Here is a 72,089-nt window from a genome sequence, read left to right as displayed (position 1 = left end):
TGAATAAATGAGCACCTCTCTTCTTTCGATATACATTTTCCATGTTGTAACTTCACCCGTGTTCCTGTTAAGAATTCTTGCTTCAGAATGAGCCATGAAAAGATCCTGTATCTGCTCATCTGCATGAAGCTCTTAATATAACTGGCTCTACACTGCCTAGCACATTGCCTTAGGGTCAAGTCTCACATACTCTTGTTTGCTAGAACTTGCCTGGCATCAACTATTTTCCATAGGCTCAGTAATTCCTCTCAATACTATCCGCTAAGTCGCTATTATCTGTTAACTTGTATTGAGGCCAAAAATGAGCTTTGGGATCTCAGTGGCCATTTATAATTTTTATTTTCCCAAATGCACATCTCATATAGTCTTCTGCTGGTTGTTGGAGTTTTAGGTACATATCATTTGATGTTAATAGCATCGTTGGATATGGGTCAGTGTATTAGGAGAGAAAATGCACACAACCAATGCCTACTTGCCTCAAACCAGAGGCACCAGTCTTCATTCCTATGTAGAGTACAATGTTTGGAATAGTTATCTAGTTCTGGGTAATGCTAAGACCACTGGACTTTTGGGGACTTCCAGATATAGAAGATCTGTTAATGTTTACAGCCATTTATGCTACAGATCATACTTCACCTCGATGTGTGACTTTTTTCATCATACATATTTGGAATGATTTGTTTACTTTGTAAAAATTCACTAATATTTTAAACTCTCTCAAAAGTTATGAACAGGGCCTGTGTTTTGTCTTCATACACTTTTATTAGTTTATTTAAACACCAGTTATTCGAGAATATAACTTGCATTTACAGGTTTGTATGCTTTTGTTTTGAGTCCTGTATTAAGACTCTGGGAATCCTAAAAAAGAAATTTTAAATGACCACCCATATAAGCTAAATGTGTGAGCAGGCTCTGTCACAGTCCTCAGGGTCCTGTTTGTTGAGACAGATGTGATACTTAGTCTTACGGCTCAGTTGGAGACGTTTTCATTATTACATGCTTTCTGCTTGACAGCTCTTCAGTCCTTGCACCACACAGGCTTATAGGTTAAATAGTTCCTAATGGGAGGTGCCAAGTTTTGATGTTTGTGAGTGTGGCAGTGATGGATTCAGCACTGGAGAGACTCATTACAGTGAGGCCTTGGCCTTCAATCAGCTGTCAGTTCTCTAGCCTGCATGGCAAAAACCAAAATATCACCTGGGTTTGGCTGGGTTTCTGATAGGCTGGACTGCTCCAATGTGGAGCCAAGGACCTTGTTTTCACATGGTGATAGAAAACATTAATAATTCCATTTACAGCAATCAACAGCATTTAGGGATGAGCTTATCCCAGGAAAGGCATGGCCAATTGTGTCAGATTAGAGCCAGACTTTTTAATAGCAGTAGTGATCATGAGATTGAATGTCTTTATGATCATACTTTATTGATGTTTTAAAAATGCTCAGCTCATTATAGGACACATGTAGCAATACAATATGAATATTTACAATAAGGGAACATAACAAAGAATCTTTTGCATTCTGCTCCCTGCTCGTGTCACTACATCCATTTTCTTTCAACAAATAAAAGTAATTTCATAATTTTTATGCAAACAGTTTACATACTATTTTTATGTCAGGCTTTCTAAAAACATATACACACGGTTCATCTGACCAATATCTAAATCTAATTTTCCTTTGTGCTGTGTTATCATGGCTTGAATGTCTGAAATTATACTTAATGTTTGCTTTAAAAAATCTATTTCTTCCTATTGAGCAACTAATCATATAAAGATATTGTTTTTACTTCTTTGATATGTAATGTTATTTTTCTTCATTGTGTTTATAACATGTTTAATTGCAAATATGGATGACATTAGGATTACTTATACAATATCACAAGAAGCTTCATTTAATACACTTAGAAGTTAGTAACTTGAGCAGGAAAGATGGTTCAGTGTTTAAGAGCACTCACTGTACTTCCAGAGGTCCTGAGTTCAAATCCCAGCAACCACATGTTGGCTCACATGCATCTGTAATGAGATCTGATGTCCTCTTCTGGTGTGTCTGAAGACAGCTACAGTGTACTTATATAAAACAAACAAATAAATCTTTTAAAAAAAGAAGTTAGTAGCTCACATAGATATTTATTGGAATTGTCACTTCTAAATAAGAAAAATATCATATTGATTCACTAATCATCACAGAGAGTACTGAATCAGTATTATAAATGATAAAACCATTTGAAATATTAAGTGATCCTATGAGAGGATTCATGTCAGGATGAGGAAGAATGTGTTAAATTGAAGGATCGATTTCAATTAGTTTACCATAGGCTATTACAGTAAGACATGTTGAACTATCCAAAATCTAAATTATAACTTTTGCCTTTATTTCATAATATATAAGCCAAATGGTAAACTCAAAATTGTTAAATTTGTTAAATATAAATTTATAATTACTGTTACGTCTTATACCACATGATTCAACACGATGGAGGAGAAGATAAATTGGTCTAATATGCTCCATTAAGTAAATGTTTTCTCAAAACATTTTTTCACACCCAAAGCAGCCAGTGAATAAATTAAGAACTAGGAAACAGATTTGTGATTTATGCTTGCTCACTGCCACATGCTGGGCATCACAAGGGGTTCTTTCAGTGTTCTCACACTTAACCTCTGAGAATCTAAGTTTCAGTAGGGAAGAATCTCACTGTTCAAGTACAAGGATCCAATTTTGACGTCCTAGAACCCATATAAACCTGAATACCACAGTGCACATCTAAGACGCCAACACTCTTACACTGAGATGGGAAGCAAATACAGGAGAACACCAGTAACTCACCAGTCAGGTCGTGCATAGAAGAGTGGAAAACAAAGAGACTTTGTCTCAAGGTAGAAGGTGAGAACTCACTCCTCTGATCTCTACTTTCTGGTGCCAACATACATATGCACGTATATCTCATGTATGTATATACACATATGTGCACATGCATAACACATACAAAATCTTGAATGGAATTTAACATTATTTCACCACGGCAAATATAATGTTAGTCCTGTACATGAGATAAAAGTCCTCATTATTATTAATTAATTAGTTATCTCAGCAAACACAGGCCATGGAACCTGTAGTGTGCAGTGTAGTCATAACTTCACTCTTAGCTACTTGCTGAGTCCTTCATGAGTCTATGAGCATGCTATCCAATGACCTGTTAGTTTGTGACAATGACTGAAAATATACAAAGCCAGGGAACAAGACATTATTTCTTCAAAGGAGTATGGGAAGCTGATAGTACCATTTTTGAGAAAATGACCTTTTAATGAAATGACTGTGATTTGTTGTTATTTACTTTAATTTTTGGTTTTGAAGGAAAGTCTGGCATACAATTTTCTGTCTTTGGGAGTACATTAGTTACTATGGCAACAGTTTCATTTGCAGAAATAGAAATTTCAAAGACTCTTATGTATTATATAAAGTTAATTTGAGTATCAGATTGGAGTTCATATACGTGTAGTTAGAAATAAGAAAAGTTACATGAAATTTTATTTGTATGGGGCTGGAGCATTGGTTTATGCCAGCAATATATATATATATATATCCAAATATACATAATATATAATTATATATATTAATTATTCCAAATCAAGGATCTAATTGGATTTGTACAAGGAAGTGTGATTTTGATTTGTGGAAGAAAGCTTTTAAATAAATTACTCTAAATTTAAATTTCTTGAGACCACTGTAAATTTTTTTCAAACTGGCAGATTTCAATATTTTCTTCTGCTCTAAATAATATGCCCAATTTTATCCATCTTCATATATGCTTTTAAATCACAAACCAGGCTTGAATTATAATTTTCTGTCACTGCCAAGCTTCCTTTGGCTAGTAGAGCTGGCTCTATTTCGTTCTTTGTGGCTTAATTATGAATTCTACTTGGCTAGTACTTTGTCATTCATCAGACGCCCAAAGAATGAAGATCCAAGCTCACAATTTTCGTGAAATCTGTCTGGAAAGGACTGTTACTCTAATTAGATACTTTTCTAGATATAGTTCATAGCTGAAACAGGGGAAAAACTTAGGATGTCAGGAGGTTTCAATATTCTGTGAATTCTCTCAGATGCATCTGGGAAATCTTCATTTCTTCATCTTCTCCCAAATGACAGATGGCGGATAAAATGATGGATGACAGCCATGCTGCATCATGTGGCTTAGCACAAGAGGCAAGCAGACCAGAACATTAAAACTGGTCGCAATTTTGTGCCTGGTTGCAGCCTGCTCCAGTCCTGGGAAAGTAGCAGAGATGACATGTTTCCTAGGAGGAGCTGTGATCCAGTAGAGAAAGGAGAGGTGCAGCCTTAAGAACACTTTGTTCTTCTTCACAGTTCCACAATCAAGAATATGTCATCTCAGGATAGAGCTAATAAATACCTGGAATGAAATACCAATAGTTGTGTTCCTTCTAACAGAAGCTGCACAGGTATAAATCTTAACTCCAGTCTTTTCCCTGACTTTGTTTTTATTTTGCAAACATTCAATTTGTTTTCTTTTTAATTAGTTCTTTGAGAATTTCATACAATGCATTTTTATCACAGTCATAGGCTGCCACCAACTCCTAGATCTGCAATCCCCTAAACTACGACTATACAAACTCAGCCCTTAATGGAGCATCTGTTTCATATTTCCTTTCCAAGGGATCAGAGGCCATTGTGACATAGGAAGCATTAGGAGTCTGAGACAGCAGATGACTGATAGAAAAAACTGTTCTCTGGACAAACAAGGAAAGCTATGCTATGAATGCACTGTGACTGTAACGAGATGCATAATCCTATGCAAGCTTGAGCCAGAGGAAGCACTGAGCTTGTTTGTAGCTCTCTGGGCTACTGTGGATGGACACAGTCATCTTTCAAGAATCTGCTTTCTCAGTTTTGCCTGTCATCCTTCCATTTGACATCTGGCATCCTGTGGACTAAGATATCCACCCTATGCATTTTCCTAATTGTCTACTTGAATGACTGATGAGGGATAGCCACAGAGGGGATGGGTCTTCTTTCCACTGACTCTTTCCACTGTGACTTTCCTCTCTACCCACTTTTCTAAGACTTTCATTTATAGCTTATTTATGACTGTGTCTTTCTTTTATTCTTGGATATTTTCTTTATTTACATTTCAAATCTTATCCCCTTTCCTGGTTTGTCCTCTGCAAACTTCCTATTCTATCCCCCCATCTCTGATACTATGGGGGTACACCCCCACCAGCCCCCCACACCCAAATCACCTCCCTGGAATTCTCCTAAACTAGGGCATCAAGCCTTCACAGGACCAAGGACCTATCCTCCCAATGAAGCCAGATAGGGCTATCCTCTGCTACATATGTGGCTGGAACCATGGGATCTAATCTTTGATTGATGGTTTAGTCCCTGGGAACTCTGGGGAATCTGATTGGTTGTTCTTCCTATGGTGTTGCAAACCTCTTCAGCTCCTTCAGTCCTTTCCCTAACTCTACCATTGGAGTATCCATGCTCAGTCTCACGGTTGTCTACAAGCATCTGTATTTGTCAGTCTCTGGCAGAGCCTCTCTGGAGACAGCTATATCAGGCTCCTGTCAGCAAGCACTTTTTGACATCCACAATAGTGTCTGGGTTTGGGGCAGTCTCTGAATGGCCTTTCCTTCAGTCTTTGCTCCATACTTTGTCTTTGTATTTCCTCCCTTGAGAATGTTGTTCCCCCTTCAAAGAAAGACTGAAGCATCCACACTTTGGTCTTCCTTCTTCTTGAGCTTCATATGGTCTGTGAGTTGTATCATGGCAATCAACAGATTGGGAAAAGATCTTTATCAACCCTACATCTGATAGAGGGCTCATATCCAATATACACTGAAAACTCAAGAAGTTTGACTCCAAAGAGCCAAATAACCCTATTAAAAATGGGATACAGAAATAAACAAATAATTCTCAACTAAGGAATATCTAGTGGCTGAGAAGCACCTAAAGAAATGTTCAACATCCTTAGTCATCAGGCAAATGCAAATCAAAACAATCCTGAGATTCCACTTCAAACCAGTCAAAATGGCGAAGATCAAAACTCAGGTGACAGCAGATGCTGGCAAGGACCAGGAGAAAGAGGAACACTCCTCCATTGTTGGTGGGAGTGCAAGCTGGTAATACTACTCTGGAAATCAGTCTGGAGGTTCCTCTGAAAATTGGACCTGAGGACCCAGCTATACCATTCCTTGTCATACATCCAAAAGATGCTTTAATATATAACAAGGGCACATGTTCCACCGTGTTCATAGCAGCCTTAGTTATAATAGCCAGAAGCTGGAAAGAACCCAGATGTCTTTAAACAGAGGAATGGATGAAGAAAATGTGGCACATTTACACAATGGAATACTACACAACTATCAAAAACAATGAAATTCATAGGCAAATGGATGGAACTGGAAAATATCATCGTGAGTGAGGTAACCCAGTCACAAAAGAACACACATGGTATGTACTCACTGATAAGTGGATTTTATCCCAAAAGCTAGGAACGCCCAAGATACAACTCACAGACCACATGAAACTCAAGAAGAAGGAAGACCAAAATGTGGATGCTTCAGTCCTTCTTAGAAAGGGGAACAAAATACTCAAGGGAGGAAATACGGAGACAAAGTGTGGAACAGGGACTGAAGGAAAGGCCATCCAGAGACTGTGCCAACTGGGAATTCATCCCATATATAGACACTAAACCCAGACAGTATTATGGATGCCAAGATGTGCTTGCTGACAGGAGCCTTATATAGCTGAGAGGCTCTTCCAGAGCCTGACAAATACCTATGTGCATGCTCATAGTCAGCCATTGGACTGAACACAGGGTCCCCAATGGAGGAATTAGAGAAAGGACTGAAGGAGCTGAAGGGGTTTGCAATCACATAGGATGAAAAACAATATCAACCAACCAGAGCTTCCAGAGCTCCCAGAGACTAAACCACCAATTAAAGAGTACACATAGAGTGAGCCATGGCTCCAGCTGGACATACAGCAGAGGATGGCCTTCTTGGGCATCAATGGGAGGAGAGGCCCTTGGGTCTGTGAAGGCTGGATTCTCCAGTGTAGAGGAATGCTAGGGTGGTGAGATAAGAGTTTGTGGGTGGGTATGGGAGCACCCTCATATAAGCAGTAAGGGGGATGGGATAAGGTGTTTGCCGAGGGGAAACTGGGTAAGGAGATGACATTTGAAATGTAAATGAATAAAATACCCATTAAAATAAGACCTTTTATGGGACAATGTCTGTCTGAAGTTTTGCTCTTCTACCTGAATTGAAAAGCACTTCTGGAGAAGTCACAACTAATGATAACTAGTCAATTAAAAATGTGTTCAAGAACCCATTCAGAGACTGCCCCACATGTGGCCCATACATATACAGCCACCAAACTAGATAAGATGGTTGAAGCAAAGAAGTGTAGGCCGACAGGAACTGGATGTAGATCTCTCCAGAGACACAGCCAGAATACAGCAAATACATAGATAGGCGAATGCCAGCAGCAAACCACTGAACTGAGAACGGGACCCCTGTTGAAGGAATCAGAGAAAGGACTGGAAGAGCATGAAGGAGCTTGAGACCCCATATAAACAACAATGCCAACCAACCAGAGCTTCCAGGGACTAAGCCACCACCTAAAGACTATACATGGACTGACCCTGGGCTCCAACCTCATAGGTAGCAGTGAATAGCCTAGTAAGAGCACCAGTGGAAGGGGTAGCCCTTAGTCCTGCCAAGACTGAACCCCCCAGTGAATGTGATTTTTGGGGGGAGGGCAGTAATTGGGGGAGGATGAGGAGGGGAACGCCCATGAAGAAGGGGAGAGGGAGGGGTTAGGGGGATGTTGGCCTGGAAACTGGGAAAGGGAATAACATTCGAAATGTAAATAAGAAATACTCAAGTTAATAAAAAAAAAAGAAAAAAAAAGAAATGTAAATAAGGAATACCCAAGTTAATAAAGATGAAAAAAAATGTGTTCAAGAAAAGGTTTGGCTTTTCATTGAACCTTCAGGGTTTATCAGAATTCTTTATCATCTTGATTCCCTATTTTAAAGTTTTCATCCTAACCAGTGTAAGCTTCAAGACTTTTGTATTTTTTCTAAACGCTAACATAGAAACCTCGACTACTTTCTTGTCCTCTCAAATGAATCCATTGTCTCAAATTTTGCAGCCACACAATTTCTCTATGTCTATCTTGTCTTGGTAATGTATTTTACAGGTCTCTTTCCATTGTAGTATCTATATTCTCTTCTCTTGTCTTCTCTTGTCTTCTCTTGTCTTCTCTTGTCTTCTCTTGTCTTCTCTTCTCTTCTCTTCTCCTCTCTCTCTCTCTCTCTCTCTCTCTCTCTCTCTCTCTGTGCAAATAGTGTTGCAAGTGTTAACCCTGAGTTCACTTTTCTAATTTCTTGATGGTCATTTATATACAATATTATTGGAATTTTGCTCCAAAGATCCTCAAGCTTCATATTACCATTTCCTCTTTAAATGCATTTCTTCTGAATTCTTATTTCTCTTATGGACCAGACTTTTATTTTATTTTATTTTATTTTATTTTATCTTATCTCTTAAACCCTGTTGCTTCTAATATTCATTCACTCTTATTTATGAACTTCTACCAAGACTCTGAAGACAGCCCTCCTATGTTTATTCCCACTACCTTGGTTCGCATATCTTTTGCAGAGAGCTTGGTATTCAAAGGCTGCTTATCATGTCTGTTTCTTTCATCAACTCCAAACTCCAATATCACACAGACTGCCTGAGTCCCCCTGAAGCAAAACCCTGCTGGTGCTATAAGTTGGTGTTAAAAATCGAAGTTTCATCAAAGTGCTAGACTATAGCAGATTTTCAGAGGAAATATCAGCGAAAATTTCATGACTGCAATCTTCCATCCAGAAGATTTTTTATGTGGAAAGTCAGAATGGTGAAGGGGTTATACTGAAAGAGCTATGCAGTAACTCCTACCTTCATTAGATGGTTAGGGACTGGAGACCTTCACTTAGCACTCTGTGAGTTCACTCTACACCCTCTCTGTTTGTCCTTCACATTTGTGGAATGCTGCAGGGAGGTGCCTGGTCCCTGTGAGAGGTAGCTTACAAGGGCTTACATAAGGGCTGTACCCAGGAGACCATTGTATGCTTCTCTTGTCAGAAACATCAGTCTGTCCAGGCCTCCTGGGAGTTTCTACTCAAGATAGTAGGTGTCTGGATAGCACAGTCAAGTAGAGAGAAATAAGGGGTATTGCTAGGGATAGAGACTGAAGAGAAATAGTGGTAGCATAGTTAAAAATCAAGGTTTAGCTTCTATCACTTTTTTTTGCAAGTTTACAGGAAATTCTGGACAGGTTATCCAATTCCAAGTGGCTACTTCCAAATACATACACATATAAGCAACATCAAATTTACTCATTTACTTATTGTATGTATTTATAAGATATGTGTACATATAAATTCATGCATGAGTACTACAGATTTCCTCCCTTATTCACCTTCCAACTCTTCCTATGGTCCATGCTCCCTCTCAGTCATGGCATCATCTTTAATTATTATTGTTACATGTATATACAGGTATGAGGAAATTGCTGGTTATAGACACTGGAGAGAGATGGTGGGTGAGAGAGCAGTTGAAGTCAAGATATCACAACCTGAGATCATCAGAAGTACTAGGCAATAATAAGTGGGGTAGAGTTTCATGAATCAGAGGAACATTAGCTACACGAGGCTGCAGACATCAGGTGTCCATCTGTAACTGGAAAGGAGGAGGAGGTTGTAGGATGATGTCATTATGCAGTAAGCCTATCATTGGATGAGAAGGAAGGGTAGGCAGGGAAAAGTCTAGGGAGGAGGAGGAGGGATCAAGATGGAGTCTATGGAGGAATATGGTTCAGATTTATGGACTAGATCAATTTTATCTTGTCTAGGTGAGCAGTTTTTATCTTTATCAATTGGCCCTGAATTTATTGTGTGGATGAATTGTGGATTGAGAATTTAACATGTAAATCTATTTGTTAAATTACAAGTTTCTGGAACTTTGATTTTACCAGGCTAAAGAGGACAGTGTATCAAAGAAATGACTGAGAGACAGTTGGAGTGTGCGGATCTGGTTCTGTTGCCTGCTTGGAGTGAGAACACTCAGGGCCGGAAGATCGAAGTGTGTGTGTGTGTGTGTGTGTGTGTGTGTGTGTGTGTGTGTGTGTGTGTGTGTGTGGTGGTATCTACCACCTAGGATACTGCACCGAGAGGGCAGCTGAAAGGGAGACAGCCAGGAGTAGACAGCTTGTGGACTTCGTGGTAGAGTAGCAGCTGGAGTGAGCAGATCTGCCTTGCAGGAACTGATAGAAAACGTTCCTTTTTAATTTTTACCACAACATGGTGCCACACTGAAACTAGCCGCCACTGAGATAAATTAATGTTAGTTCTATATGGCCTTATGGTGCCAGCACTAATGACAGGGAGTGACAGCCCAGGTCTGAGAGTACCAGGGGCCTGGCGTGGAGCTACAACGTGTGGAAACTGGTCGCGCCTATTTTTTTTAAATTTTTACTGCAACAGGAGAGGTTGTTATAGGAAGAGCTTTGAAGGAATGAGCATATATTACTCTCTCTCTATTGTGTGTATGTGGTATATGCATTTGTGTGTGTGTGTAGTGGTACAGTTGGTCCATAGTACCTTGTGGAAGTCAAAGGTTAATGTTGGATATCTTGCTTTATTACTTTCTATATTATCTTTTTATTATCTTTTTGTTTATTTATTCATTCCCCTCAGTCTCTTTACCTTTTCTCTCTCTCTATGTATATGTACGTGTGTGGCCCTACATGCAAGCACACATGTTTGTGTGCACCATGACTAGTGTGTAGTGGTCAGAGGACAAGTTGTGGTAGTGGGTTCTTTCCTACTATGTGAATACTAGGAAAAGAAGTCGTGTCATTAAGCTTGGTGGTCTGCCTTTACCTGCTGAGTTAGCTTGTTAGGCTCACAATGTTGTAGCATCTCTCATTAAACCTAGAACTTGTCATTTTGAAAAAGTTAGTAGGCCAGAAAATCCCTAGGATTTGCCCGTCCCTGCTTCCTTGGTGCTGAGCTTACAGGTTACATGCCACCATAGCCACGTTTTACGTAAGAACTGGAGATTGAAACACAATCGTCCATGCTTGTGCTTTATCCATTGAGACATCTCCACAACCCAAAACAGACACTTTAGATCAAAGATTTCACATATGTCTGGGACAATATAGCCATTTATTTCTGTTATCTAAGTGTGACCAAAAGAAATATGTTGTGTGGCTGACTATTCAACCTAGGGAAGAAGGATAGCTTCATGAAGATTAACAGACACTTGAGTATCCTTTTACAAGAACACTATTATTTTGATGAAAAACATATTGGGAGTTCTGATAATGTGGAGAAGTCTTCTAAACCCCTATTATTTTCTCAATTTGCTGAAAAACAAAAGCAAGTACAACAGACCTAGCAGGGTGATTCCAGAGAACTTTCTTTCTTAATCCTTCTCTTTAGTTCATATTTCCTCCTCTGTTGTCATGGGCAAAACACACATTTGAACACATCTTCTGCTCACTATGTAATTTTAGGAAGGCTACATAATCTGAGCTTTTGTTTTTTTTATCAGTAAAACTAATAACAACATGTAGTCTATTATGGAGAATAGACCAGAACATGTATCTAAAATTCCTGGCTTGATAGGTTAGTCAAATGTTGCTATGTAACAAATTACATCAAAATTTGGTGCCTGAAAGCAACACACATTTATTGTGTACTAATTTCTGCAAGGCAGAAACCCAGCTGCAGCTCATCCAGGTGCCCCAGGCTCAGAATCTCTCATAACATCTGAGCTTGGCCTCAGCTGGAGCTGCAGTCCTGTCGCAGCTGGCTGGAGAACAACCCATTCCCAGACCCTTTCCTGTGATTGTTGCAAGACCCCAGCCTCCCGGTGGATGCTGGCTGGAGCCAGCAGGTCATTGCCTGAGGCTCTTCTGTAGACTGGCTCACAGTGTGCCATCTGGCCTCTTCCGAAGAGATAGGGAGAGTGAATAAAATATAAGTCATGATGTTCTTGTAACCTAATCTTGGAAGGAAGCTTTTTACATCTGTAATATTCTATCCAAGTGAGTCATTCTGCCAAGCCAGCAGGCAGGAGAGCATTGCCCAGGGCATATACATCTGATGTGAGAGAACGTTCTGGAGAGGCTGCTGGGGAACGAAACCTGTTTCCTCTTTTACACACACCATATCAAGACTGTTTCCTTGATGCCATTTTTTTTCTTTCTTCCAGTTGAAGACATTTTCTTCTTTGACTTTATAAAATGCGCTTTTCCAATACATTTTCTCATCATGTCCGTCTGTGGTTTCTTCATTCAATAACTAGTGTTGCTATTATCATTGGGATAAAGCAGTTTGATAGCCCCCTTCTTCTCATGAAGCATCCCCGAGTTGTTCAATTCAAAGGGACTGGCCTCAAATGTGTGTTCATTCAAATGATAAAGGCATGTTCTTCCCAAGGTGTTCATTTGTCAGCAGGAATGACAGGCTCAGACATTAGTGGTTATAACTGGACAGCACAGGCAAAGCAGGCAGACAAGTCAGTGAGTGAAGGTGCCTTGTGCAGCTTCTGATGACAGTGGATTTATTCTCAGGTACCCCGTAGTTGAAGGAGAGCCAGCTCTGCAAGTTGTCCTCTGACATTCACACCTGTATTATAGCACCTATGCATAATAAGCACATGGGTACACACACACACACACACACACACACACACACACACACAGTAATATAAACTAATATAAACTAATGTAAACTAATATGAAGGATTATAGAAAGCCAAATCTATTCAGTGAAAAAGGAAGTATATGTGAGTTGATTCAGAAAAGTGGCTTTCTAGGAGAGGGAGTGGGGAGGATGCCACCATTCTAGGCTTCAAACACTGGACAGTCTCTGCCGCCTCAATTCAGGCCTGACCCATAACAGTCGTTGGCAACCTGTAACCATTAAGCCAAATATAGTATTGTTAATAAGTGTTATCAGAAACACACATATTGTGCTTTCTTGAACTACTCTCACAGTGCAACAGTGCTGAGTTTTTTTGTTTTTTTGTTTTTTTTGTTTTTTTTTTTTTGGGTTTTTTTTTTTGGCATTTTTATAGCACTTTGCTCTGTAGTGTGGAGAACATTCATGTTTAAGGAAGAGATACTCAGGTGTCTGTGGGACTGATTGGATGTGATCCCTCTGAACACAACTGGATAACAAATAATTTGACACTCTTTTAATGTCTGAGATGATTCCACATCAGTGATTTGTGACCAGTGTCACAACTGACACAAACTTGAGGACCAAGAAATAAAATGCAGTTGTAATATTCTGTTAATCTGAGTGGGAAAGTTCTATAATTTCCTACTTCGAAATCTAGTATTTAAGTACAATTTACAGTGAATTTTCTTTCTTTCAAAAATAAGTCAAGAAAATAAAGTATCAGACAGGGGTGACTGTGAAACACTTGCAAAAGCTATTGTTCATTTACTAATAATAAATAAGATAGATCTAAAGGCATCGTAATGATATTCCAGGAAAGTTTGCAGGACTGTTTCTTCAGTTAGGTGAAGGGATGTCATTCAGGCCATTGATAAAATTAAAACTCCAAATTATTCATCCTCAGATCAGCATCAACTAGCTTCCTGTTTGTTCAGTGATACATGTATTAATATTATTCAGGAACACACTTGGGATAATACTACAGACCCATACATTTTATATTAATAAAACAGAGGTAATGTCAAATACTAAAATGAAGTAGTAATGTGAAATTGTTGAAGCATTTCTTCTTAAAAAACATTTACCACGCCAAAACCGACTGTGATTAAGCATTCAGGTTGCCTTCAAAGGAAACACATGCTTAACAGATGGCAGTGGTTAACTGAGTTACAAAATAAAATGGATGAACACAGGTTTGCGGGCAGGGTGGGTAGACAGGTGTTGTAGGGATATGGGAGAGTGTACAGATGGAAAAATTTCAGTGCAAACTATATGTAGGTACAGAATTATCAAGGCGAAACTAGTAAGAAATTGTAAATAAAAAGTGAAATGTAAACGTGAAGAGGAATGAAAAGTTTCAGTAATGCCAAGAGGACCTGCATTTTACATTTATTTGAACAATACTTTTTATGTATTCCATTTTAATTTACAGTGTTTTATAACTTTAAATTATCATCTTACTGCTTTTAAACCAGTTCCCCGAGAATCATGTTCACTTTCTGGAATATTCCAGAAGTATCACTGGAATGGAAATGTGAGTTGAAGATACTGTCAACTCAAACAGTAGTCATAAGAAACTGGGCTTTTTTCTCAACTATGGGTAGTGCAGATGCTACAGTCTACTGTGGAGATGAGTGTGGAGAGCTCACTGAAGAAGAAGGGACACGATATGACTAAATTTCAACCAGCAGAGATGAACCAGGTTAGGGAGCAAAGTAAAGTATATTTGTGTCAATTTTAATGAAGATGTTTTAAGATAAAATTTAATTTTAATTAATTTTTCAATTTTAATTTTGCAGAATTTTTATTTGTTTTCTGTTAATCCTTTAAATTTATTATCATATGTCCATTTAAACCTCTTACCTTCATGTAGTATGTTTGTTATCATTGATAGCTGTTAATTATGCATGTTATTGGGAGAAGACTTCACTTTTTGAAGATTTCCTTGGCTTTCCTACTAATGACAATCTTCATATACACTATACGTTTTCATATATAATATGTTACATGTGATTGGTTGTCATGATCTAATATTTTCTCACTTGTGACTTTTTTTAGCCTTTTTTTAAAATTTACCTTTGACTGTTTTAGGAGACTTGAACAAATATTTTGTACAATACTCCATTATGCTATAGAAATGCAATTATTACAACAAAAATCCAAGCCAGACTGGTGGAACATGCCTTTCATCCAAACCCTCCGAATGCATACCCTGTCTCTGAGTGTGAGTCCAGCAAGGCAACACACTAAGACTTCATCTCAAGACAACCAGAACCACATCCAGCCACAGCAGCAACAGCAAAACCCCGATGAGATTAATTTCTCTCATCATTAGATATGGCCTCTTTGAATTTGGAACGAGATAAGAGAACTTAAATATTGTTGTCATCACAGCATTCCAACATCACTTCCTCCTGCGGGTGTCACTGTCACCTGCCAAAGGCTGATTCCCCAGGTCTAGTCTAACTAACTTTCCTTTACTTAATGTTCTTTTGTCAGAAGGTGACTGGGTGGTCAGAACATAGGGAATGCCCTATGACCTATCTAGCTACGGGTTGTTGACCTTATTAATGGTGACAAGTAGGGTTCCATTCCCTGGAGGTGACCTTAGAGTCTCGCAGAAAGTATTTGCTTCCCTTTTTAATGTGCGTGCCATTCTTGCAGCAGTGGGCAGATCTCATCAGGACAGTCATCAGTACCACTCAGAGGGGTTGGTCGGGTGAGATGGGTGGTGACTCTTCTCCTAGTTTCGAATATTCTCAGTGTCTTCTTCTTTCAGCTGTATATCTTCTTCAATGATGTGTCTGTTCATATTTTTGTTTCTCAATTTATTTAGTTTGGTCAAGTTTAAGAGCTGCTGTAGGTATTGGAGGAAGGTCCTTTTACAGATGTTTTAATGTATTGTTTCACAGTAGTCTGTGACCCATCTTCCTAGTGTCTTTAGATTCACAGTTTACATTCAGGCATCCTTGAGCTACTCTTTGTGTAAATTTAAGGCATGTCTACCTTTTTCTCTTATGTTTCTTGATTATTGATTTTGGATTTGTTTTTATGAGCAAGGGGCTTGCCATGTAGTTCAGACTAGTCTCAAATTATCATAATTCTTTCTGCAGCATCTTAAGTGCTGGGACTATGAGTTTTATGACTGTACACTAGAACAGTATGAGCTCAATAGTTTCTTCTTTATTATCATACTTTTTATTCCTGCTCTTGTTTTATCATAAAACCTGTATAACCAATTTTTCAGTATCTATAATATAGCTTCCTAGATTTTTGATAGAGATTTCATTGATCTTATCTAATAAATTTAGGAGTAAATGCCATCTTGATAATATTGAGTTTTTAACAAAAGTGACTCTATATTTCTTAAACATTCGATTTCTTTCATTAGAGTTTTATATTTTCTGCAATATAGAATCTCCTTTGTTTTGTTAGCTTTCTTTTTAATGCTTTTTTCAAATCACCTTAGTTGTTTTGTAATCATTGTTCTTTGGAAATAATACTATGTTTCAAAATTCAATGAATATTACTCCGTTCTGTCATAGAGAAAAGTATTACAAATATGTGGTATGTATGCACTTGCCTTGAGACCTCACATGTTTACTAACATTTACTTACTAGTGTTTATTATTTCTTTTATTTTTGAGACTATATACCATTTTCCTCTTCACTTTTCTCCCTCTAAACCTTCCCATGTACATTCCTACTCTCTTTCAAATTCATGGCATCTTTTTCTTTGAACATACACACATGTGCACGTGTGCACCTCCCCCTCTCTTACACACACACACACACACACACACACACACACACACACACACACTCACTTTTCTGTCAGTATGCCATTAACTGTGTGTAGGCTTTCAGGACTAATCACTAGGTATTGGATCACCAGTTGTTGTTCTCTTCCCTGGGGAAGACTATGAAATCAACTTAAAGGTGAATAGTGTTTTCACAGAGAAAAATTACCTAGAAAGGACTTTTCAAAATTCCCAAGGTCAGGGGCTAAGTGAGCATATGAAATGGGGGGACACTCTAACGATGCTTTATATCTTTGAGTTTAAGACACTAACATGTAAATGGAAATGATCTCATATATAAATTTTAAGGTTGGGGGCTTAGTTCCAGAGCAGCACCCTTTGGGGGTAGCAGGACACTGATTTTGATCTCTAGAAAAAAGTAAATTAAAAAATGGGGCTGGATTCACTCCTTCTTTAGAAGGGTAACAAGAATACTTTTGGCAGGGAATAGGGAGACAAAGATTAAAACAGAGGCAGAAGGAACACCCATTCAGGACCTGTCCCACATGTGGTCCATACATATACAGCCACCCAATTAGACAAGATGGATGAAGCAAAGAAGTGCAGGCCAACAGGAACCGGATGTAGATCTCTCCTGAGAGACACAGCAAGAATACAGCAAATATATAGGCGAATGCCAGCAGCAAACCACTGAACTGAGAACGGGACCCCTGTTGAAGGAATCAGAGAAAGGACTGAAAGAGCTTGAAAGGGTTTGAGACCCCATATGAAGAACAATGCCAACCAACCAGAGCTTCCAGGGACTAAGCACTACCCAAAGACTATACATGGACTAACCCTGGGCTCCAACCTCATAGGTAGCAATGAATGGCCCAGTAAGAGCACCAGTGGAAGGGGAAGCCCTTGGTCCTGCCAAGACTGAACCCTGAGTGAACGTAATTGTTGGGGGGAGGGCAGTAATGGGGGGAGGATGGGAAGGGGAACACCCATATAGAGGGGGAGGGGGAGGGATTAGGGGGATGTTTGCCCAGAAACCGGGAAAGGAAATAACATTCGAAATGTAAATAAGAAATACTCAAGTTAATAAAAAAAAAATGGGGCTGGAGAGAGAGCTTAGTGGTTAAGAGCACATACTGTAATTACATAGAAATTCAGTTTGTTTCCCATTATCCATCTGTGACTCATTACTAATTCCAGTTCCAGCAATGTGACATTTTCTTCTGGCCTCTTCAAACCACAGCTATACATGTGGTGTACCTACATAGAAGTAGGCAGAGCCAGCATTCATATCTCCCTGTTGCTTTTTCCACTCTTTTTCAAGAGCAGCCTTCTTTAAAAGAAAAGGAGCAGTAAAGCATTATGCATTAATATTTCACTCTATCTTAAATTATATATACTACCGTGCATGATAAAAGAAATTCCATAAAACAAGCTGTAATAGGGAACAATGAGTCAATGGGAAAAGGTTTAGAATTATTAGTTTTTATTGAAAATAGTTTTTTTTCCCACACAATATATTCTGGTTATCATTGTCCCTCTCCCTACTCCTCCTGCTCCCTAACCACCTCCCCTTCCATTCAGATCCACACCTTTTCTGTCTCTATTTGGAAAGCAAGCATCTAAGAAATAATGATAGAATAAAATAAAATGAAGCAAAAATAAAAAAGAAATTGGAATAGGACAAAACAAACAAGTAGTGGGAAGAGAACCAATGAGAAAGTACAAGAAACATATCCAAATGCAGAGACATCTATGTGCACACACACACAGGATTCCCGTAAATCACAAACTGGAACCATACAATATAGGAAACAGACAAATGAGGGGTCAAAGGCCCTGATTCACCATTATAGGACAAAGACCCTCCAAAGATGCTGCTGAGTTTGCCTTCTGTTAGCTACCTACTTCTGGGCATGGGGCCTGCCCTTAAGGCTGGTTTATTTCCGCAGTGAGATGAGAGAAAAGTAAAGTTTCATTTGCAAGAGAAATAATATTGTTAAAAACATCTATCAGAAGATGTAATTTAGATCTTAAATTCCCCCCGAAGGCTGAAGACTTGGTCCGCATTTCATGGTCCTATCACTGATGACAGAACATTTAGGGGATGGTGATCTCATTTTGTCCCCCTTCGCTGTGATATAATTCTTCAATAAAGGAGAAAGATGACATATTTGGTACGGATCCTGATTATATTCTATCATTGTGGGAAAGTTGGACAAGGGCAGAGGGAGAATGAATGTACACTTCTTCTAAGCACAGTTCTTCCACTCGTATACAGTGCAACACCCAGATACAGAGGACGGTAATTCTAACAATGGGTGGGGTTTCCCATTTCAATTAACTTAATCAAGACCACCTGCTTCAAATCCACAGATCAATTTGATCTAGAAAATCTCTTACTGGGTTTCTTTTCTCAGGTGATTTTGATGTATTTCAAGTTGTCCATTAAAACAACTATAATAACAGTGAATTGAGTGACTGCTGATGTATTGTTGTGGGCAGGTGAGAATTAGAATGGGTTGATGGAATCCCAGCCTGACTTGGACCTTTCTTTTTCATTTTTTTTGTCACTTCAGGCTCTCATAAAGCAAACAAACCACACACACACACACACACACATACACACACACACACACACACACACCCCACTATCATGATATAATAGATTTCCACAGGGCTCTAGTGCCAAGTCATCTCTGAAACTGTGGACAAGAAATACAACCTTACCTTTACAAAGATTTTTTAAAAAATTTTATTTTATGTATGTAGATGTTATGCCTTCATGTTGTTCTATGAACATATATACATATATGTATATATGTATGTATGTATGTATGTATGTATGTATGTATGTATGTACACAGTGCCCAGGGATTTAGAAAGCATTGGACCCTCTCCAATTGGAGCAACAAAGGGTCGTGAGACACCATGTAAGTGCTAGGAATTGAACCCAGGTCTTCTGAAAGAACAGTCAGTTCTCGTAATCTCGGATCCATCCATTTGGACCCAATTTACCCGCCTTTGACATTGACTTTCTTTTGTTGTAGTAATCAGATGTTGCTCAAGAGAAGATAACTAGTACCTCCTGTAATTTTAAGTAACTTACTCCTTTAACCTACTCACAAGTGGCAGCCAAGTAATAACTTAGGAAGGAGTCAGGAGTAGTAATGTTTTAAGATCTATTTCTTAGTTTTATATGTTCAGAATTTCACTTTGCTCCATAACCTCACCTTCAAAATTCACACCAAAGCCGATGTTCATCCATGAAATCACATACACGTGTCACACTTAGCAAAAGGAGGCCGTAAATTTCAGAGTGGGTATAACTGGGAAAATGGAAGGAACTGATGTAATTAGAATATAATCTCAAATTGTTTTAATTAAATGTAAGTACAGTATGGTCATTTTAATAGTAAATGACTGATTATTTAAGTAGTTTGGATGTGTGGAGTAAATGTAAATTATTATTGTTAATAATGACATTTTCTTCGTATGACAAGTAACTGTTCCAATCTGAAGGCTGTTAAGATTTAGATTCTAACTAATCTATGTAGTAATGCTAACATAAATAGCCATCAGAAACAGATAATATCTGGGATGATTAGTGTTAGCCATTAACACGACACAGCCTAGATCCTAGATCCACAAAAGAAATGAGTCTTATTCAAGAATTATCTATATAAGGTTGAATTTGGACATGTCCATGGCCAATTATCCTTTTAGTTAATTGAGATGAGAAGGCCCCCCCCCCTGAATATGGGCAGCCCCACTCATGAGCTAGGTTCTGAACTGTGTGAGCATGAAGAAAGCTAGCTGAGCATAAACTCTTGGGTATACTCTTCTAGCTACTTTTGATGGTGGATATAATATATTTCAAGTTCCTACCTTGACTTATCTGCTAAGAATAAGTAATAATAGCCTAGAATTGTTAGCTATAGGAGTCATTTTTTTTCTTCCTGTGTTGGTTTTTTAAGAGTATTTTAACACAGCAACAGAGATAAAACTGGAACAGAGAGATTCTCTAAAACAAGCTATTTATGTGGTAACAGACTGATGTAATGGGAACAAGTAGGCCACATGTGGCTATGGGGGTGTGAAGGTGGTAAAGGCAAGGGGTTGTTTAAGACAAAATTAAGATGATTTTATAAGGTATGTTGAAACAATGTTTTTAAATCATGACTAAAACAATGTTATATTGGATCAAGGTTGAACCAGTGTTGGGGAGAACTCTCAGTTTACTTTTATATAAGGCTAGGGTGGCTTTGTGTATGTTTACTGGCATTGACAAAAGTAAGCCTATTTTGATTCTGATACCTCCCATAGTAACAGAAGGTTTAGTCAACAGAGGCTTCAAGGTAAAAACACAACACACTAGCTGTCAGATGTATAGTATGGCTGGCATTGTTAGTAGGTTAATGAGGCCTTTCATGCTTCTCCAAAACATTACGCTTGCTTCTTATTTTAGCCTCTCCCTTTCTCCGCAAGTCAGATGCTGAAATGAGCAACATTCAGAAGAGGAAAGAGAACAGGTCTGCTTGAACTTCACAGTTACCCTCATAGAAAAAAAATTTCCAAAGCCTTCTGGAGATTTGTCTGCTTTTGTCAGGAATAGTATAAAAGGCACCTGAAATCGCCTGCTAGGAAGAATTATGGGAATAGTCCTCAGACTGGATACTCAAACCAGAAGTATCCTGGTCACCTGGGATATTTTAGGCACTTGCCCCACCAAACCTACCATGCCACCCCTACTATGGTCAAAACTTTAGTAACTAGATTTTGAAAGTTATACAAATAAGCTCTATTTATCTAATGCTGATATGATATTAAAAATTGGGGCTCTTGGCTTGGACTGACTATAACACACCCTGGGGCTGGGAATTTGTACAAATTTTCTATGTGTAGACAGTCAAGATATAAAAATGTCCTAAGACTGAACCCCCAGTGAACATGATTGTTGGGGGGAGGGCGGTAATGGGGGGGAGGATGGGGAGGGAACACCCCATATAGAAGGGAGTAGGGGTTAGGGGATGTTGGCCTGGAAACTGGGAAAGGGAATAACAATCGAAATGTAAATAAGAAATTCTCAAGTTAATAAAGAAAAAAAAGATATAAAAATGTCAGGGGCCTCTCCATTTAGTTGTATATTCTACACACAGCACACCACATTCAACATACTACATAACCTCTGGAGGGGTAATTCATTTGTTATCCTGTTTCTAATACAAGAGATAGAATTATTGGAAGATTCAAGCCTTAAAACAATCCAAACTATAGATATGCTCAAATGTTTTACTTTTGCTTTGCATATATTCCCTAATAAAACTTCACATTTTTGACAAAAATAATTAAAAGCAAAAATATGGAGATGGCTTTTTCCTTGATGTGGAATTGATATTTGACTAAAGAGGATTGAGAGCATTTCACTAGAGCTGAGTTTTGAGGTAGCTTAATGAAGAATAATTTTCAGTGATTTTAATTTGGTAGCTATAGTATGGTCATTGTACTTCCTCTGTGGAAGATAAGTCTTTAATTAAATCTGTGTTGAAACAATGCCATTCATTTGAAGTTTTTATTGGGACGTTTTCAGGTGGCAGGTGGGGTAATGGAAACAGATTTATCACAGCCTGTGACTAGAGCTCTCGTGGAGTGGAAACATTGCTCACTGCATGCCTTATTTGACTTTTTCAATGAATTAGAAAAAAATCATTTAGAGTCCTGTGATGTTGCCACAGCAACATTCATCTTTGTAAAAAATTGCCATGGGGACAAAAGAGTGAGATGCTAACATGTTTTCATGTTACCCAATGTATTCTTCCTGACTCAAGCTGTGTTAAGTGTGCTGTACAATGAGAAATTTAAAGACAGAATGGAAGAGAAAGGTGAGCCCTTTCTGTTGGTTGATTTTTTTTCTTCCTTCTCCTCTTTGACTTTTCTCCTACCTTCTGTGTTTGTTATCCATTGCTGCATAAAACATTCCTTAAGCTGAAGGGCTTTAAACAACATACATCTATTATGCCAATCATCTGGAGACAGGCTGTCTCTCAGCAATATATTTACTGATGTTCAACCCAAGTTTTCCACATCAAAAATCTAAGTATGTTCATGGAGTTAGCATGTCCTGAGGCGGTATGTTCTCCAGATTCCTAGATTGTTGGTAAAATAACACTTCCTTGAAGCTATCAGAATTAGCCTCTGCCCTTTCTGACTGTCAAATATGTGTTAGCATTTTAAGAATAAGGAGAAAGTTTCTCTATTCTTAACTACATATCCTCTCACAGACCCTCTGTGCAGAAAGGGCAGTTGCTCTTACAAGGCAATTGGAGAATCTCTTCTGTGCTTCCTGACTCAGAGGTGTCTAGTGTCTTTAAAGAGCCCATTTTAGTGAGTGAGGTCATCAATAATACTTTCTTGTCAAGCAATTAGCTGAAAGTCAAGTGATATTTTCTAAGTGGCTCCCTTATTTTCTAAGTTAAGAGCATTAACTGTATCTGTGAACATCCCTTCAATTTCATGATATAAAGTCACTTAGTCGCACAAGTGGTTCTCTTCACATTTGTGTATTCACCCATGCACAAGCAAGGGTACAAGGTATGTACAAGTTGTGGGCATCTGAATATATCCAGGGTATTGTCTGTCTCACTCTTGCTTTCTCTACATCTAGTATTAAAGCATGTACACAAGAGTGTACTCAGTGCCCCCTTCTACTGATACCTGAATATTAACAGTAACGGCAAATTCTGTCCTTCTACCCTCTTATACACACACACACACACACACACACACACACACACACACACACACACACACACACACACACAGAGAGAGAGAGAGAGAGAGAGAGTCAAATTGCCAAACTCATTGAAAAGAAATGATTTATGACTTTCCTCTGACAATTTACAGCCTATAAAAATGTTGAAATAATTGCGACTCTGAAGGATTCGAGTTCATTCAGACGAGTTTTTATAAGACAATCATTATAATGGCACAACATGAAATATTACTTTGTCTTGAGTTTGGCAGGTTCTTCTGATACAAAACTAAGGAAAATATATTGTCTAGACTTTAGGCAGAGCGCGAAGTGTGGGAAAACTGTAGATCATTGCTCGGGGTGGAAATGTGCTGTCTGTCTTGTAAGAGTCTCAAGACTTGTAGAATCCTTTGTCTTCTGGGTGGGTGTGTTCAGGGTTCTCTGACCCTAATGGAGGGTTTAGATGATTTGCAAACTACAGATACAGTACTAGAGGCTGATTAAGATCTGGAGATCACCGGTGGAACTGGCAGCCTGCTTTTGCCATTGAGTATTCTAAAACAAAGAAGAAACATTTTGAACAGCGTATACATTCATATCCAAGAGCACAAGTAAAGCCAATTGCCACCTTGTTGGTTTAGTTAGTCAATAATTGCTGAACTAAAGATAGCAGGTTCACTTTAAGTTCTCTCAACTTGTTTATAAAAATGAAAATTAAAAAATGCAACACTACTTAAAGAAATAAAGCACTTTAAGATGCATGTACTTTTCACAATGACTACTAGCAAATTTGTACTGTACATGGGAAACCTAATCATTAAAAAGAGCTGAAAACAATTTAAGCCTCATTAAGGTGGCTATGAGACAACCTAACTGACTCCATTTTAGAACAGGCAGGTATGTTAGGCTGTAAACTTGAATTTCCCAAGGAAGCAGGCAAAGCTTCTCAGAAAGCCCACCAAAAAATGGTCCATTAGTCAGAAACAGCCCTGGCATCTAGCTGAGAGACAGCCAGCCCAAGGACTGAGACAGTTCCTAAGTCCTGTCCAAAAATGGTAAAACTAATACAGCAACCAATTAAAAATGCACTAACGTAACTGCTGGTTACCTAGATCCAGCTATGCCTAAATTCCCCAAGCTGTGCTTCAAAGGAGGCTGCAAGCTTTCCCCAGGGTCACCATTTTGACTGACCCCTGCATGCCGGCTGTTTCTGCAGAATACACACTCTTTGCTTTTGTATACTATTTGACACTGGAGTATTCCATTTTCAATTTTCAGATGCTTACAGTATGTTGTTAGTTATATTCAACCACATTATATAGGTGTGTTGCTGTTACATAAAAATATTTTCATCATCTTTTAAGAAAGATTTAATTTATTTTCATTCCATTTTAATTTGGTGTTAGGTATTTTTTCCTGAATACCAATTGGATCTGCTAAAGAGGTGGATGCAACAGAGTAGTAAGTTCAAGACCAGCCTGGGCTGCATATTTTTTTGGGCTGCTAAGAGGACTCAACAACAAAGAACTCTGGCTGTCATTTATGGAAGCTACATTTAATTTCTAGCATCTACATGGAAATTCATAACTGTGGGAAACTCCAGTCCCTGTGGCTCTGACACTTTATTCTAGTCTCCTCAGGTACTTCATGGGTGTGGTATATTTAGGCAAGCACTCAGACACAGAAAGTGAAATCAATAAAAATCTCAAAAATTAAAAATGAAACACTTAAAGATTTAAAACCACAAATACATACAGTGTAAGTTCTGTGATACAGTACTTATAGGTATTAAAATGTTTGTTAGTGTTCAAGTCATTCCCTTATTTTCTAAGTGGTAAAAGTGTTCCTGACCTCCAGTGTTTTAATATGCAGCTTTATTTAAAAATAAGCTCTTTGAGGATAATCAAAATAAGATGAAAATAAAGAGGACCTTAATTCAGTATCATCAAGAAGAAGTAGTTCCTGCATAGAGACAAGCACACAGGAAGATGTCATCTGTGGTTGCCACATGTTAGGGGAGGAGCACCTAGAATATCCTTCCTCAAGTTCTCAGAAGAAAGCATGCTGCTGACTTCTGGACTGTGGAATTAGGTAAGGTAGGAATGCCACCAAAGGGGACTTTTCACACATGAGCTTTCAATTTTAAAATGTGTGGTAAATAGATGATGGATGGATGGATGGATGGATGGATGGATGGATGGACTGATGGATAGATATATAAATAGATATGTTAATAATGGTGGGTGTTCAGGCTCTACCTGTTCATGTAGAAGTCATAGTACAATCTTTGGTTTAGACCCATACCTTCCACTTTGTGGCAGGATTTTTGTTCTCTTCTACATATGCCAGTCTATCTGGCCTACAGGTTTTTGTAGGTTCTCTTGTTTATGTCTTCCTGTTTTTTACTGTAGGAATGCTGGGATTACAGGTAGTGTGCCTGTTTTACATGGACTCTGAACTCATGTTCAATATTTACAGTAACAACTTATTAATACTCTGGCTTTCTAGCCCCAGATTTCAATTTTAGTTGATTGATGAATAATATCTCTAATATGATATTTCATTGATTTTGTAGATAATAATCACTTATGGTACAATTCTTCTTTCAGAATTTCTAGTTGGCTGTTTAGTCACATACAGTTCACTACAAGATTTGTCCAGTTCCTGAGTTTATAAGATTCTCTTTCTATTTTTTTAAAGAAATGATTCTCTTTCTATGTCTAAGACACTAGATACTACCCACCGTAACTTGAGATTTTTTTTTTTTTGAATTGAGAAATTTTTTTTCCTCCAGGCATTTATTAGAAGGCACAATTGTCTTTTTTTTTAATCAGTACAAAACCATGAAAGTTTAGAATTTGAATGCAATCCTTTCATATAGAACTACTTTAAAGCCATCCAGGTGCATCGCTGAAGCATCCATTTCTTAGGTGGATGCAGACAGTGTGATATCTAATAACTTTCCATAGAATGAAATGCCTAAGACACTGCCCTCTCCATAATAGGTCTGAGATAGAACATTTTTATTGAAAGCTTCTTCTTTCTCCTTCTTTCTTTTGTTTTCAAGAAACGCCTCCAACCACACAGCATGCACTTCTAATGTCAGTTCTGCTCAGGGCACACAAATGGGCTGTGGAAGGCAAATTTCTCACTCTTATCGTAATTGCAAACCATCTGCTAAGATGATCTTTGGGGGTACTTGATGGTGACTCGAAGATATATGTCAGTGTCAGAAGTTTCATGTGCTCTGCAGTTGCAAACACGATGCGAATGTGCATAGCGAGGAAAATGTCAACACACAGACTGTACTGTTGAAGTGGAAAATTTAATTTTCTTTCCCTCAATTTTCCCAATTATCACATACAATAACCATGCTGGAAATAGTGCACCAGTAAAACATTAAAAAGCCAGGCAAGCAGCAGTGCTGCATGACTGTCTTCTGGGTATGTGTGGGACGATTGTAGCCAAGCACAGCGTGCTATGAACAGACAAATTTCAGAGCATGATGGAGGTCAAGGTGTGGGGTAAAAGTGACAGGAAGTCTGCTTCGAAGGGCATCTGGGTAGGGTATAGCTGAAGGGGGAAGTACTCAGAGAGATGTTATTATGCAGCATAACCTGAGGAGAGGAAGAGGATAAGGCACAGTCATCCAGCTAAGGTATGGTACTTTGTGTTGGGATTCAAAACAGACCTAAAATGTTTCCTCTTTCATCTTTTTTATTTTTGAGATTATAATATAATTACTTCATTTCTCTCTTTTCCTTCTACCAAATCCCATAGACCTTGCCTTGCTCTTTTTCAAATTCGTGGCCTCTTTTTATTTAATTGTTGTTATGTATATATATATGCATATGCATAGGGATACATATTCCTAAACACAACCTGGCCAGTCTGTTTAACGTTCTGTGCATGTTTTCAAGGCTGACCATTTGGTATTGGACAACAGATTGGTGTGCTCTTCTCTGGGGAGATTCTTTCTGTCTCTTAGCGTTTCTCACTTTCCTGTCATTCTAGGTAGGGTTGAGGCATCATGGATTTTTCTTCACTTACATTAGTATGTCTATTGTTTCTGCCCTTTTCAGGCCATGTTTAGCCAGTCATGTTAGTGAGATTTCATGGGTGATATCACTAGTAGACAGAAGTCCACAGTTAACTCCCTGATCCTCTTGCTCTTGTAATTTTTCTGCTCCCTCTTCTGCAAAGGTCATGGAGCCTTAGGTGCAGGAAAATACAAGTTATACACACACTGTACTTCACTGGTACCAAGTGATCATCCAGGAACATTTATTTGTGTATATACATTTCCTCAATCCCTGTCTTATTTAGCATTTTATTGCTGTGAAGAGGGACCATGATCATAGCAACTTTTATGAAAGAACATATGTAACTGGGGTTGTCTTATAATTCAGAGATTTAGTCCACTATCATCATAGTAGGAAGCATGGTAGCATGAATGGTGCTGGAGAGGTAGTTGAGAGTTCTAACATCAGGATTGACAGAGAGCAGGAAGAGAGAGGGACATTGGGCCTGGCTTGAGCGTCTGAAGTCTCAAAGCTCACCCTCAATGACATACTTTCTACTCTAACAAGGCCACACTTTCTAATAACGCCACCTGTATGGGCTTATGACGGGCTCTTTTATTTAAACCAGTAGAATGTCCTAAGAATTTACCCCCATGAGATGCATTATTTTTGTGGAAATAGCTGAGAGAAATAGATGCTTTCATAGCAATCCGAACCAGAGAGAGAGAGAGAGAGAGAGAGAGAGAGAGAGAGAGAGAGAGAGAGAGAGAGAGAGTGAGAGAGAGAGAGAGAGAAAATCTGTAGGTATTCCTGTGCAGTTTATTTGGTATGTATGCATTGCGTGTCTAGTTAACTAAGCTCTGGTCAGGCATTTCAAGGAATGGCAATTACGAGAAGGGACACTAGAGAAAGTTATTTGGTATGAACATTCTGTTATTTACTTTTCTCATCTCTCCAGTCTCGCTCTCAAATAAGACCAATGGCAAGTGCAGCTCCAGTAGTCAAACAGATAGATTTATGCTTTTGCTGCTTCTGTAATTTGTATGTGAGCGTGTGGGGAACAAGTGTGTGGGGATGCCATGCTCTAAAGGCATATGTACCATAAAGTTCTTCAAGAAATGATCATAGACGCTAAGCATCATTTACAACTGACACAATTAATTATGGGAATTTTTTATTCTTTTCTATTAAAATTACATGGGAGGAGTGGCACACAGGACACAGGTGTAACTATAATCCATTCTTTCCTGAGTGTTCACTACACTGAGGCCACCAAGCTGCCTGATAGAGCCCATTTCATTCATGTTCCAGTAATACTCAGAGGTGGATTCTAATGTGTCTATATCATTACTTAAAAAATAGAGATTGGCCAATCAGGTTTACCTTATAAAATTTAACCAGGGACCCTGTGTGGGTCTGAGCATAAATGTTATGGTTGTGTAGCTTGGTGTTCTTGTGGACCTCCTCACAGTGTGAATGGGGATGTCTCTGATTCCTTTGCCTGAGCATGGGACACTTTTCCTCCTATTGGTTTGCCTCCTCCAGCCTCTATACGAGGGTTTGTACCTAGTCCCATTGTAACCTGTTATGCTGTATTCATAGCCGAGAAATGGCTGCTCTTTTCTTTTTAAGGGGAACAGAAGGAATGGAACTGGGGGAGAGGGGAGCTAGGGACTGGAAGAGTGCAGGGAGGGGAAACTGCAGTCGGAATGTAATTCATGAGGGAAGAATCTGTTTAAAAAAATTTATTAGTTCAGATGAATGGCAGCTACTGTAGCAGATAATCCCCGAGGCTGCAAGGGCCGAGCACAATGGACGTTGATTTTTTACAGTGCGGGAAATCAGTGCAGGTTCTCCTGGGCAGCCGTCACCTGGCAGTGATACAGGGCTTGCGCTCATTCTGTCAGGCTTTGGAGCCCGGCACATTCATTTGTCACAAAGGAGAAAAAGGCCAGAGAAGCCAAAATTTAAAAAAAAAAGTCCCATTCCAAGGCAGATGCACAGCACTCAGGCCCAGAGTCCACAGAGCAACTCACATGACCATCTGGGTGCAAGAGAGGCTGAGTTTAAAAAAAGTTCACAATCGGGTAGACCTTGCAGTGGTGATTTGACAGGTTGTAAAGGAAGAAGATTGTCTCTGCCAGTCCTGTTCATTGATATTTCCTTCACATTGGGAATGGAATGGAGGTGTGGCTCCCCCCCTTTTTTTACTGGATAGTTTATGTATTTACATTTCAAATGCTATCCCCTTTCCAGGATTCTCCCCCTCTGAACCCTTCATTCCTCTGCTTCTATAAGGATGCTCCCCATCCCAACTATCCACTACCACCTCAACAACCTGGCATTCACCTACACTGGGGAAATGAGCCTTCATAGGACCAAGGGCTTCTCCTCCTATTGATACCAGACAAGGCCATCCTCTGCTACATATGCAGCTGGAGCCATGGGTCCCCTTGTGTAATCTTTGGTTGGTGGTTTAGTCCCTGGGAGTTCACCGGGGTCTGGTTGGTTGATATTGTTGTTTATCCTATGGGCTTGAAAACCCCTTCAGCTCCTTCAGTCTTCTCTCTAACTCCTCCATTGGGATCCCCGTGCTCAGTCTGGTGGTTAGCTCCAAGCTCATTATCTGTATCAGTAAGGCTCTGGCAGAACCTCTCAAGAGACATCCATATCAGGCTCCTGTCAGTAAGCACTTCTTGGCATCCACAATAGTGACTGGGTGTGGTGGCTACATATGAGATGAATCTCCAGGTGTGGCAGTCTCTGGAGAGCCTTTCCTTCAGTCTCAGCTCTACTCATTGTACCTGCATTTCCTACTGTGAGTATTTTGTTTCCCCTTCTAAAAAAACTGAGGCATCCACAGTTTTGTCTTCCTTCTTTTTGAGCTTCATATGGTCTGTGAATTTTATCTTTTTTGTAGCTTTTGGGCTAATATCCACTTGTCAGTGAGTGCATACCATGCGTGTTCTTTTGTAACTGGGTTATCTCACCCAGAAAGAAATTTTCTAGTTCCATCCATTTGCCTAAGAATTTCATGAAGTCATTGTTTTTAATAGCTGTATCTATTCTTTGGAGGACGTCTGTATTTTTTTCAGCTTCTAGCTATTATGAATAAAGCTGCTATGAACATAGTGAAGCATGTGTCCTTGTGATATGTTGGAGCATCTTTTGGGTATATGCCCAGGAGTGGTAAAGCTGGGTCTTAGGTAGCACCATGTCCAATTTTCTGAGGAACTGCCAGACTGATTTCCAGAGTGGTTGTACCAGCTTGCAATCTACCAACAATGGAAGAATATTCCTCTTTCTTCACATCCTGTCCAGCATCTGCTGTTACCTGCATTTTTGATCTCAGACATTCTGACTGGTGTGAGGTAGAATCTCAGGGTTGTTTGATTTGCATTTCATTGACAACTAAAGATGTTGAACATTTCTTTAGGTGCTTCTCAGCCATTTGATATTCCTCAGCTGAGAATTCTTTGTTTAGCTCTGTACCCCATTTTTAATAGGGTTATTTGGCTCTTTGGAGTCTAACTTCTTGAATTCTTTGCATATATTGGGTATTTGCCGTCTATTAGCTGTAGAAATGGTAAAGATCTTTTCCCAATCTGTTGATTATCATTTTGTCCTGCTCTGGCCAGGACTTCAAGAACTATATTGAATAGGTATGGAGAAAGTGGGCAGCCTTGTCTCGTCTCTGATTTTAGTGGGATTGCTTCAAAATTTTCTACATTTAATTTGATGTTAGCCACAGGTTTGCTCTATATTGCTTTTACTATGTTGAGGTATGAGCCTTGAATTCCTGATCTTTCCAAGACTTTTATCATGAAGTGGTGTTGAATTTTGTCAAACGCTTTCTCAGCATCTAATGTGATGATGATGTGGTTTTTTTCCCATTGAGTTTGTTTATATAGTGGATTATGTTGATGGATTTCTGTATATTGAACCATACCTGCATACCTGGGATGAAGCCTACTTGATCACGGTGAATGATTGTTTTGATGTGTTCTTGGATTCGGTGTGTGAGAATTTTATTGAATATTTTTTCATTGATATTTATAAGGGAGATTGGTCTGAAATTTTCTTTCTTTGTAGGGTCTTTGTGTGGTTTAGGAATAAGCATAATTGTGGCTTCATAGAAGGAATTTGGTAGTGCTCCATCTGTTTCTATTTTGTGGAAGAGTTTGAACAGTATTGGTATGAGGTCTTCTATGAAGGTCTGATAGAAATCTTCAATAAACCCATCTGGTCCTGGGTATATTTTGGTTGGGAGACTTTTAATAACTGCTTCTATTTCTTTAGGGGTTATGGGATTGTTTAAAGGATTTATCTGATTCTTATTTAATGTTGATACCTGGTATCTGTCTGGAAAATTGTTCATTTCATCCAGATTTTCCAGTTTTGTTGAATATAGGCTTTTGCAGTAGGATCTGATAATTTTTTGAATTTCCTCAGACTTTGTTATTATGTGTCCTTTTTCATTTCTGATCTTGTTAATTTGGATACACTCTCCAAATCTGGCTATGGAGAGTTAATATGGTTAACTGGTTAATCTGGTTAAGGGTTTATCTATATTTTTTATTTTCTCAAAGAACCATCTCGTGGTTTTGTTGATTCTTTGTATAGTTCTTTTTGTTTCTACTTGGTTGATTTCAGCCTGAGTTTGATTATTTCCTGTCTTCTCCTCCTCTTGAGTGTATTTGCTTTTATTTTTGTTCTAGAGATTTTAGGTGTGCTGTAAAGCTGCTGATGTATACACTCTCCTCTTTCTTTTTGGAGGCACTCAGAACTATGAGTTTTTCCTCTTAGTACTGCTCTTATTGTATTTCATAATGTATGGTATGTTGAAATTATTTAATGAAAATAATATGCCTTTTTTTCTCAGCACATCATGGTATCTTCTCCAAATTTGACCATAGAACCAGTCACACGACAGACCTCAACAGATACAAGAAGAATGAAACAATATTCTACTGATGGTAACTTGCTACCATCATTTCATTAAATTCTAAGAAGTCTTTAATTTCTAAATTTATACCTTGACCAAGTTACCATCAGTAGATTATTGTTCAGTTTCCATGTTTATGTGGGCTTTCTGTTGTTTTTGTTGTTATTGAAGACTAGCCTTATTTCATGGTGATCTGATAGGATGCATGGGATTATTTCATTCTTCTTGTATCTGTTGAGGCCTGTTGTGTGACTGATTCTATGGTCAAGTTTGGAGAAGATACCATTATGTGCTGAGAGAAAAAGGCATATTATTTTGTTCTAGGATGAAATGTTCTATAGTTATCTGCTCAATCCACTTGGTTCATAACTTCTGTTAGTTTTTGTATGTCTCTGTTTAGTTCATGTTTCCATGACCTGTTCATTGATGAGACTGTGGTGTTGAAATCTCCCACTATTACTGCATGTAGTACAATGTATGCTTTGAGCTTTAGTAACGTTTCGTTTATGAATGCGGGTGCCCTTGCATTTGGAATATAGATGTTCATAATTGAGATTTCATCTTGGTAGACTTTTCCTTTGATGAGTATAAAGTGTCCCTCCTTATCTTTATTATAACTTTTTGTTGAAAGTCAATTTTATTTAATATTAGAATGGCTACTCCAGCTTGTTTTGGGGATCATTTGCTTGGAAAATTTTTTTCTTTGAAGTAGTGTCCATTTTGTCATGGAGATTTGTTTCCTGTATGCAGCAAAATGCTGGGTTCTTTTAAATATATGTATATATACATATATATGTATATGTATATATATATATTATAACTTTTGGTTGAAAGGTGATTTTATTCAATATTAGAATGGCTACTCCAGCTTGTTTTTGTATGCAGCAAAATGCTGCGTCCTGTTTATGTATCTAGTCTGTTAGTCTATGTGTTTTTATAGGCGAATTAAACCCATTGGTTTTGAGATATTTAGAAAAAGTAATTCTTGCTTTCTGTTATTTTTGTTGTTAGAGGTGAAATTACGTTTTTTTGGGGGTATCATTTTTTCAGTTTGTTGAACCATTACTTTCATGCTTTTTCTAGGCTATAATTTCCCTCCTTATTTTGGAGTTTTCCATCTCTTATCCTTTGTAGGGTTGGATTCGTGGAAAGATATTGCGTACATTTGGTTTTGTCATGAAATATTTTGGTTTCTCCATCTATGTTATTTAAGAGTTTTGCTGATATAGTAGCCTGGGCTGGCATTTGTGTTCTCTTTGGGTCTGTATGACATCTGCCCAGGATCTTCTGGCTTTCATAATCTCTGGTGAGAAGTCTGGTGTAATTCTGATAGGTCTGCCTTTATATGTTACTTGACCTTTTCCCTTACTGTTTTTAATATTCTTTCTTTGTTTTGTGCATTTGGTGTTTTGATTATTATGCGATGAGAAGAATTTCTTTTCTGGTCCAATCTATTTGGAGTTCTGTAGGCTTCTTGTATGTTTATGGGCATCTCTTTCTTTAGGTTAGGGAAGTTTTCTTCTATAATTTTGTTGAAGATATTTACTGCCCTTTAGGTTGGGAATTTCGCTCTCTTTTATACCTATTATCCTTAGGTTTGGTCTTCTCATTGTGTCCTGGATATCCTGGATGTTTTGGGTTAGGAGCTTTTTGGATTTTTTCATTTCCTTTGATTGTGTGTCAATGTTTTCTATCTTCTGTCCCTGAGATTCTCTCTTCTATCTCTTGTATTCTATTGGTGCTGCTTGCATCTATGACTCCTGATCTCTTTCCTAGTTTTTCTATCTCCAGGGTTGTCTCTCTTTGTGATTTCTTTATTGTTTCTATTTCCATTTTTAGATCCTGGATGGTTTTATTCAATTCCTTCCCCCTTTTGGTTGTGTTTTCCTGTAACTCATTATGGAATTTTCCTTTTTAAGGGTTTCTACTTGTTTACCTCTGTTTCCCTGTATTTCTTTAAGGGAGTTATATTTGTCCTTCTTAAAGTCCTCTATCATCATCCCGATATGTGATTTTTAAATACAAATCTTGCTTTTCCAGTGTGTTTGGGTATCCAGAATTTGCTGTGGTGGGAGAACTGTGTTCTGATGATGCCAAGTAATCTTGGTTTCTGTTGCTTATGTTCTTGTGCTTGCCTCTCAACATCTGTTTTTCTGTGGTGTTAGTTGGTCTTTCTGTCTTTGACTGGAGTTTGTCCCTCCTTTGGGCCTGTTAGCCTCTGATCTTAGCACTCCTGGTAGACCAACTCTCCCTGGGCAGGCTTTGCGTCTGGAGGTCTGTGGGACCCCCTTAGCTCTGGGCAGAGATGGAGACTGGAAGGCTGCTGTGGCTTTTCTAACACTGGAATTTAATTTTAACATCTTACCAGCAATTCCTAGCATACAAAAAGCCAGACATTGATATCAGAGTTGGATTAAATAGATCTTTGTGGTTATGATATGCTTTAATACTAACATTAAAAGGCGTGTAAAAATAAAGGGTAATTGGTCAAAAATGACTATTCCTTAAGGGGAGTGGCAAAGCTAGGTGGAATGTTTGTCAGAATAGCTAGATACTATTTTATTGGATTGCTAGATTATTTCTAGTTGGGTTTCTCATCACTTTGGCAAGAATTTGCTTCAAAAAGAATAAGTCTTACAGATTTTAAGAACTATACCTGCCTTTTCCAATGGAAGACAGCAAGGTTGGCATGGAAATCTTGGGGGGAGGGTAGGAGTTTTGGGCAAGGGGTGATTTTGCCTAATCTTAGGTTCATTTCTTGTTGCTGTGAGAAAACACAGTGACAAAAGCAACTGCAAAGAGAAAGGGTTTGGGCAGGGTTTGGACTGAGGTGGAGGACCCCTATGGAAGAGTTATGGGAAAGACTGATGGAGCTGAAGGGGATTGCAATGCCATAGGAAGACCAACAGTGTCAATTAACCCAGAATTCTGGAGGCTTCCAGAGACTAAGCCACCAATAAAGAGCAAACACTGGTTGGTCCATGGACTCTGGCACACGTGTAGCAGAGGACTGCTTTGTCTGGCCTCAATGGGAAAGGATATGATTATTTCCTTGATGCTCCAGGAAAGGGAAATGCTGGGGAGGATTGTGGGCAGAGTGCCCCTTTCAGAGGCAATGGGGAGAGGGAAGGGGGCAAAGAATTCTGGGAATGGGGACCTGGAAGGGGAGGCAACATTTGGAATGTAAGTAAATAAAATGATTAATAAAGGAAGAAGAAAACGGAGGAAGAGAATGAAGAAGAAAGAAAGAAAGGAAGGAAGGAAGGAAGGAAGAAAGGAAGAAAGAAAGAAAGAAAAAGAAAGAAAGTTTCCTTTGCTCACAGTTCCAAACTACAGTTCAGTATGATAGGAAGTCAAACTGGCAAGAAGTGAAATCAATTTGGGATCTACCTCTACAATGAAGCTAATTGGAATGGACATTCTATTGTTCACTTTTCTTGTCCTTCTGATTATTCCGTTGAAGAAGACCAATGGTGAGAGTGATCGCAGAGAGCAATGAGTTAGTGACTGCCTGCTAGTGCTCAGCTTGCTTTCCCCAGGTCCCCTGGCCCTGAGAATGGTGCTACCTACCTTGGGCAGTATTTCTCAGCAACAAAAACAAATGCCCCAGACTCTCCCACAAGCCAGCCTAATCCAAATGATCCTCATTGGAAAGTTTTTCCAAAACGATTCAGATTGTGAGGAGCTGATAATTAAATAAACTGACACCAGATCTTCATTTAAGGAATTTTAGTGGGTTATTAAAAAAAGATATGCACCACATAAGGGGAAATGTTGAAGAGAATATTAGAATTAGAGGAGGAAATGGAGGTCTATATGATCATCACACCTATAAAAATTGCAAGAATAAATAAACCAAACCACACTGAACATTCTAATGAAAATTATTTTCATCATCATGGTTTAACTTAGTTTTTAACCAAAGCATGAGGCAGAGTAACCACATCAAAGGAATTATTAGTGAGATTAGAAAGCCCTGTTCTATCTGTATGTTGTATTAATATACATTTATTTATGTGTATGTCTGTGAACACATATACCACATGGCACATATGGGAAGATCTGAAAACTACTTGTGGAAGTTAAGTCTTTCCTTCTTCCCTGTGGGTCCTGAGCAAAGAGCTTAGATACTTGTGCTCAGGGGCAGGTATCTTTACCCACTCAATCATCTCACCAGCTCTGCCTTTAGGAGCCTAAAAGACAAACAGATATCCCATAAGCCTTTTCAAAGCTCTGGCTATATAACTCAGGTGTCTATTTTTAATATTTTTAGTAAATTTATTTATCCCTTTACATCCCATTATTGACCCCAGGTATTTCTTTTCAAAAAAGTAGTATTTTTATTAATCCATTGATAAGTTCATACTATGTACTTTATTCAGTTTCTCCCATATCTACCCCACCTCTCTACCCACCCAAATATATGATCTACCTACCTACCTACCTACCTACCTACCTACCTACCTACCTACCTGTCTATGTGTCTGTTTATCTATTTATCATCTATTTATCTCTAAACCTGTGACGTCCAATTATGTTGCCAAACTATTATGTGTGGGGCACTAATAGGTCCTCACCTCTGGGTTACTTCATGTTAATGTCCCTCCCTCCAGGATGACATTTTTATTTCAAGTCTCATGCATGCTATCACAATCACTATAACCGTATATTAGCAACTGCTTTGCTATGTCTTGTCAGCATTATTTTCTGAAATTTACCTGACACCTCGGGCTTTTACACTCTTGCCACTTAATCTTCCATGAAGATCCCTGTACCTGGAGAAGAAGACTGGGCTATAGACATCTTATGTAAAGATGTACTTTATAGTCCATTGCTCTTTGCACATTGACCAGTTTGGGATCTCTGTTAAATGACATATACCACAAGAAGAAGCTTCTCTGATGAGAATTAAGGGAGGTACTAGTCTACAGGTATAGCAATATGTTATTAGACTTGTTATAATAATGTGACATCTTGGAGAATAATACTGGTAGGGCCTTGCCTAAAGCCTATCATGGCCACGGGCTGTTGGCCATGTTAATAATGCCACATATGGATTTCACCTTGTGGAATGGACCTGAAGTCCAATCAAAAGTGATTGGTTACTCCCATAACAACCAAGCCACTATTGCAGCAATGGGCATGCCGTATCAGCCATTACTGTAGCTTAGAGAGTTCCCAGCTGGATGGATTACTGACTACTTTCCAGCTCTGATAGGATATATAGCATATTTCAGCATTGTGGAAGCTACCCAGATACAACTTCTAGGTGACTTAATTTCTCCATGTTTGTGGTTTGAATAATGGTATCTTCAGCAATCGGATCTTACTGCCAAGCTCTGCAGGGTAACCAAGGACAATAGCAATAAACCGTGGTGTTTTGGTGTTCATGAGATCCCATTGACTGACAACTCAAATGGAAGTAACCCATTTCTGGTACTGCCATTCATATTTGGCAACATGTGATATACAGTTAACCTGCCTTGGAATTAGTCTATTTGAACTCTATTTATATGTGTGTAATTTTAGGAAGCTTCTACAGTAGTAGATTGTTTTGTGGATTTTTTTTTAAAAGTCCTAGTGTTATCTTCATAGTTCCCCTTCTATCATGCCCTCTTAATCATCCACCCAATTTAAACCTTCATGTTTTGTTATTACTCTTCCTCCCTTTTTGATACTAGTTATAATACCAAATCAACAAAATTGTATTGAGTACACTTTAAACAGGATTTTTTTTTATGTTGTAGAGATGGATTGAATGGAGCCAAACTTAGACAATATTCCATGCATCTTCTTAAGAAGTAAACACTTGACTTTCATAGTCAATCATTCACTTGTTTCAGATTGTGCAAGAATGGTGGTTGTTCCTTGCCTGGGTCCTTGCCACAAAGTTATCTCATTTCTTAATGTCCTTGCAGAACTCTAGAAAATTTTATCTTCTGATCAAGTAGCATTTAGCATCCCGGGCTGGTTCTATCGTTACAAGTACAGTAAGAAAATACACCAATAGTTTTATTCCACCTAAATATGTCATCGTTTCTTTAACCACTACCACCTTTTTTCTAAATACTTAAATTTCAATGTACAGTTGTGATTTCTAACTGTTGGTTCACACTGTAAATGGAGTCAGCAGCAGGTGTATCACCCTAATTAGTGTAAAACTAAATGTACTAGACCCACTGGCAGCCTTCAATAATGGTGGGCTACAAGGCATTTCTATTTTCCAATGGAGCACATACTTGACAGTGGTCTCTACACAGCATCCATATCAGAAGATATGTGTGTTTGGGGGCAGTTACTAGAAAATCCAAACCTCTTTATTTGAAATGGACCCCACTAAGGCCACACAGGGATTTTCTTTTTAGCAAATATTTGCTAATTGCTTTAGGAGACAATATAGTGTTACTCAGTTTTTTATTTTGCTACATCAGGATGTCAGGTTGTGCAATTCATCTGTCCTAAAGCTTGTTATAGAACACATTTACTCAAAGAAAAGGCTTTATGCATTGTGGGCTTAAGTTTTGACATAGTGTTCCTGAATTGACATGGCAAAAGTTTACTAATCCCAGACAAGGAACCAGTGACAGCCCGAAGTATAGAGACCACTAAAATACAACTTAGAGAGTCAATGAATTTTATTGGGGTTACTTGCAGGATCGAACAGAAATGACACAAAGACAGCCACATCACCAAAAGTCATACATTACCCCACCGTGAATGACAGCTCATGAAATCTGGGAAACTGGAGCCTACTGCACAACCTGTAGGCAGCTCAATAGGTTGGAGGTACCCTCTCTTTGTATCTATGTTGGTTTGATTCTCTTCTGGTAAGTTTGGCAGATATTTACTTTTTACAGGAAGCTCAGCTGAGCTGACCCTCTTCTAGGTGGCTCAATCTTCTGAGAGTGCCTCTCAGCAGTTCTCACTGCATATACATGCTTAGGTGTGTGTGTAGGGGGGGAGTATTGAATCTGCTTCATTTCAGGGACGTCTTGAAGACTTAGTGTTGTTTGTTTCCTGATCTCAATGAAATTTTCTGCAGTATTGAATGTTTTACCTTCAATTAAAATATCCTGTTGCTTATCTGTCTTGTAACATCTGTGCCTTAAGAAGTTTCCATCCCATGATGAAAGGTTTTAATTTCAGAGAATTAAACATCCTATGTAGTAGATCCTACCTTGAAGGGAAAAATTAAAATCATGTTCATTACAGTTGCAAAATGCAACTGAACTAAATGGTTGTAGCTTAGAACATATTTTTATCAACCAGTTTTTATATAAATGAATTTATTTCAAAATATGATTTTGTTTATCAACTTTCAGCATTTACAAGTACATAACAACAGAAATAACCTAAATAGAAGAAACAAATCATTTAATGTGGCATTTCTTTGCCATTTTATAAGATATCTAAGTTCAACTACTTCACTGTACAGATAAGGGAGCAGAAATCCAGAGAGGTAAATGACCACAGTTAAAGAACAGGTGGAAAAATGGGGAAATCTGTTTTAGCATACCCTGAACTTGCTTCCTACTCATTCCATAGGCTTGCAAAAGTTGGAGTACTAGTAAGCTGGAAGACAACTATTCCTGATAAGCCATGTGTCTCACTGGTCCTCTGGGAAGATTTTTTGTATGCAAAAGAATAGATTGATTTATAACTAGAGTAATATATTTGAATGTAACTATTACTGTTATAATTAGCCATATACTGGCATATCATTAATAAACCAGAAATTCTTTAATTAAGCTAACAAAACTACTCTTAAATACCTAGAGTATGTTGGATAAAATTAAATCTTCTTGAAACAATAAATTAATAAAAACATTTAAGGTCAAACTACAAATATAATCTAGATTACATCATGCAACCTAAAATTTCCATGATTTCAACTGTATATTCATAAGGGTCTTTAAACATTCACCTTAAATTTGACTCATTTTAAACTCCAAAGTATTTATTTTCTTGAAATAAAATACTGGGTTTTCGGTTCGTGAATATTTGTTATACTCGCAGACATTCGAACTGTGTACTTTCAGCTGAATGTTACCCCTACCATAATCCTTGTAAGAAAACTGCACAGGCAAGGACATCTTGCATAGAAGAAGAGTGATGCTTGCATAAGAAATAAAATTTTCCTTTGCGATTTCACACTCACGAATCTTTTGCCCTAGGAGAGCTTATGGCTTGTATTTATGGAATCATTGTGTTCTCAGACACAAATACTGCATTTCAAATCCATTTCTAGTGTGGAGATTACTTTTTGAGATGGAGGAATGAAATTTAAAATGTTAAAAGGGAAAAAAAAGAATCTAACCTGATACACGTGTTTATACATGAATGAGAATCTGAATTTCTCATTTTTTTAGAAAAGTCCTAAAGGTTTTTGATTGGTAGAATGCTGAAGTAGTTCCCCAAATACACTTTGTACATAAGCTTCAAAATATTATACTTAGGAGTAGAACTGATAGATTTCAGTTCTGGATTAGGTTGTTATATAACCAAGGTCATTATATTGTGGACTGATACCAGGGTATGCCTGACGTGACTGAGTCACCTGCCAAGCATGACCACATTTTATACAAACAAAGGCTGCTTCCAGTGCACAATATGGAAGGAAAGCTGTATCTCAGTCCTTCATGAGGTTGTAGATTTATCAGTGGCTGAAAAACTCAATTCTCTTCTTCATTGAGGTCCTAACAATCAAATTCTATGAAACTGTTATAACAATGAACAATTCATTGCTCTTCTTACATTGAACAGTTGAGCATAACTTGTTTGAAAGTTCCTCTGAGGTTCTTGTAAAAAAATAGAATTTTATGTACAGGAAAAAGGAGGTTAGAAATTCACCAAAACACACACACACACACTCTCTCTCTCTCACACACACACACACACACACACACACACACACACACACACACACACACACACACACGATGGAGATAACTAAGAAAGACAGGAACCTAGGAATTACACAGCTTCCGTTCAAGTTCTTTTACAATTGAGTTGTTTGTCCTCCATTTTCTGATCATTATGTATGTGAGACCAGGAAATGTCAAGAAAATTCTAACCAAAAGGAATAGATGTGCTTGCTATGTAAATTGAATTGTAGGAAGTTGAAAGTTTGCTTCCTGCTAAGAAAATTAGGAAAATATTTTCAAAATTGACAAAACTGTCTATAGTTTTCTAACAAGCAACCATTTACTAATGACCCAGAATCCAACTTAGAATTTCTAATTCTTAGGACTTCAGGAGAAATATTATCCAGCATCACATAAAATAAGAAAAGGAAAAGCTGTTTTAAAACCGTGTTGTCACTGCCAGCAACACTTCCAAGTCTCAGTGTACATGCCAATGGCATTGTTGTATTTCAGAATCCAATAGAATGAAGGCATAGTTGGAATCTTCTCTTGGTTTTCAATGATTAATATGTAACCAAATGACATGAAAAATACAAATATTAAAACATGAATCTTATAGAGGCATATAAATATCTGACTGACTGATGAAATGTAGGGCAAGAATCAGATATTCTTAGGTTTATGGGAGTATTTGTCAGAACCCATGAGTGTAGAAAGAACTTTGGAAAATGAGATATATAAATTCTATTTAATTTGGTCGTAGGAAGCAATAGCTTCAAACTCCTTAGTACAAGGTGATCCCTTCCATAAGATTATTTTAGTTTCCTTGTTAATTTTTTATTGGATATTTTATGTATTTACATTCTAAATGTTATCCCCTTTCCCTATCTCACAACACCCTCCCTGATCCCTCTGCTTCAAGGAAGATGCTCCCACTCCCACCCACCCACTCCCACTCCAACACCCTGGCATTCCCCTGTACTTGGGAAATGAGCCTTCACAGGACCAAGGGCTTCTCCTTCTATTGATGACAGACAATGCCATCCTCTTCTATGTGGCTAGAGCCATGGGTTCTTCCATGTGTACAATTTTTGGTTGGTGATTTAGTCCCTGGTAATTCTGGGGGTCGTGGTTGGTTGATATTTTTGTTCCTCCTAAGGGACTGCAAACCCCTTCAGCTCCTTCAGTCCTTTCCCTAACTCCTCCATTGGGATCCTCATGCTCAGTCCAATGGTTAGCTGCAAGCATCCTCATTTGTATCAGTAAGGCTCTGGCAGAGGCTCTCAGGAGACATCCACATCAGACTCCTGTCAGCAAGCACTTGTTGGCATCAGCAATAGTGACTGGGTTTGGTAGCTATGTATGGGATAGGTCCCCAGGAGGAGCAGTCTCTGAATCGCCATCCTTCAGTTCTGCTTCACACTTTGAGTCCATATTTCCTTTAGACAGGAGCCATTCTGGGTTAGAAGTTTGGAGATGAGTGGATGGCTGATTCCCCCAACTGGGGGTCTTGCCTACTCTCTGGATATGGTCTCCACTGATTCTCCCTCCCCTTTGTTAGTCATGTCAGCTAACATCATCCCTGTTGAGTACTGGGAGCCCCTTGCTTCCTTGGCATCTGGAACTTGCTGTTGGCCATCTCTAATTCCCCATTGCTACATACCTCTGTTCAAATTTCTGACCTTTGTATATCATCTCCAACTCCCCCCATACCTGATCCTGCTTCCCTTTATTCCCCTACCTCTCCTTTGTTCCTCCCAAGTCTCTCCTGTCCTCTACTTCCCATGAGTATTTTGTCCCCACTTCTAAAAAGGATGGAAGCATCCACATTGTGGTCTTCCTTCTGAGTTTCATGAGGTCTGTGAGTGGCTATTCAGAGCTTTTGGGCTAATATCCACTTCTCAGTGAGTGCATACCATGTGTGTTGTTTTGTGACTGGGTTACCTCACTCAGGATGATATTTTCTAGTTACATCCATTTGCCTAAGTATTTCATGAATTCATTTTTTTAATAGCTGAGTAGGACTCCATTGTGTAAATGTGCCACAAATAGTGATATTTTGACTTCTTCCTTTCCAATTTGTATCCTTTTGACCTCTTTTTGTTGCCTAATTTCTCTGGCTGGGACTTCAAGTACTATATTGAATAGGTAGGGAGAGAGTGGGCAGCCTTGTCTCATCCTTGATTTTAGTGAGATTGCTTCAAGTTTCTCTCCATTTAGTTTGATGTTGGCTATTGGTTTACTGTATATGGCTTTCACTATGTTTAGGTATGGGCCTTGAATTCCTGATCTTTCCAAGACTTTTAAGATGAAGGGGTGTTGAATTTTGTCAAATTCTTTCTCAGCATCTAATGAGAAGATCATGTGTTTTTTTTTCTTTGAGTTTGTTTGTATATTAGATTTCATTGATGGATTTCCATATATTGAACCATCCCTGCATCCTTGGGATGAAGCCTACTTGATCATTGTGAATGATTATTTTGATGTCTTCTTGGATTCAGTTTGCATAATTGTAGTATTTTTGAATTGATATTAATGAAGGGAAATTTGTCTGAAGCTTTTTTGCTTTGTTGGGTCTTCAAGTAGTTTAGGTATATGCATAATTGTGGCTTCATAGAACAAATTGGGTAGTGTTCCTTCTGTTTCTATTTTGTGGAATAGTTTGAATATTGCGATGAGATCTTCTTTGAAGGTCTGAGAGAATTCTGTACTAAACCCATCTTGCCCTGAGCTCTGGACCCAAAACCTGCCTGGAGAGAGCTCGTCTCCCAGGAGAACCCTCACTCCTAAGATCACAGGCTCACAGTCCCACAAGAGGAACAAGCTCCAGTCAGAGACAGCAAGACCAACTAAAATCAGGGATGACCAGATGGCGAGAGGCAAGCACAAAAACCTTACTGCTTTTAATATTCTTTGTTTTGTGCATTTGGCGTTTGATTATTATATAACGGGAGAAATTTCTTTTCTGGTCCAGTTTATTTGGAGTAGACTTCTTGTATGTTCATGGGCATCTCTTTCTTTAGGTTAGGTAAGTTTTCTTCTATAATTTTGTTGAGGATATTTACTGGCCCTGTCAGTTGGGAATCTTTGGTTTCTTCTTTACCTATTATCCTTAGGTTTGGTCTTCTCATTGTGTTCTGGATTTCCTGGATGTTTTGGGTTAGGAGCTTTTGCATTTGAATTTTCTTTGACTGTTGTGTCAATGTTTTCTGCTGTATCTCCTGCACCTGCCATTCTCTCTTCTATCTCTTGTATTCTGTTCCTGCTGATTGCATCCATGACTTCTGACCTCTTTTCCAGATTTTCTATTCCAGGGTTGTCTCTCTTTGTGGTTTCTTTATTGTGTCTATTTCTATTTTTATTTACTGGATCGTTTTGTTCAATTCCTCCCCCTTTTTGGTTGTGTTTTTCTATAATTCTTGAAGGGATTTTAGTGTTTCCTTTTTAAAAGCTTCTACCTGTCTACCTCTGTTCTCTTGTATTTCTGTAAGGGAGTTATTTATATCCTTACAGTCCTCATCATCATCATGAGATGTGATTTTAAATCTGAATCTTGCTTTTCCAGTGTGTTGGGGATCCAGTACCTGCTGTTGTGAGAGAACTGGGTTCTAATGATGCCAGATACCCTTGTTTTACGTTGCTTTGGTTCTTGTCCTTGCCTCTTGCCATTTGATTATCTCTGTTGTTAGTTGGTCTTACTGTCTCTGACTAGAGCTTGTCCCTCCTGTGGGCCTTTGAGCCTGTGCTCTTAGGCGTGTCAGCACTCCTTGGAGACCAGCCCTCTTCATGGGATAATGGGGTGCAGAGAGCTGTGATCTTAGGTGTGTCAGCACTCCTGTGAGATCAGTCCTCTCAGAGCTGTATTTGAGTGTGGAGACCTGTGTCACAGGGTTAGCCCCTTGGTGATAGAAACTGGAAGGATCCTGTCCCTAGTTGTTTCAAATTTCCTCTGCCCTGTGGGCTTTTGCTGTATCCCTCTTTGGCCAGTTATTGGAGCAAAAGTGGTAGTCTCACCTGTGAGCTTTGGAGTGACAGCATTTCTGGGAGACCAGCTCTCTCTGAGTGGGATTTGGGTATGCAGGGCTGTAGGATAAGGCTATGCCTTAGCTACTGGGTGCAGATGGAAACTGGAAGGATCCTGACCAGGAATAAAAATCATGTTGCAACTCTGGGACTTGCCTGATTGTACCTCATAGCATCCAGCAGCAAGTCTCAGAGAACACCACACCGAACCATTCAAACTTGCTCAGCTACCCTCATTAATTTTTAAAAGTGTACTATTATTTTTATATCTTAATTTTTGATATAAGCAAAATGGTGATAATTTGTTCTACTTCCTGATGTGTAAAGTATTATTAGCTTTACACATAATTTCTATTATACTTACTATCTGGCCCCTTATAAAAGAAGTGCCACGCCCCAAGTGGAGGACATCTCTGGGCTCTCCCTCTTCCTGTCCCAAACTTGTCTAACACCATTTCCATTTCACCTACACTTATCTAATCACAGTGGTATACTTGCAGATATTCAGGACTCTTTTCCCTCTTTAGAGCCATTGCAAAGGCTTTTCTTCACCTTGTTAATATCTACACAGCTTTCCTATTTCCCTGGTTAATGCTATTTCCTTCGAGAAGCCTTCTTTGACCTTTCTGCATTTCTTGCCAAAACAATGGGTTAATTTTTGATAATTGCTTTTTCAGTTCCTTTATTTGTCCTTTTGTAACAGATGAAAAGCCTAAGTAGGTATTTTTATATTAATACGTATTTATTTCTGCTTTCCAATGGACCATAAGCTCAATTACACCATGCTATGTGAACTGAATGTCTCTGCTGGCACACAATTAGCAGTTCTATTTATGTGCACAGCATGCACATATCCTTGTTGAAAATCTGTTGAGTGAAAGGTATGAGAATCTATGATGAATCTTAATTGTTAGTTTGACTGTATTGGGATATGATTAGGATTAGCAAAGTCATTTCTGGGTGTGTCAGTTTGGGTGTTTCCGAAGACAAGTGACATGTCAGGGAGTGATTAAAAGGAAAAAAAACCCTGCGTGGTGGCACCAGACAGCTGGGAACAACAAGTCATATACTGCTGTGCCTTGGGTTTCAGACATTAAAGTCTACATTCTTCAGCCTTTCCATACTGTCAGAGCAGATGTGTAAACAATGACTCTGTAGGAATCTTCCACCTTTTGGTGCAGGACCATCATTAATAAATTCTTCTGCCTTCTGAGGCTTCCAGATTCTTGAACAGAATGCGATTGGCTTCCTTGCTTTCCCAGGGCCCAGGAGGCTTTCATTGGATCACTCCCTTCCTCCCTTAATCATGATGACTTATCTCCAACACTATCTGATGGATGAATTGGAAAATAGAGCAAAACAAAAAATAAAAATAACAAATGTCTTCAATTTTGACAAAAAATTGATGAGGATCTTCAGCACTGGGAACTAATTCATAAGTTCTGATGAATATTGATTTCTACAAAGTAAAAGATTATGTTTAAGCTTAGATAAAACTATCTTTTTCCTAAGGCTTGATCATACCATTAAATTAAGAGCATTTTCTTGATTGACAGAAGTCCTTTCTGGAGTCAAATACATTCTAATATTTCCATGGAGATACAGAGACAAAGTTTGGAGCAGAGACTGAAGGAATGGCCATTCAGAGCCTGCCACACCTGGGGATCCAGCCCATATACATACAGTCACCAAACCCAGACAGTATTGCTGATGCCAAGAAGTGCATGCTGACAGGAGCCTGATATAGCTGTCTCCCGAGAGGCTCTGCCAGAGCATGACAAATACAGAGGCGGATGCTCACAGCCAACCATTGAACTGAGAATGGGGTCCCTGTTGGAGGAGTTAGAGAATGGATTGAAGGAGCTGAAGGGGTTTGCAAACCTATAAGGACAACAATACAAACCAACCAGAGCTCCCAGGGACTGAACCACCACCCAAAGACTAGACATGGACAGACCCATGGCTCCAATTGCATATGTAGCAGAGGCTGGCCTTGTTGGGCACCAAAGGGAGGAGAAGCTCTTGCCAAGGCTGGACTCCCTAGTGTAGGGCAAAGTCAGGGCAGGGAGGTGGGAAGGTGGGAAGGCAGGAAGGAGGGAAAGGATGGGTGGTTGGGTTGGGAAAGGGGATAATATTTGAACTGTAAATAAAAATATCCAACAAACAAAAACAAAACAAACAAACAAACAAATAAAAAAGGTGTGTCTATCCCTTGATTCAGTAGTTGAATGAATGGTGTGAAGCTACCTAATCACATTATGATGGAGTTTAGACTCAGTCTCATAGGAGGAGTTTTGTGCCTGGTACTGAAAATCTGGCCAAGAATATACCAGGGCAGCTTGTAGATCCTAGGAAAAACCTTCTAATGTTATTTTGGTGTATGGACATAATATCAGACTGCTTCATAATTTCAGATCTTTATACCTGGAAATCAGTGCACCTCTCGGTTCTGATCAGAGATGAATTTCCTACAGTGGTTGGGTGGTTAATGTGGAGACTCAGAACTGGGCAACACACAGAAAACAGGTGTCTATAGAGTTCTCAGCCATATATAGTACATTGGTATTATACTCCCTCCTCCCAAGGCTCAGGGATAATTTCAAGAGTTTGTGGAAAGTTTGTATGAGCCAGAGGTTGTTGAGTACTGGGATGAAATAGCTTCCTTGGAGCTGACAGTAGCATTAGTCATGAGCTTCAGAAAGCCGTGGTTGTGTATACAGGACCTACACAATATGAAGCCTGTCAACATTCCAGTGTGGTGGAAGAGCGATGCAGAAACCTCCACACCTTGATCAGAAGTTGATATCTGATAGGAAAGGAAAAAATGGATTTTTGTTGTAGATGATTTATTTTGTTTTGTTTTGTTTTGTTTCTTATATTTTTAGGGTATTGGTTTCTTGTAGGTTGACTTTGCTCTTATATGGGACCCGACATCTATGCCTAGAGAAGGATCACTAAATGGGCCCAGTGTGCTTTAAAAAGGAAAAGAATAAGAAAAAAGAACATGAAGCTAGGAGGAGAATGTGGGAGCATCCAGGAAGAATTGTTGGATGAGTGGGAGATGAATGTGATAAAAATGTAGTGTATAAATGGATGTATGCATGTGTGTGTGTGTGTGTGTGTGTGTGTATGAAATTATCAAAGACTAAATGAAAATGGAAATACTAGACAAATAAATGACTCATAGACTTCTGTTGAAGTGCCAAATCACACTTCTCTCTGGCCAGAGCTGACTAGTCTATGATTGTTATAAAATATCTGCACTGGAATACATGAGGAAACATGAAAGAAACTTCCATGCTAATTAATATACAGAAAATGGAAATTTAAACTCTACCAGAATTTTCCCCCTAATGCGGGTTCATGAACATTCATAGTGCACAAATATGTGGTGGAGTCACCTCTCTTATGTTTGTGTATTTAAAGTTATATATTAGCTTAAAATATTACAAAGTATGTGATCTTCTCTAATGACAATAAATAAAGCTTTATAATAATTAAGACAGATAGGCTTAAGTGTAGAATTCTTGACTCTAGTTTGCCACCAGAATGTGGCAGTATAGGGACCCATTCTTTTCTAGCCCCAGCTCCATCTATCACTGGTGAGAACTTAGTCATGTATTTGTGTGTAAACAGTAGATTTTTTTTCAGTCCCTGACAGTCTTTGTCTAGAATTATTATAGATTGAGAAATACCTGAGGGACAATCTTGTCTGAGAGGATGAATTTGATTAGAAGTCTCACATAGTCTCTGGAATGAGACTCATAGCTGTTTAGACACTGAATTCTGAAACCTCAGATTTTCTGGAATGAAGAAAGACTTTTCCTATAAATACATAATAATTCAGTTTTGCTGGCTATTTTGGTTGCCACTCAGTGTCTGTTGAAGCCTCATGTGTTCTAGGTTTGAGTGCTAGCCTGTGGTCTATTGGAAAGTGATAGCACCTTTAAGAAGGGCCTACCCAGACAGCCAATCAGTGATCTCTAGGTTTTATTAACCATCCTGCCCCCGAGATAAGATGAAATAGATGTGTCTGCATGTACACCCATACATATGCACACATTCATGAGCACACACATAACCACACAAAATTTTTATAGGTAAATGCGTAATAAACACAGGCACATACAATGAGTTCACATGATGAAATGAAACTGCTAGATATGTCTTTAAATATTCCTCAAGTGTACTATTAATTTTTGTACTGGGACACTACATACAATTCTCATTCATGAATAACTTATTATTCTGCATTTAGTTTACTTTCTAGTAGAACTATCTTGTATATTACTTTTAACACCTAAGTGTAAATATTTAATATTTATTTTTATAAGGAAGAAGGGCCTAGTTAGAGGACATTTAGGTCGTTGGGATCAAGTATTTAAAAGGTGATATTGAGATATTGCTCACATCTTCTCTTTGTTTGCTTCTGAGCATGATAAATGAGTTCATTTGTTTTATTCTTTGAGCTCTCCACAATGACTCTGCCTCACCACTTGCCACAAGGGCCACAAGGCCAAGTGGCCATGAACTGAAACCTTTGAAGCTAGGAACCAGACGGTTTCCTAATTATAGGAATCTGGTCAGTACAGGAGGATTCAGGAAGCTGGTATAACATAACACACTTGGTGTTAAACTTTATGTGAGACTAGAGTTTTCTTATAGACATATGAATTTCCAGAATGCTTGTATATGATCTTTCAGGAACCTACACATCGGTTAGAGAAGGTAGATACAAGCTGGACTGATAAGCCATTCTCCTTATATAAATTGTTATCTCTGTGTAGGGTGGGATCCGTGGGCCATAGTTGCCAATCCCTGAGTGTAAAGCTAGAGATGTAAGTGGCAGAGACCGGAAAGCCCACCTGCAGTGGTTGGGGCAAGTGAGAATGTAAATGAATAAATTGACAGAAGAGGACAAGGTATCAGCTAGAAGTTAGCATTGACAGAGTTGGAGGAATACCTTGAAATTGATGCTAGAGGATGCATAGGGGCTTGATCAGGCAACTAGAGTGGGAACAGTGAAAATGGGCAAGTATCATTTGTCATTTAGAGGTAATGGCAACAAGACTTGATTCTGAATTTCTATGTTTCTTTGTTTCTTTCCCTGTTTCATTCTGGAAAAAGGAGTTTCTAAAGAGGCTTCTTATCCCCCATACATCTCCAACCAGATCTTTCTTCCCCTCTGCTCTCTCCTATATTCCTGTGGAGGCTGATTGGTGGCAAAACTCTCTACCTGTTTCACTAGCACATACATAACAGGCTGTAAAGCTCAGGGTTCTCAGAATAGAGCTGGAGGCTTGCATTCTGAGATTAGAATATACACTTAAACTCTGTTCTTAGCACTTAGATAAGAAAAGAAAGAGAAGAGACTGTCATAAATGGGAAGCAAGACAAACACTGCCAGTAATTATGTCCACAGTTTAGCACTGATTAAAGTAGAAAAAGTGTATTTGCTTATGGTTTTTCTTTCCTGGTTGTGTAGTTGAAAGTAAAACTAACATTCTTTTTCTTGCCAAATAAATTGTAGTAATATTTGAAAAAACACAGGAGATGGCAGAGTTATAATTAACTTTTAGGAAACTACTAGCAAACCTTTGCAGTTTCAATAATGCTCCTTTTTGTAGCTCAGCGGAGGAATATAAGTGATTTTGAAAATAATAGGAATGTTAAAACACTTTACGATATTGCTGTTTCTGTTTATCATAATTATTGACCAAAGAATCATTCTTTAATTATATTTGTGCAACCATCTTAGACTATACTAAATATACATTCGCTGTTCTTTACCATTAGAAAAATCTCCATGTGCAAATCTATCTTGAACACTGGGCTGAATGGTCACCTCCACCTGGGTCTGTTTCTTCATTCAGCAGTTTTCCCTGCTATGTGATCATTTCTTCAGAGAAAAGCCAGTTTCTGGACTAGGCTATTCCTGGAATGTGGCATCACGGTGTACTGGAAAACACTGATATCAATTATTCCTCTTCTGAAATTGTTCACCTCTTCTTCTCTCAAGTTCTTTTCATAAACATATCTGAAGTCTTCTTTTTATCCTCTCTAACACATCATTCTATTAAATTCTGTTTTCTTGTCATTTCATAGAAACAGACAGACAATGTTCATATTCAATCTCTGCTTTTCCTACAGTATTGATTATGTCCATAGTATGGCCCACTACAGGCCAAGCCACAAGCACAATAAAAGTGTTTCTCCTCTAAAGACTATTTTTCATGGACCACCCTTCTGACCTCATAGGTAGCAATGAATATCCTAGTAAACCAGTGGAAGGGGAAGCCCTGGGTCCATCAAGACTGAACCCCAGTGAACTAGACTGTCACCAAATTTTAAAGGGGAACACCTGTAAGGAAGGGGGGGGAAGGGATTTTGTCCGAAACCGGAAAGGAATAACACCGAAATGTATATAAAAATCTTGTTAATAATCTTAAAAAAGTGTTTCTTCTTTGTCTTAGAAACATAATTTTCATGCAGACCATCTTTAACAAGTGCAACCAAATTTAAACCACATAATGTCCATCAGAGCTATAGCTCTAAAACATACACCAAATTTTAAAGCCATTATGACTGGGTATATTTTGGAGTATGTGTGCAGATTTAATCCTCTTGTCTGACCTCTTAACTGTGTTTCTTTGTCTTAGTTTGTCATGTGCTGTTTGCTGGTCTCATCCTCATCTCAGGGCTCCAGGGCATCTCAGTCCTGTGGGTGGAGTCTCCAGGGCATCTCAGTCCTGTGGGTGGAGTCTCCAGGGCATCTCAGTCCTGTGGGTGGAGTCTCCAGGGCATCTCAGTTCTGTGAGTGGAGCAATGTCAAATCCACCCATGTTGAAATAAGAAATGAAATGATGCAACTGAAACCTCTGGGTCCTTTTATCTCCTTGTAGAGCCATGTGCCTTCTACATTCAGTAACAATACAGTTGATACCTAGGCTTGTCCCTGGGCACAAGGACCTCTGTGAAGAATTTTTTTGTTTGTTTGGTTTTTTTTTGTTTGTTTTTTAAATCAGAGTGTCTGGTAGCAGGGCTTCCTGAGTGCTGTTTAGCTGTGAGACCAAGGGCATGCTAGAGGCCATGACACCCCCTGACACTCTTCTCATTGCTTATTTACTCTTTGCTTTGGATAAACAAAGGACTGAAGTCTCTTGGGATGTCAGTCCAACTTCTTTAGCAAGCTGCTTTCTTCTTCTTCTTCTTCTTCTTCTTCTTCTTCTTCTTCTTCTTCTTCTTCTTCTTCTTCTTCTTCTTCTTCTTCTTCTTCTTCTTCTTCTTCTTCTTCCTTCTTCTTCCTTCTCCTTCTCCTTCTCCTTCCTCCTTCCCTTCTCCTTCTCCTTCTCCTTCTCCTTCTCCTTCTCTTTCTCCTTCTCTTTCTCTTTCTCCTTCTCCTTCTCCTTCTCCTTCTCCTTCTCCTTCTCCTTCTTCTTCTCCTTCTTCTTCTCCTTCTTCTCCTTCTCCTTCTCCTTCTCCTTCTCCTTCTCCTTCTCCTTCTCCTTCTCCTTCTCCCTTCCCCTTCTCCTTCTTCTTCCCTTCTTCTTCTTCTTCTTCTTCTTCTTCTTCTTCCTCTTCTCCTCCTCCTCCTTCCCCTTCCCCTTCCCCTTTTTCTGTAAGAAAGGGAGAACAAGAACAAATCAGGTAACAGTCAAAGCAAATAGCAGGCAAGGCAAAGTTAGTATTACATAAACAGCTCTGAAGGGAAAGCACATTTGCATCTTTAAAGTCTAGAGTTCCAGAGTGGCAATGCATGTGACCTAGACTGTTAAAGGAGAGACAGCAATCTGTTCCTTGTTGACCCTTTGAATGTCAGGTAAATTTTTTTTATAAAAATATATTTTATATCACTAATGACCAGTCAAATATTTTCTTACTCTCAGATATTAGGTTTGATGGATCACTTGATGTCAAGCACAAAAGTGAGTTTTCAATTGTTTTTTACGTTGGTTAATCTTGATTTCTTTGCACACAGTATAATAAAAATGATTTTATTTATGTCAGCATAAATATGTGGTGTCCAAAAATACATTGATTTTTATGTCTCTTCCTCTCACAAGCTGTGTTATTTACAATAGCTTCTTGTTCCTCTCTGATCCATTCGGTCTTTTACATGACATTCCTGTAGGGTGCCCTCTGAATACAGATGAAAGATCATATTTCATGCTTGTATTAACAGTTTTCTTAATCAAATCTAGACATCTTGAAAACATAAATCATTCCCCCCAATTTTTATTTAAGGATAAATGAACACTAAAATTTTACAATTCTATGATTTTTTTTTAAAACTGGCATTCACTGTGGTTGAGTGAATTTGTTTATTTATTGGTTGTTGCTTGGTTTTAACCCACAGAACCCAATCAGTGATGCCCATATGGGTGTAGAGGTCATGTACTGGAGCATGAGAAACCTACCATTGACCACGTTGTCCCCCAAAAGTGACCATTTCTCCTCCAACAGCCATCAACTGCCAATGGTTCCTCTGCTAAAGATGTAGTCTCAATGCCACATACTGGAGTTTTTAACTGCCTTGTCCAAATCTTAGTTGCTTAATTCTTTAGGATCTCAAGTCTCCAGGAGCTAGAAGATCAGGTGCAAGTCCTCTAAAAAGTTCACCTTCCCAAAGGTTTGGGAGTTACTGGAGATTTACCAATGTATGAGTCTCCTTCAACTGACCAATGGAGCTCTGTGACTCACTGACCATGATGATGCCCAAGATTAAGTTTTGGTGCTTCCCCTGAGTGTTTAAGAGACAAGAATTAATTCCCTACACTTCTACCAGTCACCATATCCTTATCTTACAAGATTAGAGAGTTTTACAGCCAAAGTGACTCATATTTTAAGGTTAATGAAGTCAGTCTTGACATTCTTAAAAAAATTAGTTCACCTTTCTACACAGGAGTAACTAGTGCTGGTCAGGTGTCAAATTTTTTTTTTTTGTGGCCATAAAGACAGCTTAAATTTTATTTTCTTCTCTTCACAGGAAAGTGATTTCTTTTGTTTGTTTCTAAGGTCATTTATCATGGTTTTCTCAGACATATAATAAGAAATACCAGACACATAAAGATGCTGTGGGAAATGAATATGCACTTTCATTTTTACCTAATACAGAAACCACACAAATACAGAAGCCCAGACATAGAGGGAAAACACAAAAGGAGGCAGAAAAATGAGAGTGCACTCTATCACTGGAGGCAATTGGACATTCTTAAGACTACCATTCTCAGATTGAAATGCATATACTAGTTTACAAGTTTCTTGGTGTGGGTGGTGGCTCGGCCATTCGGAAAGAATTCATATGAAGTTGAGTGTTAAGCTGCACCACTCCCAGTGTTATTTAATCATGGTCAGGGGTTATGAGGAAAGTCGAGGCCTAAAGCTAAATTATACTCTGTGCTTAAACCAGGAGGGAAAGGCTGAGCTCTGCAAAGTGAGTTGTGTGTGTTGTGTATTTAAGTTAGAGAAGTGTCCTGAAAAGATCTGGTGTTAATTAAAATTAGACCCGAATCTGTCTTTAGGTTCCACCTGATCCTGAAGAGGAGTTTTGTTTGGCGTTAAATGATGAAGACTGACAAGGATTATTTCCCAACACTCGTACCTTACATCTTGCTCTTCTCTTGAATCTTTGCATCTTCCAAGATTAGAGAACTTTACAGTCTAAAGTGACACATTTCAAGGTTAATATTGTATTATTAAGGTCTTTGAGTTTCTAAAATGAAACTGGTTCTAAATTTCTTTTAAGTTTGCAAAGTACACATGGAGTGCATCTATATGACAATTAACTTTTATGAACCATCAGAGGGAGGGGTCTTATCTACTTATATTTTAAACAAATTTATAGAAAATGATTTCAACTAACAGAAGCTTTTATAATGAGCAAACTAGTCTCAGAAGAACAGTAAGGTACATAGAATAGATTTCATTTGGGTCCTTTCTAATTTTAATTGAGCTCATCATGAGCAATGAAGGCTAACAACAAGAACAGACCCCTATTTAGCGATGCCTTCTCCTTTTGATTGTGTCTTTGAGGAGAGCTCTGAAGGGCATCAAATGAATCCATTTTCTCACAGTCTTGGAATGTAATGAAAGTGGAAAATGACACAATTATCTTTTCTTGTATCAGTGACTATGAGTTTGTGAAGACATTAAATTAAATCTATCCTGTGGGGCAGTTTGAACCTTACTCTATCAATTGTCCTGTTCTGATAGGAGAGGAAGGGAATACTTAATGTTTCAAAATAATTGAGTCAAAGTTTTCTGAAACTTACCCCACAAACATAGTGAGTCCAGGTTTATGAATGCCTAAAGAACTAAAATTCTATTATCTTTATATTCCCTTCACATAAAAATATATTTTATTATCAAATAATCAGTTATTTATATCCTTCTTAAACCTCTTTATTGCCTGATCATGGACTGATGCACATGTGGGTGTTAAGACAGGTGTGTGGAGGTCAGAGAGTAGTTTGAGCTGATTCACTCTCTTATTGTACTATGTGGTTCTAGGAAAAAAGCTCAAATCACAGGGCTTTGAGGTCAGAGCCTTCAACCACTGAGCTACCTTTCTGGCTCTGATAATAAATTCTTAAGTTGATTTTTTTAAATCAACAGTTAATTTGATATCCAGCAACTACAATGGCTTCAGATCAGAGTGATTCTAGTGTGAGTTAATGCATTTGAAAATGCAAGAGGAAGCTCTGTTTGTCACAATAAGAACTGTTGCAAGAAATCCAAATTGGTTCATTCATGGTAACTTGATGATACTGGGAAAGTCCATCTCTCTTTAGGAATCTTAATTTCATTAATAAAAGAAGACTCTAAGGTTGGACTAAAATCGAGGCTTGAAGACTATTTTGTCAGTATTTGAAAGAAAATCTTTTCAGCTACCTGCAGGTGGAGAATGGGGGTGAAAAAGAAAGAAAAACAAGTCAGGCTAATTGATTAAGCTGGAATGGAAGTCAGCTTTGTGGAGTGAGGAAGTCCTAAGTATTCAGGAAAGCATGCTTAGAATAGAGGTAGATGTAAACAAGAAAAAGATAGTTATGCTTCTGAATTGTAGTGGAGAACAGTTAATCCTGCATTGATCTCCTGGTGGGTAGCAGGAGGCTAACACCCTCCTAAGAGCTCTGGATTCATGAATGAAAGATACTTTCTCTCTCTCTCTCTCTCTCTCTCTCTCTCTCTCTCTCTCTCACACACACACACACACACACACACACACACACACACATACACACAGTTTAATTTTTTAATATGCCTTACTAGCTCAATGGTTGGACACTTTCTGAACCTCCTTGTGGCTAGCATACACTCTCCTCTGATAATCCTTAGTTAACACCTTTTAAATCTATATTTTATCTTTTCTGTCCCAGACCCAGTCAGAGGAGTAGCCCCTGTGACCCCTTACCCTGATGCTTACATGTCAGCAAGACCTTGAGTTTGATCTCTTTGCACCCCCATCATGGTGATTCTGTCTTCTTCCCCCTCGATTCCTTCCCGGTAAAATCTAAAAGTCCTGCCTCTGTCTCCCTGGCCAGTTGTTGGCTGTATGACAGACAATCTTTATTACCAATCAAAGGCAGCTGGGGGTAGGGACCCTCAGTGTCTGGAAGCAAGGCTTTTGGGAGCAGAATTAAGCAAAGCATTAGAACCAATCCTCAACACTAAATAATTCAGAATAGTGGACAAACATGGCAAGCCCCGTTTGCTATGGAACTGAGTGGGGTAGAATTCTGGAAAGGAAATCCATCATCACACTAAGGGCACAGTAATTCTTTCCATATCTTCAGCATGGATTAAGTTGAGACCTCTTTTCTCTGTGTGGTCCTTACCCTTCCTGAAGGGTGGTTGTTTGACCGGGTCATAAACTTGGCTAACTGGATTAATTTACTCTTAAGGGAGAAGCAATGACAAGTCTCTAGCTAGAAGTAAGTGCCATTCTTTCCCTTAATAGCACTATGGCAATTAGTATGAGGGTCAGGGATTCTGACTACTGTGTGAGGAGGGCAGTGATACAAAATGAGGTATCCTCTCTGCTGGTAGAGGATATACTCGAAGATTCTAGGATCTTATGTTGTTGCCTTCTTGATGTTTAAGTCCTGTGTGTTCATGACCTCATTCCCCTACCCTATGTAATACAGCAAAAGTAGCAAATGCATTTGATCCATGCTGTTGGGTATTCTTAAAAAGTAAAAAGGAGGATGGGGAAGAAGAGGGTATTTTTTTTATTTTAATTAAAAAAAAACAATCCAAGACGGTGGGATTATAGGATGTGCATGGTGGATCTGATGATATTATCTACTTAAAAACTTGCCAAGTGCATATTGGATTTTCTGTTAGGTGCCATGCGCACCTACTAGTCTTAGACCACTATTATCTTAGGAAACTCTTATACTAGGTCTCAATTCACTTGCCTTAAGATAGTAAAATGGAGTCAAGTACAATGTATATCAAATATCAAAACATTAACCATTCCACAATGTATACATAACTCAAAACTTCATTTACACACTCAATAGCTGCAATTTCACATCATCAATTTAAAATAAAAACTGAAAAACATCAAAATTAAAATTTAGATGAAACAATTGCACAAAGGGTAAGTGTTAGTAAAAGAGACCATGGGTATGTGTATGTGTGGAATGAGTACATGCGCTCACATGCGTGTGCGCGCGTATACACACACACACACACACACACACACACACAGGTTCATGCAGGCCATGATGTACACGTGGAGGGCAGTGGTCAACACTAATGTCAATATTCTTCCCCTTTGTTTAAGACAGTGTCTAATAATTTGTTGTTTAAAACACTGTTCCTGGCCCAAGAATTTCTGATTATACCTCTGAGTCTTCCCATTCCACAGCTGGAGTGGCAGGATTACCCTAGGCCATGGTGCCCAGTTTTCATGTGGCTTCTGGGAAGTGCAACTCAGGGTTTTACACTTGCCTGGCAAGCTCTTTTCCCAAGGAGACATTCCACAGCTCTAGAGAAAACTTTTATCCAATGAGATATCTGTAAAATGAAGTTGTCTTGTGAAGATTTTCATTGAGCAGGCTGGAAAGGCTCAGATATCCACACGCTGTGCATTTGGTGTGGAGTGACATAGGCCAGAGGGTGGCATGGGTTGAAGTCAAGAAGCCACTTGTGAGCCATGTTGTGAAACTCAGGTCCTCATATACACACTCATTTGCTTTTTGTCTTCTCTTCTGTCCCTGCATAAAACCCCACTGGGAACTCCCAGTCACATCTCCTGCCAGTGTTTGCTGGTGGCTTAATAGGGATTAACTCCTCAGAACAAAAATGAGCCCTGTTTGTTTTGAAAGGAAGGCTAAGCCTAACAGGCAACTGGATGTTGAATAAAGGTCTTGTGGGATGAGGACAAAAATGAAGAGCTTGTTTGTGAAGCTACTTTGGGGAGCTGGGGATTCAGAACTCCAGGTGGTCGAAGAAGCAGCTGAAATTGTCCGCTCTGCAGGGCTTCTTTTGCAGAAAGGAGCAGTGTTTGCCACAAGAAGTGCAGAGCACCAGCTGACCTTTGCAGGAGAAATGCCAGCCTTTTCAAAGGCCATGGAGAACATCGAACATCACATTGATTGCAAGGCCCATCTTAATCAGGGAAGGCTGAGACCATGGTGACCAGCACTCCACAGGAGGGCTGGGTTTGATGAATCTTCAGTTTGATTTCCCTAATGTGCTGTGCCAAGCTTTGCAGCATGTAGCTTGTCTTTCATGTCTTAGTTCCTCAGCCATAAAATAGGGATAAATACCCCTTCAATATCTTGTACCCTTGGTCCTTGGTAGTGAGGGTTAGTTGTGTACAGTGTAAAGATAAATAAAGCATAATAATACACACACACACACACACACACACACACACAGAGAGAGAGAGAGAGAGAGAGAGAGAGAGAGAGAGAGAGAGAGAGAGAGACATTTACAGCTGTTAAAATAAAAAAATAGGTAAAGAGAAGCATGAAAGTGCAGGAAGCTGATTTTAAAAGAAGATCCCAAGCATCTGAATAACATGGAAGGTGTTGCTTACTCAAATTCTAAAACCATCTTATAGTGGGAAATTATATTTTTGTTTTTATGGCCAGAAAGAAGCCTTTGACTAACAGAGTGCTCAGTGATAAAAGTGAAACTTATCTTCCACAGAAAAATTAGACTCCAGGTTTTTTACTCCTTATTTACTCCAGCATGCAGCTGAGAGAAAGAATCAGAAAAGATGAGTGGAATTCTAGGTGAAAGTCACTCCAAAATTATTAGATTTAGGGCTGGGGCAATGGATCAGTGGTTAAGAGCACTGACTGTTCTTCCAGAGGTCCTGAGTTCAATTCCCAGCAATGACAGAGTGGCTTATGCCATTACAGATAGTTATCTATAGTGGGATCTGTTGTCTTCTGAAGACAGTTATAGGGTACTCATATAAAAATAAATCTTTAAAAAAGTATTATATTTGAATACTTAGGTAAATGAGCAGAGCAACCGAAAAAAATCATCCTGTATGACATGATCCGTGCCTCCAAAGACAAACATGGTTTGAATTCTCTTCTATGTGGATATCAGATTTTAAGCATGCTACTATCTCAAAAACCCAAAGATGTCAGATGTTAGGTACAGAGTAAGGGACTGAGGGAGAGGGAATAAACTGCTAGGGTCTAAGTCTATGTTCGCTCTCTACAAACTGGCAGTAAGGTCCTATTGCTGAAGGTAATACCTATACAACTCACTGAACAAGGACACTTTCTACAAAATCCAGAGCTCTTCTTCTTAATAATCTCAAGGTTAACAGACATAAGGAGTCTGTTGAACTTTGACAGCTCCTTGTAGCTTGAGAAGATATGACAGGGGTCTGACAAATGGCTCATCAAATGGATATGCCCAGTGACCCAATCCAACCCACAGAATCCACTTGGTGAAAGAAGCAAACTGACTTCCATAAATTGTCCTCTGACCTCCACACATGTACCTTGGCTTCCCTCCTTGAACCTCCCCCGACACAAATCAATAAATGTAGTTAAACTTTTGTAAAGAATACACAACAAATGGGAGAAATAGAAATCATGAACATACTTTGTAATAAGAACATTGGAGACTTAGTAGCAAAGACTGAATTGTTTGTTGTAAGACTTTCTTAGGGATTACTGCTATGAACAGATACCATGACCAAGGCAACATTGTAAGGACAACATGTAATTGGGGCTGGCTTACAATTTCAGAGGTGTAGTCCATTATCCTCAAAGCTAGCATGGTAGCATCCAGGCGGGCATGGTGCAGGCAAGCTGAGGGTTCTGCATTTTCATCTGAAGGAGGCTAGTGGAAGACTGACTTCCAGGCAGCCAGGGTAAGAATCTTAAGCTCACTCCCACAGAAACAAACTTACTCCAACAAGGCCATACCTCCTAATAGTGCCACTCCCTGGGCCAAGCATACTTAAACCATCACAAAGACTGAAGAAAGTTAGGCAGCAGTTAAGGGGAAAAGCAAAAGTGGCAGGTGTGCCTGAAGTCCTAAGTGCATCTCCTTCACTCTGGTACCTTGAGTTCTTCAGAGATGTTCAAACCTTCCATTATCCTGCATTGCCTCCTATCTGCATTCCCCACCTTGTGTGGTCAGGACAGAAAATCTTCTTCAATGCTTGGGCTGGGACTGGAGATTCCCTTCTCTCCTGGAGTCACATAGCAGACTGTGTAGGACCCGATCAGCCCTACGTCCAGGAGGTCCCACTCATGAAAACATGGAGATGGAGATCGATGCAATAAGAAAGAGGTTTAATAATCCAGTACACTGGGGTGGCCCTGTAATCAGGACAGAGGTGACTCCGAAGAACAAAGGCCCACACCCTTTATACTCTTTCAGGGTATACACTTTAGGTTACTGCATGAATTAGTTATTTCTCATTGGTGAGGTCTATTATCTTTTGAATTCATTGGTGGCCACCTATTGTCCTTTGAATTCATTGGCAGCGCTTGGTGGGGAAATATCTTTGGCACACAGAGGGGGTGGTGAAGGATCCCTGCTAAGGGCAGTTAGCTCATTTCCTGGAACAGGGTGTAATCCTAAATTACACCTTGTGTTTGCCTAAGGCAGCCTTTGTCCTTAATTTTGAATCTTACAACTGTATCTTCTCAACACCAGGATGAGCAACTGGTGCCTAGAAGAATAGGTACCAGCTGTCAGCTGATGAGTTACAAATGTACCTGATACTGAAAAAGGATCATGATGATTTGTCTCTCAACGAGAATGTTGGATGCAGAAATTTTGCTTAGCCAACAAAAATTAGATGAGCGCTAAACAAAGGGGGATAAAATATAGGCTTTCTGAACAAAAACTAATATACATTAATCTAACAAATGAACCAGGATGACATCCAGAATACCAGAGAGCATGAGATCTATGGGAGGCCCTATTTGCTATATCATTGTGCGACATGTTTATCAAGGGGCAGGTTCATAGTCCTTGCATTCCAAAGCTTTACAAAATGGAGGAGAGAGATGATGGAAAACCACCCTGGAATATAGGAGATGCCCAGTGATACACCAATTGACAAATTGAAGTGACAGTAAGATCAGTGGGATGGTGTTCCTTTATGATGGGTGTGTTAGAGATTATCTTCCAAGACTTCCCATGAACTACTTTTCAAGTATTTGGGAAGGAGCCTGTTCAGTATATGTAGTTTTAAAGTCCTTGTGAGATATCCACATGTATGAAGTCTACTCTGTATGTGGGCTTTCTGTACTGGGGTGTCAGCTAATTTAGAAAGTATTTGAGTTTCATTTCTGAGCCTGTAACGTTTTCTGAAAAACCCAACTTTTGTGTGTGATTTACTGTTCTGTGTACTTCCAAGTCTCAATTTTCTAATCGACGAAAAGAGGGTATGGGTATCCCTGGTCCTCTGTACCTTTCATTCAGGTAACATGGGAGGGTGAGCAGGTGGAGCAGATTTCCTTGGTTATCTATACAGAGATCTACTGAAATGAGACAAGATTACTGCTTAATGTAGGTGAAGAAGCTGACTTAAATAAAACCTCTAGAAGCTCAATTCTCTTATGCTATGGTGTAATTGGATGATATTGTTTTTCTTTGTTTCTGTCTATCTCTTTGCCTCTATCTCTGTCTCCCTCTTTGTCCCTGTCTCTGTCCCTGTCTCTGTCTGTCTCGTATCATCTATGTCTTCTCTGTCTCTTTATCTTTCTCTCCCTCCACCCAAGTTCTAAATTTAACAGTGATTTGTAACAGCGATTTGTATACTCTTTAAGGATATCTATTGAGGTTTCTGTCTCAAAAATAAGTTTCCTCTAAACAGTTGCTAGCATTACATGGCCTATATCTACTGGTACTATTTTAAGGGGAGAAGCTGATCTGGACACTCTGCAGTACCATCAAGTTGCTCATCGTGAGTTTGTTTCTGTTTGTAGTATTTCCCTAAAAGCCCTTAGGTCAAAGTCCTTGTGTAGTTTGGATGAACACCATCATTTATTTTGTTGTTGTTTTTTATTCTTGGAATTATGAATCTAATAACATAATCAGGTGTTGGTTGAGCAGTTAGTGAGATTTTATTTCTGTTTAAGAAAAGGTGCATGGGAGATAAACTTATAAGTCAATTTCTCAACACTTTAGGTTCAGATATAGGATTTTAAAAATGAAGGAAAAAGACAAACTAACAAAAGGGGGTCATATTGTTTTCTGGATGTGGCCAAAATATCTAGGAATGTAGGTATCATGTTTTTGCATGATACTCTCTGGCTCTTTGGGTGTGCAGTTAAATGTGTGCCATTGCATGTTAATGGGATATGATGATGTTAGAGGTTGTATGATGATCACTCCTGAACATGGGATCCTCCACTCTCTGACTATTAACCTTTTCAAAGTTTCCAGCATTGGAATTAAGTGTCCTCCCTGAGAAGTTATTATGAAATAGCAAAGTCTTTGACCTATTCCTGTTAAATATTCTTTTCCTTTTTCCTGAAGCCTGTGGACTGCTCTGACACTTTGCCAGTTTCTACAAAGGTTATAGGGACAGCAGAACACAGAGCTGTAATGAAAAGTCAGGCTTCCCCTTCTTTGGAGCTCTGAAGCACATCCTTTTTAATTAATCCCCCCATGGGCTGCTTAGCCTTTGGAGTGACTCTGGCAGCATCAAGCCTTCTCAGAATGCTTTTGGAACAGCCTCTTATGAGGGAATGCTAATCTGCCTTTTGAAATTTTTCTTTGATATGCATATTTTTAGAAAAAGAATCTGAATAAGAGAACAAGGGGAGTGAATAAAATTGAATTAAGCTGGAAGGTACATCTCCTGTGGTAAAATGGAGGGGTGTTTAACCCAGGAAAACAATGATCAAGACATGTTTTTCCAGCACCAAACCCAACACAGAACTGGGGCCCTGAAGAGAAAAGCAGGTTGAAGCCATAACTATTTTGGAATATTTGGATTTCTGGTGCATCCTGGAACACATTCCACTATTTTTCATCCTTCATCATTACTGTTGACTCCAGTTGTAAGTAATTTTATGTGCTGTCAGTTGGCCCTTTCTTACGGTTGACTGAGGAGCTTCCTGTCTCTTTTGCTAACAGTCAACTTGGGCTTCCATTTTCTTTCTCTCTTTTGGAGACAAGGTCTTACTATGTGGCTGAGATGCTGAAGTCACTCTCCTCCTGTCTCAGGATCCTGATTGCTGATTATAGGCATATGTCAACATGCCTCTCCCAATATTTTACAGTCATAATTCCCAGTGCCTACACATATACTTTTATTTTGAAATAGAGCTTTAGCGAATGATCAACTTAAGATGAGTGAGTTTTATCCAGTTTGTCGAATATCTTTACATATAAGGTCAATTTGGTTATGGAGACAGACACAAAGGGAACTGACACAGGAAGAAAGCAATCTGCAAGCTCAGGCTAACAGGAGCCTGAGGAAAGCTGGAATAGATTCTTGTTTATAATATCCCTCAGGGAGAAGCAACTTTGCTGTCACTTGAATTCACATTTCTAGGTTTCAGAACTATCAGGCATACTCTTGCTAATGTCACCTAATTTGCTGTAGGTTGTTATAGTAGCCCTAGAAAACAAATAGGCCACCTAAGCGTAAGAGGCAAGCATCATCTGTTTTTCTGGTTCTTTCACTGGAACGTAAGCTATACACGAACAGGGACCTATTTGGTCTCTATCACTGTACCTACGACAGTGCCTGAGTTCAAGTGGGTTCAGTGCCATTCATAGATGTGAATGAATGGTTATTTTTGGGCTTAGGGTAGCAACCAACTTATACAGTACTGGTTGAGACAAGGTCTTTCTATGTAATCTAGACTGTCATCTTAGATTTATCTGAGAAAATAACCTACAATCAACAAATGATATATCCCACATGACATAAGCCATCTTCTCTGACCTGTGCATTATGTCTGTTAACTAGGATGGTTCTGTGACTCTTATATAATCAAAGTTGGCTTATAACTGTTTGAAACAGCCAGGATGTAAAGTGACTGTGAAATACCCTTATTCAGTGAGTATACTGTGTCTAGAAATCATACAACTTACCCTTGGAAAATCATTGGTAAGGTTTTATTTTAGTTCATTTTCATTCTCATAAAAAATTGCAAAACAGTAATGGGCTAAGGAAGCATACCACCTGTAGCCTGGGGTTCACAAGTCTGGGGGGTCAGGAGTCTGAAGTTGTCTGGGCTAAAATCAAGTGGTTGGAAACATTGTGTTCTCTTGGGAGGCTGAGTGGAGGATCTTGCCTGGCTTTGAGAAGCTATCTGTACTTTGTGTTTTCTGGTCTGTTTTCTTCTTCCAAGATACCAGTAGCCAATCCAGCCCTTCTCAGACTTTGTGTCAGAATATAACATTTTTTTTCTGTCTCCTTTTCCAGCTCAGGAGGGCTGTGACTGCATAGAATCCACCTGGATAATATTCTGATTTTATGGCTTGATAATTAACAAATTCGGCTCCATTTACAAATTTCTTTTCCTCTTGTTAAATAATACAATTTATTTACAAGATCCAGAAACTACAGCACGGATTTTTTTTTTTGATGGGGGGATTATTCTGTCCCCTGTTGGGGTGAGAGAAAACAGCTGCCATTGTCATTGTCTCTGCCTTCTGTGGGCTTTGTATGTTGATGCATTTTCCTTGGATCTTTGCTGTTGGGTGTTGTCATTGTGTCTCAGTATCCAATAATCTCACATTCAAAATCATAACTCTAGGATTGATCTATAATTTGAGAATGTAATTTCAAACTACTGCTAATAATGGGTTTTCAAATCATCTATCTATCTATCTATCTATCTATCTATCTATCTATCTATCTATCCATCATCTATCTATTCTGTAAGGTATCAATAAATATGGAGAATAAAAGGGCTTGTGATCACATCACATTGGGAATGCAAATTCTACAAAAAGTATACTGCCATTTATGCCTGGAGAGTTCCACAGAGCTTTGTCAATGATGATGCAGGATCAACATTCCCTCAGTGGTTCTGGCCACAGAAAGAATCTCATTGTAGAGTATTTTACAAGACTAGTGTGGGACAAATTGAGAGACAGCCTATGAAAGAAAGTAGGGGGCGTTACAACAAGTCAGGAGCCTTTCTGGAATGCTGCATCCATAGGGCATTGACTTCTAGAGTGTCAACATTTTCCTACACTGATACTTCCTTTCAAAAGGAAGTCATAATTGGGGACAGAAATAATTTTGTTGCTTAGAAATCTTCATAATAGAAAGATATAGGGAAGTGGCTTAATATCACTTTAGTTAAGTTTCTAGGCTAAACTTGCCACAACTCCCTTCTACCTCCCCAGTTTACCCCAAGGAAAGGCCATGTGTTCCTAAGTGTATATGTTGACATCCCATCCCTTTCCCCAACCTTAGGGTGAGTGCAGTAGAAACGAAGATCTTTACGTTTATCTCAAACTTTAAGTAAAGCCATTAGTATGGGGACTAATCAGACCTAACTGGAGTGTTTATAATAAGGATATTTGCATGCATACATACAGAAGAAAGACCACACGAAGACCCAGAGACAAAGTAGCATCTGCAAGCCCAGAAGAGAGGCACCGGAGCAGCTGCCTTGCTGGTTTTGTCATCTCAGAAGATACACTTCTCCTTTTAGAGTCTCACGGTCCCTGGAATTCTTTCACACCTGTCTGAGGAAATACGACAGCCCATTATTTTTCAAAGCTACTTTCCTTTATATTTTTCTTACATCTAGCTTTTTTCCAAGTTTGACTTTTAGCACTTTTTATTATATGAAACTTCATAGAAGATTCAACATAGTTTAATGATATTAGTGCACCTGTCTTCTCCAACTCCTACTGGGTTCCGTCCCTAGCAACCCTTTTCCTAGCTTCATATTTTTGTTTTCTGTTAACCAATATTGACTAAGAACCATTAGTTAAATGGAAAATGTTCAAAGCACCCCTTTCTGCTTCTTGGAGCTGGAGAGCATGTAGGTACCGTGGAATAGAGTTAAGTGTTTGAAGTGTATCAGGATACATTCCCCCCACACCACCCCACCTCACACAATTTTTACACTTAATGAATTCCTTTACATTAGAAAATACAATTTCCACAGTATCACAGCTCCAATCTGAACTAAAGATGAAGTGAAACAGTGAGAACAGAAGTAAAATGAAGACTTAAACTTGCAGATAAATGAGGAAAAGTTTCTCCAAAGCAGCTCAGGTGAGACACCTGCTAGTCTTCCTGAGAGACCGCAGGATGTGAGGTATCTCAGTGCTTTCTTAGAGGTAGGTATGTTATTCCCTAAGTCAGGAGAGTGATTAGCAAGGATAAAGAAAACCCTCCCTGTGGTTTCTCTGAAACATATACTGGGCAGGGAGTGCAGTACAAATGAAAGCTCACCCAGGTAACCATGAGTGATTTTCTTTCTTTTTTATTTATTTTTCTTGGATATTTTATGTATTTACATTTCAAATGTTATCCCCTTTCCCCCTCTCCCATTCCCACTCGCCCCCTTGCTCTATAAGGATGCTTCCATTCCTACCCACCTACTCTTACTTCAACACGCTGGCATTCTCCTACACTGGGGAAATTAGCCTTCACAGGACCATGGGTTTCTTTTCCTATTGATGCCAGACAATGCTATCCTTTGCTACATATTTGGTTGGAGCCATGGGTTCCTCCATGTGTAGGCTTTGGCTGGTGGTTTAGTCCCTGGGAACTCTGGTGGGGTCTGGTTGGTTGATATTGCTGTTCTTCCTATGGGGTTGCAAACCCCTTCAGCTCCTTCAGTCTTTTCTCTAACTCCTCCACTGGGGTCCCCATGCTCAGTCCAATGATTAGCTGCAAGTATCCTCATCTGGATCAGTAAGGCGCGGGCAGAATTTCTCAGGAGATACCCACATCAGGCTCCTGTCAGCAAGCACTTCTTGGCATCAGCAATAGTGACTGGGTTTTGTGGCTGCATATGGGGTGGATCCCTAGGTAGGGCAGTCTCTGGATGGCCTTTCCTTCAGTCCCTGCTCCACTTTTTGTCCCTATATTTCCTCCCATGAGTATTTTGTTCCCCCTTCTAAGAAGAACTGAAGCATCCTCATTTTGGTCTTTCTTCTTGGGTTTATATGATCTCTGAATTTTTTTTTTGTATTCAAAGCTTTTGGGCTAATATCCACTTATCAGTGAGTGCATCAAATTAGGTACTGTTATTTGATCTTAGCCAAACTGAACTGCCATCTTGCTGATGTCATAAAACTACCTAACCTGACTTTAGTGTAATGCGTTGAGGTTAGGCTGCATTGTATGAGGGCAGCATTACCTCTATGGAATCTATACCTTGAGTGTACTCATAAATGTTTTTACTTACTCATGGGCAGTCTTGCCTGTGTTCTTTTAGGTCACATTTATACTTCACACAGGATAAGGTCACTGATTTGAGGTAAAAATCTGGCAGTTCATGTTAAGTAATAGTGAAAAGTTTACTATGTTGTTGTAGTCGAACTCCAGTTTGTTTTTTAAATATAAAAGTATTTAGTAAAATGTATATATTCATTATTATTAGTTTATATATGTGTGTACATACTTGTGTATGCATATGTACATATGAGTGACTGTGGTACTTGTTTGTCTATATGAATGTGTTTATGTGCATGTGTATGCATATATGTGTGCACATGTTATTGTGTCTGTATATTTGTGAAAGAGTGTGGTATACATGTGCACATGTGTTTATGTGTCTGTACATTTGTGAATGAGTTGGTGTAGGTGTGTGTGTCTGTGTATGCCAGTGTTATGATGTATATGTAAAGGTCAGAAGATAACTTTCAGTTTGATTCTCTCTTTTTATTGTAGATTTTCCAGATTGAACTCTAGTAATTATGCCTGTTTGGCAAGTGATTTCCCTCCTCTGAGCCATCTTTCTGCCACAAACTACCTCCTTCAGAGAAACAAAAATCACCCATCTTAGCACTTCAAGAATATCTTAATATAATTTAACAGTGAAAACCGATTTTTGATATTGTTGGAATTGAATTATTTCTTTGGAATCTTCTGAAAGGTTTTGTGTTTCTGAGTAGGGCATTATGTGGGGATTGCTCATGGTATATTTGAGGATCTTACTTTCTTGAAACCTTACCTTTACAGTGTCTAAACTTCTCAGCAAAGTCATCAGGCGGATTAAAAAAAATAGGTCAATCGTTGCACAGGCCCTGTGGTGACAAGCCTGGAGCCAGGGAGGCAGTGTGCACAGCCCCCTGGGGACAGAATTTTGTAGTAGATACCCAGTGCAGCTGTAAGATGTGAGAAACACTGGATGGCTTATGAAATCAAACACCACAGAAAACGAATGGGCCCCAAAGTAATACTTATGTCTGCTGGGTGGCTGGGATAAATTACCTACACAGATTGGCTTCTGAAGAGCCCATCTTCTCTGGTGATAGAATATGAAGCATGTGAGAAGACCAGAGCTTTTATTTTAGTTGTGTCCTCTCAGGTTTGGATCCCACAATATAAATATGCAGAGCCAGGTTTTAGGATCCAAAGGGAAACCTAAAGCATCACAATTACAGCTGAGTTCGCTGGTTTTTATCACACACATGAGTTTCAAACTGTATTTCTCCGTGGGACCTCAAGGCAGTCTCTATGTTCCTGTCACAGAATCATGTTGACACATTGGCAGACAGTAGTGCAAAATGTTTCAATCATTTAGTTTTAAAATTAATTTTCTTACTTCATTTGCTCATTAATTTGCGATCTCAGCTATGTCCTTTGAGCATCTCTCCGTGGCCTCGGTTCCCTGTGTGATGGAAATTGGTGTGAAACAGTGTGTCTTTGTTTGGTTCCTCTGTGTGCTATGCTCTGTACAGTCCAATGTCATGAGCAGATGGAACTTAGATATTCAAGGATACCATATCCCTGTCTTCAAACCTGCTGCTTTCTTTACATTTACTCAACTCTAGGCTAAGTTGACTCTTTAAAATCCTATAAATGGTTAGATAATAAGTATCTTCTGCCCCCTACTCAGGCTGAATATTTTCTCTCACAATAGCTCTACTCTGGTACCACAGCATAAAGCAACCACAGATGATATGCCAGTGAATGACCCAGGCTTTGTTTCAATAAAGCATTTTCCCAAAATCATCAAAGTGACTTGATGGAGCTGTGAGCCACTGTTTGTGGAGTATATTATAGTTAATCTCAAGCCTGCAACTTTTAACACTATCTCTGTGTGTACATGTGCATGCACATACATACATACATACATACATACATACATACATACATACACACACACACACACGTACACACACGTACACACACACATGTAATTTCTCTCTTTGATATTTGTGTTTGGAAATTAACTTGACTCTCAGTTCAGTTTGAAAATTTCAAAACCAGATCTGACGCTCCTCCCCATGCAGTCTTCAGACTTTCCCCTGTCCTCAGCTCAGTGAATACCCCCTGAAACTCTATTCCAAACCTCCCTCTTGTCTTTATTTCCTCTTTCCCTAACCCTAACATCCAACCCTTCATGTATTTATTGACAACATCTTTAAAATACACCCAGAAATCCATTGTTTCCCACAGCCTTTTCCAACTACTCCATTCCAGGAAACTCTCATGTGGACTGTTCAGCAGGCCATTAGGGACCATCTTTCTTCTGCCCTTAACCCAACCCTCAGCCAGAGATACCCTGTGAGTACTTTCCACAACCCATGTAGTAATCTCAAGAATCTTGTTCATGGTTCTTAGTGGCCAAGTGGCATATTTTCCTGGCCTTGAGGGCATCATTGTCCCCTCCTTCTTCCTATAACTCTGTCCTAACACACCATCAAAGATGATGCTCTTAACTTAGGGCCACACACTTGGTTGTTCCCCTGTGGTGAGACTTAGCTCTTAGGATGATCACATGCATTTCTCTTACTGCATCTGAGAGTTCGTCCTTGATCTCCCACACTGAGAACAATAGTGTCTTCCTCACATACATACACACACACACACTCTCTCTCATCTTATTCTACTGTTTCTCGTTTAGGAGGCATGGTGTTTGCTGCTTGATCCTGAAACGCATGCCAGTTTACATACTGTTTACATTCTCTGCTAGAGTGCAAACTTTGCAGGTTGGAGACCTTCCCACTTGTTGACAGGGTATTATAGCAGGTAGCAGTCACTCCACTTGGTACATGGTTGAGACTGTCCAAATAAATAGGTGAAAGGTCAAAAAAAAGTAAAGAAAAAGAAAACAAAACATAAAACAAAAGACCACTTTAGGCCTGGTAAAACTCAAAGTCTATGGTACACAATTCAAGGAAGTGAGCAGCTAAAGATATTTTGGTGGAGCCCTGAAAAAAGGAAAGAAAGAAAGGAAGAAAGAAGAAAGAAAGGAAGGAAGCAAGCAAGCAAAAAAGAAAACATGACAGGAGACTATGGGATGTGATGCTTTTCTCAATTTCAGTTGCTAGAATAATCTTTTCAGAGAAACCAAAATTTTAATTAAGGCCTAAGGAGCCATGGCTGTGTCAGCACTGAGATGTGAAGGCAGTTGGAAGACTGGTATTTTGCTCTGTTTTCTTCATCAGAATTAATATTTGGGACCAGGAGTTTGATTAATTTTTAGTGAAGTAAACAGTTTCACTGAGACATACTTTTGTGAAGTCTGGTAATTGAGTTGCAATGTCCTCTGCTAGACAGGAGGGATGAGATTAGTGACATTTATACTGGTCAGTCCTTCCTGCTGGGAACACAGTAGTCTGTTATAGCCTGAAGGTGCCCTCACAGCTCCTCATGCTTCGGAGCTAGAGAGTGGGCTCCTTCCTTTTAATGACTCATTCTCTCCCGGGGAGAAGTGATTGTTTTTGATTGTTCTGACAACTTCTTCACGCTGGAAAAGAAATCCAGAAATGAAACAAAACAAGACAGGTGGGAACTAGACAAGCAAAATGCTTAATAAGAAGATGCAGCCGTCGTTCCCTCTTCTGCTGGTTAAGGACTGTAATTTAGTCACATTTTTCTCTTGTAAAGGGCACGCCTGAAGATTTCCCTCAAACTTAAATTTCCTGATACTTTTAGCTTGTGCACATTCCCATTTCAGCCCTGTGAAAACAGCGGGGGTGGGAATTATCTCTGGTTTATGGGATGTGTTGTTCCCTTTCTTTGCTGACGGTATCCGTTGTCATCTGTATGAAAACTCAAAAGGAATTAAGTAAGGACTCACCTCATATGGATAAAGAGCTGCATAATGACACCAGGGCAGCCTATAATCAGAATAATGCATTTTTGACAATAGCCATGGGCACTTTCTGTAATTTCAGGAACTGTTTGAGATAGGCATTCACAGCCAGACTTAGCAAGTCTAAGGTATTCTCAGTGAAGACATGGTATGAGGATTATACAATAAATGGGGGCACTGAAGTTTACTTCTGATTTGCTTAAAGCTTGTGCAAATAATTCACATTTAGTCTTCGGAAAATCATATCACTCTTCTGACTAAGTGAT

This window comes from Rattus rattus, chromosome 3 (genome assembly GCF_011064425.1).
Source record: "Rattus rattus isolate New Zealand chromosome 3, Rrattus_CSIRO_v1, whole genome shotgun sequence".
Classification (NCBI taxonomy): Eukaryota; Metazoa; Chordata; class Mammalia; order Rodentia; family Muridae; genus Rattus; species Rattus rattus.
The sequence above is the reverse complement of the archived record's forward strand: the minus strand, read 5'-3'. Positions refer to the sequence as shown.